We start from the raw sequence: 72,089 nt of genomic DNA on the forward strand, positions 1-72,089 counted from the left end.
TTGTTTCTCTTCTGTTGTTAACCCACAGGAGTTCTGGAAAAAGTTGGTCAGGCTAATAACATCCTGCAACATAATAAAATAGAACACTATGATAACTTGATAAGGACAAAGATGTCTGATATGTAATAAAGATACATGCATGAATCAACATGAAAAGCTACCTGATCACGAAAACCAGTGAACTTGTACTTCAAAACATCTTTGATTCTAACAGCAAGATGATTAGTCCGTGGAACTTTCATCCATGTAAGAACAGAAATATCAGATTTATCAACTTCAACAGCCTTACCACCTCCTTGTTTCTTCCATAATATACCACCTGGATGAACTGTAAGTTGACCTGGATTCTGGATTGTTCAGAAAGCATGTTAGAAAGTTGTAGGGAGATGGACTAAAGGAATGAGAAGATTAGATTGGAAAATATATTACCAGTTTCAATATGAATTGGTTATAAACATTTCAGTTTTCATAACATGGTATGTATCAATTTGCAAAGATTAGTTACAATCTGAACAACATTAAAAGATAGATGAGAGGAAAAAACATAAGAAGGCTTCAATTGAAAACTTATCTCCATCAAAGAATCTTTCTGCATCAAATTAAAAAGAAAAAAAAAGATAGTTAAAAATCAAAATTGTCATATACCATGAGGAAGAAATTTGAAAGTAATTAACAAAGAGGAACCTCATTTGCACCAGTTGTGTCATCCACATGGAATTCCAATATGACATCATTCTTTCCTTGTAGCTGTGTTTGGGAGACATCAGTTATGGAGACTTCAAATGCTTGCTTTGAACCAACAAGAAAAGACAGCATATTGCCTGAAAAGTTTCAGAAAGGAAGATACTAGTATGAATAACATGTTAACTAGTTTCATTTACATCTCAATATTACTAAATGTGTGTTGCTCCACAATATACTAATTTGGAGATTTTACAAAACAAGATAAGGATAAAGGTCTCAACCATTTAAATCAACTTCTCCCTAGTTTTTCCCACTAATAGAAAGCTGTTTCTTTTCTGTTGTTAACCCACAGGAGTTCTGGATAAAGTTGGTCAGGCTAATAACATCCTGTAATATAATAAAATAGAACACTATGATAAGGAAAAAGATGTTTGATATGTAATAAAGATACATGCATGAATCACCATGAAAAGCTACCTGATCACAAAAACCAATGAACTTGTACTTCAAACCATCTTTGATTCTAACAGCAAGCTGATTAGTCCATGGAACTTTCATCCATGTAAGACCAGAAATATCAGATTTATCAACTTCAACAGCCATAGGGTTGTCTTCAACATCCTCCCCTATTGTGTTCAACATCCTACCCAATAAAAGTGAGTCCAACTTCTGTAGAGTTCTTCCCAGCCATATCTGTAACGTACGTTTGTGATGACTGTATCAGTACAGATGATGTACACGTATATGTCCAGCTGGCAAAGTAATATAGGATAATGATGAATGTATATGAAGGGTATCTTAGTAATCTTACCTCCACACCACGACTCATCTCTTGTATAGCTGATAGCACTGGTAAGCTATCCAGAAGTTGGAGGTACTCAGACAAGACCTGGAATGTCTGTACATAAAAAGATTGTATATTTATTATTTACAATGCTATGATAAAAAGAAATTCTAATATATATATATATATATATATATATATATATATATATATATATATATATATATATATATATATATATATATATATAAGGGGAGCTGATAATTCCACATCTTTTTATACATCCATGGATTTTTAAAGTAAATTGACAGTTATGCCCTTCATCATCTATCTTTAGAATGCAATTAATTTATTCAAAGGATGCATACGCTTCATTTTTGATAAACCATTACACCAAATAAACTCATTCCTCATCTCACAGTGCTAGAGATCCCCTTGAACCACAATCTCCAACAGAATCCTATCACCTGTGACCATCATTTTCACCTAAATATGCTCTTTTCCTAATGCATTTCTAGTAATTGACAAAATACTTGACTATCTACACTTGATGTTACCTGCTTCTCTAAAAACATTTAAAAACAAAAGTTCACTACATTTAGAAGTGATTCTTGTCTCTAATCTTGCATATTAGAGAAAATAATCAATCTGAGTTTTCATGTGATTAGTGGCTGCATCTTTGCAGGTGCCTTTTTCTATATCAAAACTAATAGCTTCTGGACTTGGGGCATCTGTTCCAACTGAGCAATTGTTCAGAAGACTTATAATCACACTTTTGATACCCTTGATTTTGGGGAAGGTAACACCTTTTATTGTCACTTTTTAAGGCCCATACAATATCACAGTTTTTAGTCATTCTGTGTAAATATCATGCCTTTTCTTAGAACCATAGCAATTTTCCCCCCACATATGAAACAGGGGCATCTGCTAAAAATGAGAAAATTTTGTGATGCTTCTCAAACTATATCCATAATACATCTCAACAACATAAAGATTTCAGAATCAGGGATTGATGGTTACCTTACCCTATGCTTCTTACTTTTTTTTGTTTCTCGTCCAAAGAATTAATGTGGATTGCATCTGTTTGTTACATGGTGTTTCACAAGTGTTGAGATTAAAAAAGTAATTGTTGGTTTCGTTTGACAGGCTTTTTGGGAATCCTTTAAAGGTGATATTTCTTTTGTCTATATAATTTACGAGTTGTTGGGATATTCTGATTTAAGAACCAGAACCATAGAACCTAGTATGTCTAAATCGATATCCATTCAGCTTGATAATACCAGTTTCAATTTCAATTTCATGTACTCTATTGTTTACTGATCCAGTTCCACTTATGATGATGACATGTTAAAATCCATGTCTCTAAGGGATTGAAGAAACGAGCATCATACCAAAATCTACAAACAAAACTAATAAAAGATAGAGATTGTAACACACCTCGAGAAGTGAACAATTGACCGTCTGATTAAATTCATCAAATCTTCCTTGTCGTTCTCAGATGAAGTGTATTAGGTCAAAAGCTTGAATTCCAATCGTCGCCATAGTCGTCGGCATTGGGCGGTGAATCGCCATAGGATAGCCATGTCAGGATTTGGGTTGATGGGTCGTTGGACAAGAAGGTAATAGCCACGCTCTACGTAGGGTCAAGGAGCAGAACGACGATAAGAGGGAGTACTGATGATATTTACCTGCGTAGGGTTAAGGAGAAGAACGACGAGAATAAATGGCATGTATGATGATACGATGAGCACAGAGACCACGATGGAGGCGTAAGAGCCTAAGACGACGACGGTGAGCAGAGCGATGCGATAGAGGCGGGACTATGGAAGGAAGGATGTGAAAGCATAAAAGGAATGACTTAGGGTTCTGGTGGGTTTGCTAAAATTTAAGGGCCGGATTGAGTGAATTAAAGTGAAGTATGGATTCAGATTTTAAGGTTCAATGGTGGTGGAGGTGGCGGTGGCGATTAGGGTTTACAGAGAGAAGGAAGGAGTGAATGAAGGGTTATATTGATGAGAGAGGGTAGAAGCGGGATTCTTCAAAATTTTAGAATTTCACGATTTCGTTTTCCCCCTTTAAAAATGCGCGTTTAAGAAAAAATATAAAGCGACATTTGAAGAGGTCACACGTTTAAGATAAGCGCCCTCCGTGTTTGTATTTTTTTTCTTTTCTAACACTTATTTCAGGGCACACACAAATGCGTGTCCACTATCCTTAAATTTTTTGAAGAGATGATACTTTTTTAATGTCACTCTCTAATGCGTAACACAAATCAAAGAGCGTCGTGTTTTGCGCGTCGTAAAAGGCTGTTTTTCTAGTAGTGATGTCAACAGGCCTCCCTTGCTGTTGATGCCTCTACCAAGGAATGCAAGGAAGTGACCGCAAAAGTCGATAAACTAGTCTCCGAAGCTTACATATTTTTAGATTCCTTGCAGGGTGCTGCTGCCAAAAACGCTAAAATGATCAATGCTTCGGTCGAGAACCTTCAACAGTCTCTTCAAGCTGAGCGCTCAAACCTCGAAGCAGCACGCCAAGCCATTCAACAAGCCAACGAGAAGCTCCATGCTAATGTCAACGATCGCTTAACTCAACTGGAAGCGGAGTTAACTGTGGAGAATCGAATTATGGATGAGCTAGACCGATGTACCTCCCAGCTTAAATTGCAAACTCACAAGCTGCGTACTGCTGAGGCTGAACTTAATGACCTCAAGTCAAAAAAGGGAAGTCATTAGGAGTTCTGCTGGAGATGTTCACTCCATCCTTCTTCACCTTATTGAGGCTCATGATCCGGTCATCACTATCACTATCAGGCATCATTTGGCAGACAAGCTCAGACCAGCATTGGATATTCTTAGCCGACTTGAAGGAGTTCCGGTTACTGGAGTCCAACCAAAACAAGGGGGAGAAAAAGTGACATCGCAACCTCCTCCTTCTGTATCAGAGCCGTCCACTGGACCATCTGCTGGACCGAAGGGTAATGAAGCTTCGGTCACCAACAAAGACAAAAAGAAGAAGAAAATCGGCGATGATGACACAGACAATGAAGAAGATGTCTATGTCAAAAATACTGAGAATCCCTTCCAGAAGGTTAAAACTTCTGAAAAAGAAATGGAAGAAAACATCAAGAAGCAGCAAGCTGAGCTGGAGATGAAGCGAAAGGAGGCGGAGCTCCTAGAAAAGAAAAAATCTATGTTTCCTATATGGACAAAAGATTCGCTTCAGAGATGTGTAATTGACGAGCCAACTGTTCTCTGGCTCGAGCCTATAATGTCCTTCGGCCTTGACAACTCTAAGGATGCACAGTTCGACATGCCAATCACTCAAAAGGCATTTATCTTCCACTGCTTCAACTCGACTATTGTTATTCCTTCTCCAGACCAGAAGGTAGATAGGGATCTTTTGGAGTTTTACTTGGAGTTTGCTCAACCCCACTACCTGACTTGGAGCTCAAAGAAGATAACTACAGTCAAGGTGATGAATCCCTATTCAGCAGGGAAATTTATTGATGTCAAATTCAGGGTGACTCGAGGAACCGAAGGCTTAGTCTACCATTTTACCCTTGCTGATCTACCAAACCTCAACCCCCATGACTGGATACTCCTCAACAACATTCTTCTGTTGAATCCTTAGGAGTATCAGCGAATAATCGATCATGTCAAGCGTATGCTTTTTTGCTACATACATGAGGTAGTGAAGATGGACCAGGAGATTGCCTCTACCATACACAAGCGACCAACGATAAAACCCATGGGCAGAGCTGGCAATGTCAATACCATGATCCAGGGAAAGATAGATTCAATGTATCACACGATTATGTTTCTCCGGGGTGAAGGTCAAGAATGTATGTTCGCTCTTGTTGATAAACACCTCTTCTCGACGTCTTGTCTTGAGCATATCTTGGAGATCATACGGAGGTGCGACCAGAACAGTGCTGCTGATAAGAAACTATTTGTTAACATGTTGAGGTGGTGCATTCGGTTCTGACAGACTCTTCTTGCCGTTATTCCTAACCTGTTTAAAGTTATAAAGACAGTGAGGCCTGCTCAGAAGAAATAATCTCTCGCCTTATTTGACGCAAAGGGGGAGATTGTTGAGTCTATTGGGTTGCGTCATGGGCTCGGTCCATAGCCTAGTTTGAATGCCGGTATTGGGTCTATCCAGCCGTGCATAATTTTGTATTAGGGCTTAGTATATAAGTTGCATGCATGAAGACTTAGAGATTATCACTTTCATTGTTTTTATTTCATATTTACTGTAAACCCTAGCTCGCTTCTACAGCGGAAGTTCTTCATCGAGCTCTGCTGAGGCGTGACTCGGTTTTGAATCATAAGCATAAGTTTGATTTTGTTTTGTGTTCTTTCTCATAATGATCTTAAACTGTTTGATTACTTTTATCGTACTTGTGAAAGATCTAATCGATCTAAGAGTTTTTGAAGTCAACACACATAAAAAAAAAATATGTTCCTAGAAATATGTAAAATGTAAATATGGGTTATACACATTTCCCCATATTTACATTAACAGTCCCTAGAAATATGTGTGTATGTGTACTTTAGCCCTAGACTTTTATTTTTAAGCCACATGTTCCTACATCAACATTTGAGCATAAATTTCAAGTACTTACATGGCATATAAAGTAATAAAACTGGCTATATCAGGTGTGGATGACCAAAAAAACTGGTCAGCATTCACTTTACGCCTCTATTAAGCCAAAAAATAACTTCGGGGACCTTTTAAACAAATTCGAAAACGTTGTAACCAATAAGTGACATTAACCCTTACAAAAATTATCTATATTGTATATTACTTTGTATGCATATGGTCATTTCGATGGGTTTAATAGGTGGGCCGCCAAGGACTAAAAATGTGACCAAACGTGGTTTAGGGATGGAAAAGGTAAATGATGAAATTATTAGACCATATCCATGACAACATAAAGCATATGGTTTATTTTTATAGTCAACATAGAGCTAGTTGTATGAGTATTTAAGAGTTGAGCAATCTAGTTAGATGACCCAATTGACAAAAAGTGTGACCGAATTTTTTTTTTTTTTTGTGGGCTGAACAAGTAAAGTATGAAACTGTTGGACCAAATTTGTAAAAGATAAAACACAAGTATGTTTTTTTGTAATTTACTCAACAAATAATTAGTTGCAGTCACGAGGCCCTTTCTACAGCAAAACACCCCCTTCAATAACTAGCAATGTATTTTCACTACATTATTTGTGTTATGGTCTTCCACTTCCATTTCTTTCTGTTACATCACTATATTTTACATTAATTTCTTATTAAAGCATTATACTTTAAAAAATGTACCCAATAATAGCATCACATTTTCTACTTATTTTATTATTAGGATATAACACTTTGAAGAATCCATCCGATTATAAATGTGAAAATTGCTTTGTATCGGGATGATATTGCTACAATTAATAGGTTTTTAAAGTATACTGATGTAATATGCAGGAATGAAAGTAGGATGCTATTAGAAACAAATCAAATTTATGTTTCTTACATTTAGCCCTAATTAGTAAAGTGAACAATTTGAATTGTTTGAGACATAAACAAGATAAAAAATACACATACTTGACATTTTACGTTATGACACCTCTATTAACAATGTTTTTATCCACTGGAACCTTATTGGAAATCTCACGCCAAATAAGACAATTAATTCCAATGGATCTTCCTTTTGTTATCAACACCTCCCCAAAGGAACTTTCTCCTAATGCTCTCTTGCAAAGTCAATATCTATTACCCCTCTATTGTTCACTCTCTCACATGGAGATCAATTTGCACATCACGCAAAAGAAGATAGAAGCAATGGTATAATGCAAATTCCAAAAAAAAGATTGTGGTTCACTCAATATTTGTTTCTCAAAGAAAAAGAAAAGAAAGGGCATTTTCGTCATATTACAAGAAAGAGAAAATATGTCATGTGCTCCAAAGTCAACAAAACTATAAATCAATTTTGATGAGTCCATTTGATTGTCTCTGCATGGATTAGGACATCAACTACAATCTTTCTTTGTTTCCACATCTCACACTTAAATCAATGTTTTCCTTTTACAATTCACAAGGAATCAAGATGTATGTTTTTTATCTTTAAAAAAACATAAATAAAAAAAGTTTATGTGTTTGTATGCAACTTGGAAAGTACAATGCTATAATGGAAAAAAATGAAAAAAAAATAGTTTGTACTTTCATATTATTTTTTTTTCATTTTTTTCCATTAAAGCATTGTACTTTCCAAATTCCATACAAATACACAAACTTTTATTTTTTTCATTTTTTTCTATTATAACATTGTACTTTCCAAATAAATACAAATACTAGGGGTGTGCGCGGTGCGGTTTGGTGCGGTTTAGAGTCAAAACCGGAAACCGCAAACCGTACCACAAATGTTCAAAACCGCATTATGCGGTGCGTTTTGATGCAGGTGGTTTATGTGGTTTGGTTGTGGTTTGTGCGGTTTAAGGAGTTGTTCAACATTAAATCTATCAAAAAACCAAAAAACTGACTCAGTTAAAAAAAATTGATTGCTTTCATTTTGTAAAAATAAATACAATTTTCAAGTTAAATCGTTTTCAATAAAATGTGATTCATACTACTATAGTTTTGTAAGTGTCATTGTTATTGCTTTATATTGCCGTTATAGTTGCTATATTCTAGTAAACTAAGAGATCTTGATCTAATAGTCATTTAATCTTACGTTATAGATATTTGGTTATTGTAAGAAATATATTTAAATACGTCGTTTCTAAATCGTGATTTGAAGTTTTAACAAAGTAAAGAAAAAAACGTATATATATAACATGCGGTGCGATGCGGTTTGAACCGCGGTTTTATAAATACAAACCGCAACCCACACCGCATAGTGCGGTTTGATAAAATGATGAACCACAAACCGCACCACACAATTCTAAGCGCATTATGCGGTGCGGTTTGGTGCGGTGCGGATAGTTTGTGCGGTTTTTTGCACACCCCTAACAAATACACAAACTTTTATTTTTTTCATTTTTTCCATTATAGCATTATACTTTCCAAAAATATTGTAAAGTACAATGCTATAATAGGATAAAATATGATACTATAAATAAAAAAATATACCCAAAAGTACAATGCTCAAATCGAAAAAACAATATAATATTTAAAGTACAATGTTATTAAATAACAAAAATATTGTAAAGTAGAATGCTATAATAAGATAAAATATGTATTATAAAGTACAATGCTTAAATAGGATAAACTATATAATGTTTAAAGGACAGTGCTATTATAGAAATGACAAAAAAATTCTTCCAAATTTTGTTCGTTTGCGTGTTTTCTTTGTAATCATCATGAGCCTAGAAATACCCGCTCGACATTGATTTATAAATTAATTTTGTGTTGTGCCCGTTTTGGGACTGCTTTTGAATACTTTATCTCATTTAGGATGGAACATGTATTACATGATTGTTTGTTTAAGAAATATTCAGTTGTCATTTTCTCTTTGCTCCTCGGGTATACACACACACACATATAGATATACATATATATATATATATATATATATGTCCTTTATGTCGGTCATCGTCGACTTAATGTCAATCTATAAAACAATTTGAAGGCATAAGTTTAATAAAACAGTTTAAGTATAAGTAAACATTTGTTTGAAACACATTTGTAAATAAGTTTGAAGGGAAATGTACGAAGTAAGCTGTACAGTGTAAAAAGGAGTTTAAAACATATAAAATGTTTATAAAAAGTCATTTGAAGGAAACTGTTTGGTAAAACGGCTAATGAGTAGCCAAATCATTTGAATGTTGTATATTAATCACATGTGATTGATGTAATAAGTAATATAATCCTACTTACTCATCACATGTGATTGACATAATAAGTAGCATGATTCTACTTGTATCCCCCCCCAATAAAACATTTAAAAAGAGTTTAAAACATTAGTTAAGGGGTATGAACTCACCTGTAGTAGGTGATTGGAATGAACTGAACGGTATAGGATGGCTAGGTGTCAAGCGAGGACTTGTGAACACACTACGATCCTAATGAACATATAATCACACATATATGCACTCAATTAGACACAAATGATTAATTGATAATGTTTAAGACATCCTAGACATAATAAACACTTTTATATAAGTGTTTCAAGCCTTAAGGATTGCATCTAAGCTATTCTGGGACAGGGTATTTGTGTTTAGGGTTTCCAAAGGACCCTATGTGAGAGTTTACTCTCTATAAACCATCACACATGGAGTTTACGGTTGTAAACTCTTGAGTTTACGGCCGTAAACTCCCAAACATGTGTGTTTGGTGTGTTTTGAAGTCCCAAAGGCTTTCTAGAATTGTTCTAACTTAGTGGTTAAGTCCTTGGAAGGGTTTAGGGTCTAGAAGTACTCCAATTAGGAGTTTACGGCCTCAAGGCCATTCCCCTTAGAGTTTACGGCCGTAAACTCTAAGTAATGTGGGTTTTTGTTGCTTTCAAGCCTCTTGTACTTGTGGGATATGTTCTAGACTTTTATTCCTAGCATATGAAGGCATTAGGCACACCTTAGTGCCCTTTTTAGGAGTTTACGGCCCAAGAACCATGTCTTGGCCGTAAAATCACTTGGTTAAGTGATTTTGATGTGGTTTGGTTCTTCATTTTTGTGGGAAACAATAACATGAAGGGGTCTAGGGCTTTAGGTGTCTTGAAGACACCCTTTTGTCCATTTCAATGGAGTTTACGGCCTAAGCTTCTCTTGGGCCGTAAACTCACTTTTAGTTGTGTCATTTGATGTGTTTAAGACCTTGTTCTACTTGGGGAAATAGTCTAGATACAAGCCTTTAAGTCCTAGTGTCCTCAAAACACCATTGAGTGTTGGAATGTGGAGTTTACGGCCTAAGAGGGTTATGGGCCGTAAACTCCCAATTTTGGGTGGATTGTGGCTTGTTTTCTTGTCCCTAACACACTCCCATACATGTCCAAGGTAGTTTCTAAGCAAGAGGGACAATCTAGGCTCGGTTTCGGGAGTTTACGGCTCAAGAACACCTTAGGAAGTAAACTCCTAAATCGGATGATTTAGCTATGTAATCTATGTTATGAACACATTTAAAGCTTTCTAACACTACTAGAAAGAGTTACTCACAATTTGGGATAAAAACCCGAAGATCCGTCAGAGAGAAAATGGCTTTTCTCTAGTTGGAAATGTGAATAATGAATGAATTTGGTTCAGAAAACTATTTATAGTCCTGAAATATTTGGGCAGAAAATATTTCTATTCTCGGAATGGATTCTAATGATCTAGGGTAATGGAATTTACAGTGTTGCACAAAATCCTAGTGCAACCACTCTCCGAATAACCCTTTTTGGTGTAAAACCCTGAAACTGCCAAACTTATATTCTAAGTCTGAATTTTTACCGTAACTGCTCTACTTCTATTGCACTGAAATGGTTTATTCAGAATGGAAATTTTGGGTTCTCACACTACTTCCGTTCATCTTCTTTTCCTTCGATCGGTCAAGGATCGAAGTCTCTTTCCCCTTCGATTTATGTATTTGACTTCCACCCTCTTGCTTCGTAGAGCACCACCACAGAACCACCTTCCCTTCAAATTTCACCGTCGGATGCCGCCTCCGCTTCCCCTTGCCTCCCCCTTCGGCCTTGTTGTTATTTCCCTTGGTCCTCTTTGCTGCCGACGACGAGTAGGAAACCACAAGGGTTCCCTGGAGATAGGCTGAGACACCCCCTTGCATCACTGATCAGCTACCACCGAGACATCACCCAGCGCCTCCGTGTTCCTTCGTATCTGATATTAATCGTTCCGTTCCATTCCCCTGATCGATCAACAGATGACGAAGGCAAATTAAAAGCCCTAATTTTTACTTAGTTTAGGTTATTAAACAAAACTAGTCCCTCCATGAGTTTATTTAACAAAATAAATCCCAAATCTTCAAGCTTTAAATAAACATAAGCATTTCACCCCCTTCATTGGGAATTCTTAACCAAATCAGCCCAGATTTTCAAACATTAATTCCATCTGAACCATTTCAGTCCCTTTCTTGATTTATTTTAACCAAAATAGTCCTACCTTGGTTAATTAAATTACAAAGCAGCTCCTGATAGTTTAAACTCTTTACGGAACATTCCCGAAAATATTTCAAAGATTAAGAATTGTGGTTTGTGGTTTCTCACGTCATGCTTCTCGAAATAAACCAATTCCATACAAATCGAACTCACATTTCAAGGTGAGTGGTTATGGTCTATTTTTAATAATTTTAATTATTTTCGGGGGGGGGGGGGGGGGGGGATGTTCCTACATACTTTGCTTATGGTAGAAACAAGTATTCTGTTGTCTATGGAATCCAACATTATGTATGATTAACATGCATGAGCGGCTGTAGGGTTGGTGGAAGTTTTGTGAGTGAGTACGGGTTGGTGGAAGACCGATGGATTTCCAGTCTTGCAAAGTTACATGGGATGGAGATGGTTGTGAGCTGTATAAGTTTTGATGGTTGAGTTTTAAATAACGACATTGCCTAGATTCCAAGAGGTATTGTGAACCCTTTTATTGATGCATTGATTTAGTGAATGGTCTGGATGAGTTATAAGGATTTACGTAAGGGGTTGTTTTCTAGAGTTTTAGTCAAGGTGGATTTCAAGGACGAAATCCAGTTGACGTGGGGGAGAATTGTAACATCTGGTTTTGTGATGTTTGATTATTCGGAAAGATAGACTTTAATTTGATCAAGAGAAGGTCTCAAGTCTTAAGGGATGAAGTCTTGGACCAAAAAAGAATGAGTTTTGTTGGCTAAGAGAACAAGGCTTTAGACTATAAGGGTTAGTTTTGGGCTCGAATTAGTTTAGGCTTATGTTGTTTTGGGCGTTGCTGGAACGTGCCCTTCACGACGCAACATAAGAGGTGTCATGGTGTGACTCCTTCTATGTGGACTTAGGCTTTATGCCTCTAGATTTGGGCCTACTTAATGGTATTAAACCTTGAGTATCGGTATTTGCAACCTTTATCACCTCCTTGACCACCTCTAATGAAACCCTAGCCTCTCTTGAAGCATTGAAGCTCATCCTCTATCCTAAACTCATTCTTGGTGTTGTTTGATGCTTTTCAACAAAGAAAAGAAGGAAGATTGATCTTGGAAGTGTTTCATCTAGAGTTTTCATCCTTCACATCATCTTTGGACCTTTGTAGGTTCAAAGATTCAAGCTTTATGTCTTTTCTTCCATTGATCTATGATTTGTTCGGTTTTTGGTCAATTTTCATGAGTTTTAATTCTTTTGTGGCTTGTTCTATAGAGTTTGGAGATCTCTTAAGCTTTGGATTCATGTTTGGTTCCATATCTGATCAGATGGTGGAATAAAGATTGCATGCAAGAGCTCTCTTTTCTCCATACATGAAGATAAATGTGTCTTGGACACTTTTGGACTTATGATTTGATATCTAGCTTAATTAAGTCATTTTAATGGATAAAGTTGGAAACACTATCCATTAAAACCTTTGTGAGAATTAGATATGAAGTTTTGAGCTTTTGGACTTAAGGGATTAGACTCTTTAAAGAGAAGGTTGTTAAGCTTGTTATCATAACGTGACAACTTAGGGCTCCCGGCGTGAGATTTAGGAAAATCGCGACTATTTTGTCAGTTTGTGTTTCTCGATGCAACACTGTGTATGGGCATGACACGGCTAACTGTTGACCGTTGACTTTTTGACCAAATTGACGTTTGGTCTATCATATGTCAATCTATGAGATGTTGAGTTATAGACTGAGTTTTAGCCTTTGATTAGTTAGGCGGTTCGTGTAACTAATTCGTTGGACCTTGGGTAGTTGGATTGAGCTCTTGGATTTATGTAAGTTTTCTCAATGTATTACTTATGTCATAGTTGTTTTCTTAGCTAGATTATTAGGGACTTGCTCGTTGCTTGTATATATACATGCTATGTTTGGCTAAAACAGGCCGTTGGCTTAAACAAGCGGTTATTGTTATGTATAATGTTCTATGATGTATGTAATATTTTTGGGGTAAATTGCTAAATTTTCGCTTACAATTATGGATTAAGCGTTTTAAGGTACTTCTAGTCAACGTGGGAAAGCGAAAGTGTGACTGTACACACACATTAACAATTTATGATTTAAGATTACACGGCGTTTTATTTATAACTCTGATTTTGGATTTCGGTTTATGAAAAAATGGTTTTATTGTGATTACAACTTTATGACATTGGACATTTACTTTTGTTTAAAAAAAATCATTGTGAAATTTGGGATGTTACAGTTAGTCTACAAAACGATAATTATTGTGTATACTATTCATAAAACATTGCAGATGAATATATATCATTAGTTATGGAAAAGAAAATAATAAAGAAATTCAGATGAAGCTAAACCTTGAACATAGGCATCATGGGTAAGGCAAAAACTACAAGGGCTTTTTGACATGAAAGTCCTTAAGTTTGTTAAAATTTTGTCGGTTTTGTATATGTGATGATTTCTTATTCGTTAATACCCAAAGTTTGCTAAGATTTTTTTTTCCTATTTTATTGGCCCTTGTTACCTGTAATTGTAAGTTTCGAGGTGGATATGAAAATAAATTTGAAAAAATACCCTTAACTTGACAAATCTTTTATGCTTTTACCCTATATATGTTTTTTCCCGTATCATCCGTATTCATTCAGAAAAAATGCACTTATTGAGGATTTTTTTAACTAAACATCATATAAATATGTTTTTTGGAGTATAAAAATGCATTTTCCACCTTTTTTTATATAAATATAAAGACATATTTTTAGAAATATTAATATATGTTTTAGAAGTATAAATATGTATTTTACGTAGCCAGAAATATTATAAATTAGAAGCGGGTTTATGTGAAAAAAATGTAGTACTTATAAAAACCTAAAAATACATATTTGTACTTCTATACTCTTTTAAAAATATAAAAATATAGATTTATACTTCCATAGAATTATAAATACATATTTATACTTCTAAAAAACATAAAATACATATCTATGCTTCTAAAAATGCATCTATATACTTCTAAAAATATAAACATACGTATTTATTCTTCTAAAAAGGAAAAAGTATTTATAATTTTAAGAAGCATATATGTAAAAATACGTATTTAGAAACAAAAATATGTATTTTTATGTTTTTTGAAATATAATTATATTTTTTAGTAGTTACAAATACATATTTATACCTTTTTAGAAGAATAAATATGTATTTATACTTCTTTACAAGTACGAATATGTATTTTACATTTTTAGAAGTATAAAAATATAAATTTGTATTTTTATGTAACAATACGTATTTATACTTTTTAAAAATTATTTAGAAAAAATTGCAAAAATGATCCCTGTAGTTTGTCAATTTTTGTGGTTAAGGTCCAAAATTTTTTTTTTTATCAAAAATGGTCCCTAATTGAAGGTTTTGTTGTGGTTTTGGTAACGTTTGACAAATGATGAATTTACCCCTGGGATTATTTCTGCAATTTTATCTGTTTACCAAATTACAAGGACCAATTATGCAATTTTTCTTTTTCATTTTTTTGAATTACTATTTTCTTTTTAAATTTTTACTTATTGTATTATTATTTTTAATGAATTATTATATATTAATAAATATTATTTTTGATATATAATATTTATATATTAATAAATATTACTTTTTTTATTATTAATTTTTTTAAATACATTTTTTGAATTTCTTCTTTATCACATTAATTCTTTTTTGTTCTATTATTATTATTATTATTATTATAATTATTATTATTATTATTATTATTATTATTATTATTATATATATATATATATATATATTAAATAAATATTATTTTTAACATATATTATTATATTTATCTATTAGTAAGTGTTATTTTATTGAATTATTAAATTCATTTAATTAATTTTTTTTAATTTTTTTATTTCGTTATTTGTTTTGATTGGATTATTATATATTAATAAATATTATTTTTAATATATTATATTTATATATTAATAAATATTACATTTTATATTATTAATTTTTTTAATTGATTTTTTTTAATTTCTTCTTTATTGCATTAATTTTTTTTACCGGATTATTATATATTAAACAAATATTATTTTTAGCAGATAATATTTATCTATTTGTAAGTGTTACTTTATTGGATTATTAATTTTATTTAATTATTTTTTTTATTTTTTTTATTGCATTAGTTATTTTTATTGGATTGTTAATTTAAATTTATTATTTTTATTTATAATAAATAATATTTTTTAATTGTTTTTATTTATTTTTTTAAATTTCTTTCTTTATTGTTTCAAATAAAAATACCAAAAAATCATACCTACCCGCATTCTCTAATTTATTTTAAATATTTGAAAGATAATATATTTTGGACAACACCACCACCATCACTCAGTTACAACATACCACTATGGGGTCGTCTCCAACCCTGTTACTATATATATAAATATATAATTTTAGTAATTATTCACGAAGTGAGATCATCGTGTGTATTTTAGTTTTTGTGTATTCACATATATCTAAATTTGTTATTTATTTCAATAAACTTATGATTTTAACATATATAATTTCTTTAAAAATATTTGTACATGAATTACCAAATTTGAGTATTTGCTACTCGGTGGTCAGCCGAACGAGTACCGAGTAACGAGTTCTACAAATTTGTCACCACCTATAGCAACTATGGTGGTTTGAAAACCCTCGATCTAACATTGTCATCATCGATGGTGGTATTTGTAATGAATGGTCGACTAGAGGAAGTATGTTTTCTGGGGTTTATTTCACATTGTGTGAGTAGTCAACTGGTGTAGATTCATCGAGAATAGCCGACTGTAGTCGGTGATCGATGATTTCCAGCGAGATGATACGAGGACGCAAGGTGGTAAAGTGCAACGAATGGAGGAGCTGACTCGGAGTGTTTGATATTTTTATTTAAAACAACAAAGAAAGAAATTAAAATAAAATAAAACAATTAAATAAATATTATTAATTATTAATAAAAATAATAAATTTAAATTAATAATCCAATAAAAAGATCTAATGCAATAAAAAAACTAAAAGAAATTAATTAAATAAAATTAATAATCAAATAAAGTAACACTTACTAACAGATAAATATTATATGCTAAAAATGATATTTGTTTAATATATAATAATCCAATAAAAAAGAATTAATCCAATAAAGAAAGAAATTAAAAAAAAATCTATTAAAAAAATTATTAATAAAAAATGTAATATATATTAATATATAAGTATAATATATTGAAAATAATATTTATTAATATATAATAATCCAATCAAAAGAATTAACGAAATAAAAAAATTAAAAAAATTAATTAAAGGAGTTTAATAATCTAAAAAAGTAACACTTATTAAAAGAAAAATATTATATTTTAAAAATAATATTTATTAATATATAATAAACCAATAAAAAAGAATTAATGCAATAAAGAAAAAATTCAAAAAATAAAAAATAAAAAGTAATACTTATTAATATATAAATAAAATATATTAAAAATAATATTTATTAATATATAATAATCCAATAACAAATAATACAACAAGAAAAAAGTAATTAAAATACTTAATATATAATAATTCAATAAAATGTAAAAGAACAATTACATAATTGGTCCTTGTAGTTTGGTAAAAAGATAAAACTGCAGAAATGGTCTCAGGGGTAAATCCGTCAGTTGCCAAAAATTAACAGCTATGCTGTTAAACTTAACGAAGTTGGGAACAAAACCGCAACAAAACCATCAAATAGGAACATTTTTTGCTAATAAACTTTTTTTTTAGACCTTACCTACAGAAATTGACAAACCACAAGGACCATTTTTGCAATTTTTTCAATTATTTATATGATGTTTAAATAAACTTTTTTTTTCTCAATGAATATATATAATATGAAGAAAAAAATAATTAAGATAAAATCATAAAGGGTTTGTAAATTTAAATGTTATATTTTTAATTTGATTTTATGATAAATTGAAAACCCATTAATAGAGACAAGGATCACAAAAAAATAAATAAATAAATAAAAAATCGAAGACTAAGGAACAAAAATCATAAAAGAAGACAAAAACCTACAACATTTTGCAAATATTATCGTTGTTAAAGTCTCTGGCGTTGACTAGTCGTTTCCCTGTTGACTCAAATAATTTTTAGAATATACCCCAAGTTACCATTAAATTTCATGGAACTCTCCATATCTCCAGAAAATAATAAAAAGTGACCACCATCGATTCTCAAGGCAAAGGATAACCACCCCCATCTTATCCTCTCTACCAGTCTCCCTTCCTTCCTCGTTCGCTCGTCATTTCCCTGCCCACAAACAAACCTCTGTAATCTCCAGTCGTCATCTTTCTCAGACTCGTCACTGCTTCTTCCTTCTCTATCATCGCTGCTTCAGGTCTGCTTGTCTTCATGTCGGTAGTTAACTATGAAGGGACATTCTTATAGTTTAGCTTCACATGTTAGATCATTTCATCTTATTAATCATAAATTACATCATAATCCTTTTTTATTTTCTTAACAGATGAATATTGGATTTTGTCTATTTCATTTACTGTTGCTCAATTAATTCTGGAGAGTTTGAAATTGAAACCATAGAAAGGTTATGGCTTGTTAGTTTCAAAAGCATATCATTTGGATCAAGCCCATAAATGAAAGTCGAAATCCTTTAGATGTATGCTAATACTAGATCCAGTGATAGAGAATTTCAAAGTTGAAAGGATTTTTGTTGCTAATTTAGGGGATCTATGAACTTCCAAGTCAAGAAACGTACTCCTTTTTTGTTTAAATCTTTTAATTGTTTGTTGATATACAGTGCAACCTTGAAATTTCCTCTGTGTATTGCAATTTCTCTTATGAGGGCTAACAGTGAATCTTATAGTTGTTTACATAATCGTATTTGGTGTTGATTTGTTTAAGTGAGCATCAAATGGATTTTATTTAGACAATAGCAGGCATGTTTATGTTAGTTAATCAAATCCAAAAGAAGGGTTAATTAAAACACACACTCGGTACTATATAGCTCCAAAATCTACTCAAAACTTGAAGTTTGGGAATAAAAAGTGGCATATTTATACATTTAGAGTTCATATGTGTTGTAATCTAATCACTTTAAAGTTTATTTTCGAAGAATTCAAGGATACTATTATCATTGAGTTTCAATTTGTTTGATGAGATTTAAGTTGCATATAGTAGATATTAATAGTTTCGTATTTATGTAGAGGCATTGTGTACTAGATCCCTACATTGGTACATAAGGTAGGGAAGCCGGTGAAACCAACTTTCATAGCCGATAACGTGTGGAGGAGTTTCAGAACTTACTAAGATACACCCGGTATATAAGGAGAAACTTTAAATAAATAAACAAAATTGTGGGAAGGGTGAAGAGTCATCAATTCATTACTCATAATGGTTGTTCTATCTGAACTTCCAGAAGGATCTTCATCTTCTTCATCAACTCATGGCCATAGTTCACCAACTTGTGGCCGTATTTCATCAACTGATGGTCATAGATATGACGTATTTTTAAGTTTTAGAGGTGTTGACACTCGTCATAGTTTCACTGATCACCTTCATGAGGCCCTTATTGATGCCAATATCAATACCTTCTTGGATGATGAAGAGATTGAAACTGGGGAAGATCTTAAACCGGAATTAGAGAATGCGATCAAAGCATCTAGGGCTTCTATCATTGTCTTGTCCAAGAATTATGCTTCTTCAACATGGTGTCTCGATGAATTGGTGCTGACCCTTGAGCAGCGTATGACATCCAACCATATTGTTATCCCAATATTCTATCATGTGGAGCCCACACATGTTAGGAAGCAACTAAGTAGCTTTGGAGATGCAATGGCTAAGCATAGACAGATGATGGAGGCGGAGACAAATGCAGATAAAAGAAGTCAATTAGCTCAAAAGATGGACCGATGGAATAAAGCACTTATAGAAGTTGCTAATTTAAAAGGAAATGATGTAAGAGGAAGGTAACCACTTTCTTATGCACATTTACATAATCCTTCAATTTTGTTTGATTAACACATCAATGTTAGTATCATTTTCTCCCAATGCATTTCAATAAGTTTCTTTAACATCATTAAATAGACATATATTTGATCTATTAGGATATAAATAAGATTCACGTAATTTTATCTAAGCTTTCAATTATGTGATCTAATAAATCAGTTCATATAGATGGATTCATTATTCTAGTAAATTCATACATTTAGTATGAATTTTGTGTTTCATCATAAGTTAATTCAGTTAGACAAACTATTTCAATTATTTTTGATGTTTTCCATTAAGAAAGCAAGATTTGAAGGGTTTGCTATGCATCTACTATTAATTATATCATGCCACCTTCAAATCATAGTGTCCTTTATGATAAATAACTTCTCTTACCTTCGGTTCGTAAAAGATTACCTATAACTGACTTTTTTTTTCAAACACACCACAATGATAGTTATGGTCTTGTGTAAAGTGAAGTTAGGTTTCCCGTTACTAAAATCTGGTATTACATTGGCATCTTTTATCTTATTATAGTATGGCCTTACACATAGGATACCTGTATAGTTAGACTTGTAAACAGAATATCGTTTTAATGTGAAGGACTTGATTAAAATTAATAGCTATGATATAATTTTGATTTTGGATCTTTGGACAAATTAAATCTCCAAATCTGGTTTGTTAGTTGTGTGGTTCTTATAATATCTGATTTCAGGCTGGAGACAGAGTTTATTGAAGAAATTGTGAAGGACATCCACCGTAGATTACATGTACCCTTAAGGAGCGTTCGATCACAGCTTATTGGGATGGAATATTATATTAACTTCATCACTTCATGGTTGAAAGATGCATCCTCATACACAGCAGACATACTCACTATTTCGGGTATGGGTGGGATCGGGAAGACATCTTTAGCCAAACATGTCTATGGGCTATATTCACATGAATTCCAAAAAAGCAGTTGTATTGAAGATATTAGTAGGGTTGTGATTGAAAGTTTAATGGGTTGCTTGATTTACAAGAAAAACTAAGCAGTGACATTTCAAAAACAAGTTCCGTTAAAGTTCATGATGCTTCGGTATACACCTCAAAGATAGAGAATGCAGTAGCACGTAAAAGGGTGTTTCTTGTTCTTGATGATATTAGTACGCTTGATCAGTTGGATGCGTTACTTGGAAGCAAAGGTTTTCATCCAGGAAGCAAAATCATTATAACCACAAAGGACAGGCATTTGACAAAGAGTTGTGCAATATTCAAAACAAACATTGAACCCATGCATAAAGAGCTCGTGCTTCAAGGCTTACTTGAGATCAAAGCATGGCAACTTTTGTGTCTCCATGCATTCAAATGCAATTATCCCAAGAAAGGTTACCAAGAGGTGTCATATAAGCTTGTGAAGTATTGTCAAGGACATCCATTGGCTCTTGAAGTATTGGGAAAATCTCTATATGATCGAGATGTAACTTATTGGGAAGGGTGCATAGAAGGGCTAAAGAAAGAAACATATTCTCATGTAAATAATGTCTTGAGAATGAGCTTTAACTCTTTGCCGTCCAAAAATGATAAGGATTTGTTTAAGTATATTGCTTGTTTTTTTGTCGGAATAGATAGAGATCTTACTGAAACAATATTAAAGGCGTGTAATATAAACACAGGATCTGGAATCCCAAATCTCCTCGACCGATTCCTTCTTACAATTGGAGGGAAAAACGAGTTGAAGATGCATCAGTTGGTTCAAGAGATGGGAAGGTTTGAAGTACGTCAAGAATCACTTGATAAGCCATGGAAGCGAAGTCTATTATGGTGTCATGAAGAGTCATTCAGAGTGTTGAAACAAAAAAAGGTAAGAGGCCATGTATGCTTTTAGTAGTGTGTACGTCCAAAATATTTTTTATTGACTGATTTATTTATTTGTATTATGTTTCTTATTAGGGAAAGGGAAATCTTCTAGGTCTTACCCTTGACATGCGCATGATTGAGAAAGAGAGGTTTGGTGTATCATACGAGCTGAAAACAAATGCATTGAGTAACATGGATAATTTGATGCTACTACAACTCAATTATGTGCACATGAATGGGTCTTATGCAAACTTTCCAGAGGAATTAAGAGGCTTGTGTATGCATGGGTTTCATTTAAAGTCTATACCTTTAGACTTACCTATGCAAAATCTTGTTGCTCTTGACATGTCATATAGCAATATTGAATCATTTATCGGTTGTTATAATAATCAGCTTGAGAAGGGGAAAAAGGTAACTTATCTTCATTTATTATTCATCCATCTTGAGTTGATGAATTCTCTACTGTTCTAACTTATTTCCATTTCAGCAGTTGGATGGATCGTGCTTAAAAGATAAAAGGTTACTTGGGTCATTGAAGATTCTAAATTTAAGTTTTTGTAAAAAACTTCGTAGTCTTGGTGATTTTGACCAACTTCCTGCACTTGAGAGGTTAGTAGCTAGAAACTGCATTGGTTTGCTCGAGGTTTGTGAATCAATTGAGCAATGCGTTGAACTTTTCTTCATCGATCTAAGCTATTGCAAGAAGCTTGAAAAACTTCCAAGAAACATAGGCATGTTGAAGAATGTTAAAACAATGTTGCTAGATGGTTGTATTCCTTGTGGATCTCGAATCGAGAATAGGGGTAGCGATTCACTGGAATTGTGCAAGGCTAACAACATTGACATAAATACAAGAACCTCTTCCTCTGCCTCTGTGGGTGCTATACCAAGTGATTTGAAGTTGTTTGCAATTTATTTACCGAGGTCTTTAGTAAGTTTGTCACTTGCAAATAGTAATTTGTCCACTAAATCCTTTCCCATGGACATGAGTTGCCTATCAGTGTTAAAGGAATTATATTTAGATGGCAATCCTATAGATTCCATGCCCAGTTGTCTGAGAACCCTTCCTAGGCTTGAGATGCTTAGTATGCAACACTGTAAAAAATTGAAGTCAATTGAGCATCCTCCACGTACACTAAGCAGGTTGCTCTTTCCTGTCGATGAGCGTGTTTTACGCAAAGTCGTTTTTGATCCAGACATGTCCCCACTAGATTTGTCAAGAAGTTCGGTGGTTTGTTCAGGTTTGTCATATGAAATTGAAGGCATTGTGAAAATCCAACCAATGGTAGGTGTGGAGGAGAAGGTATTACGTAGCTTGGGCTGGAGTAATTTAGACTTCCTTAACGAAAGGCACTTGGGAGCTAATTCTTGGGAATCTGAAACCCAGGTTTTTTTTAGTTAATTTTTTTTGTCTCTATGTGAATATGTATAATACACTTCTTATGGAGACTAATTAAGGTGGTTGTATTTGGCAGATGATTTATGAATTTGGAATATTCAGCACACATTGTGAGACAGAGGAGATGCCGAGTTGGTTTAGGGATAGAAGCATGGGGCCATCAATATCATTTACCATCCCATCATCATCATCATCATCTCCAAACAATCTCCTTACAGGACTCAACTTCTGCTTCTCTGCTGACACATTGATAATTCCCGATGATTGTGTTCCATATACATATGATGCTCATTTCCCTCTTTCACCAATGATGACAATTAGTAATATAACAAAGAACCACATGTGGATATACGAATATTATGTGAACACACATGTTGTTGATGGAGGGTGTTGGGTGTTGTTAAGTCATTGGATGTTTGGGATGAATGAGATGGAGGCTGGTGACCACATTATTGTTAGTGTTACAATGTCGGATTATCAAGTCGTAAAGGAGTGTGGGGTGAGTCTTGTGTATGAGGATGATGGAGAGAAGAAGGAAGAAGAAGATACATTGGGTTATTACAAGTCATGGAATCACATAATTGGTGGAGATCTCTCTCCTTTTCAGACAACTACAGGACAATACATCCTAGACAACCGACGGTTTTTTGCTGATGGCATTGAATTGTATCACTATCATCATAAATTCGTTCCAGACGTCCCCGACTTTCAAGGTAGATGTGATTTTTTTGTTAAATATATTATTGTCATTGTCATCTCTTATGTATAATGACCTACCTGACCCATCACCTACTTTCTTTAAATAGATGGATAATGACCCATTTATTTATTAAATCTTTTAAACAAATGGATAATATGACCCAAATCCACTCATTTATTATTGATTTTATTGACCTATAAGATAAGATTTTGATTTTATAAAATATATAAAATAAAATTTGTACTTTTAATTTATAAAATGAATAGACCCAAGCATTGATTCGTCTAGTCTACAGCAGGAGGTCCAGGAAAGCCCATCAAATTAGTTGGGATCAAGTTCAGTCCTTACACTCTTAAGAGAGTTTTATTTTTCTGTTGTGTCTTAATAGAATTCCCTTATGGGCGAAGCACTATCTTTATGTTTGGTTTGGTATGGAGTGCTGGCATCCATTTTACCCTACCTTGAGGAGTATTTCAGCTTTCATTTTCTAGAAGATTGTTAGCTAAGAAAATTCTAGTTGCAAAAACTATTGGATCAGAGGCCCTTCCTCTTGAAAGAATGGGAAGACCCTATTATATATATATATATATATATATATATATATATATATATATATATATAGATATATATATATATATATATATATATATATATATATATATCATTCATTATCGGTTACTTGTTTATGGTTGTGAATGTCCTGTTTATTCTCTTTACTCTATGTAGGAGCTTATCAATACAGTCAATTGATTAAGTCTTTCTATATGTTGGATCACATAAATATATCTGTACCCAATACGACTACTTTGTCCAAGTAGGTTGTTTGTGAACAATGATTAACATATCACTTTTTATCTGTTATCAGCACAAAAGGAAGATTGTTGGTTCAGAGCTTTATCCCCAAGGAAGCCTGACATAAGTGGTCGTGCACATAAGGTATACTTTTTGACACCCAAACCTTTTCTCTCTTCGTGTGAACAATAGGCATACACAACCGAATATTAGGAATCAAAGTACTCCATTGGTTTGGGGGTGTAACAATATAAGTGGAAATATGATCTTGCAATGAACACTTGAAAATGCCAACATTAAAATTTTGAATCATTTTCTGTTCATACCATGTCTAGAGACAATGGGTCAAAATCTTGGATCAAATTCTCACCACTCCTGTACTTGATATGCAGTTGAGTCCAATTCATAGATTCATCATGTTCAGTAGATGTTCTCGAGCAAATTCTATGTTAATAACAAACTATTGAAATTAATTTGGAAAAGAATACGAAATTGGTTAAACATATTCCTTGACTTTAAGGAGTCTTATATACTAGAAACTTGAGTTTCAGCTACGGATTTTGCTACGGATTTATTCTCTAGCAAAATTTAGACTTATAGCTAGGAAAAAACGACAGATCTACCATGGTTTTGATAATTATTTTATTTATTAAATATATGGAATATTAGTGAGGATTTACTGAGGGATCAGCTACGGATCTTACAAGTATTTAACGACGGACGACTATTCCTCGCTAATCACTTAGCTAGGGTTCAGCGAGGGATAAAAAATTGTGCCATATGGTATGCGTTTAGCGAGAGAACGACGACGGAAACTTTATTTGGGTGCGCGCATTTTCTTTTTTTCTCTCGCTGAAATTGACACACCCAATTCCATCTTCACGAAGGCAGTGTAACTTTACTTCCCTCCAGATTTATCACTCTTGACTAAGTGAAATTAGCTTCTGCTTTATCTCACTATCTCTGTTCGAGCAGATGACGATGCTACTCACCCAATTTCGGCAACCTCGATATCTTTAAACTTGAAAGTATTCTTCGTTAACCTCCGATTCAGGTAAATCTCATCCCTCTTAGGTTAGTTTTAGTTCAATTTCACAATATACTTTGTTAGGGTTTAATTTACCTTGAAAGTTTCTGGTTACTGTGTGTTTCGTAGCCATATGAAATGCCATCAATTGCAAGTTAGGTTCAGGTCTACCATCAATTGCATCTATATAATAATAGACACTTAGAATTAGAACTTGAGTTAGGGCTTGATTCATCATAGTTTGTCTTCCAGTTCATGAGAATTTAAGGATTCATGAACCCTTACATTTGAATGTAAACATTGTTATGTATTTGAATGGAACCGATTCCACATATGACGCATGAAGCGACTCCAACACTCTGTTCAAATAAAACCCACAATAACGTCAGAAGGGTAAATTGGGAATTTACTTCATGTCAAATCAAAACGGGGCTTACTTGAAACGTCGACCAGTAGGGATGAAAAAGAGCAACAATCGTTCCCAAAATTGATTTCCAGGAAGACTATCGATTGACATGTAGGCGAAGTAACCCCAAAGAACTGAAGTGGGAATCATTCTGATAGCAGGAATAGCAAAAACTGCAAATCCCACAAGTGTAGATTGAAGTAAATTTGTGACTCGCTGTTCATTGACTCTAACAGGTAAATAAGCCTCTATGTGTTTTTCGGGGTCAAACTTGCATCTTCACACCAAACTGAAACGCAGCTTTTGGCATGGCTTCCTAATGTCGCCCATTCCTCTTCTGTCTCAAAGTCCCACCTATGAAGCCAACCCTTTTCCTGTTTTATACATATTACATAATTAACATATTTCATCTCCCATTAACATACAATTGTAAATGAAAAAAAAAACACTTACTCGACCACCCATATCCATTTTGGATAAATCAGCTTCATCATCACTATCAACAACCTCACGATTATATTCTTGATAACCCGGATAACATTCTGAATAGCTCTCGGATATAAAATTCGGATCTTTCTTACGAGCATATTTTTACCTTAATTGTTGAAGCCTTGTATCATCCCGCTTAAACACCGACCCTAAACCTCTATCTTTCTCTTCTTGTGTCATTAAATGTGGGTCCCCTTCTATGGTCAAACCTCCTTGCATATCATACATTTGACCATCTTGGTGGACATATTGTTCGGGGTACCCCATCGGCTCCACATATTGATACTCCTACTGCCACTCTCCCTGATAGCCTTGTACTTGCATAGCATCATACCCATTCTAAAAATTTGGTAAATTGTTAAGCAAGGTGAGGGTAAAATAGTAAATAAAAGTATTTTGCTATTTTTCTCACTGTTTGTTGCCAGTCTTGAGATGGGTCCGAGGGTGGAACAGGGCCATAAGCTGGCTCATTGAAATTGGAAGGTCTCTCTTTTCTTTTAGGAGATTCTTCCATGTCTTCTTACAATGGGCTTTGGCTTATATCTTTACTAGGGACAGAATAGTCAATTCCTTCTCCTACAAAGATGTCATCCTCCTCAACACGAGCAACAGGGGGCTCCACTTCAACTTTCTCTATTTCATCGGAATGATTGCTTCTGGGAGGTGGTGGTGGTGGTGGTGGTGGACCTGGTGGTGGTGGTTACACAATTGTTCTGTTCATTACTTAATTTTCAGATGGCTGCTTCATTCATCAGGTTTTGCAAATCAGCTCCTGTGAAACCTGGTGTTCTCCTAGCAACCTTATCAAAATCCACATCTTTTGCAAGTGATTTTCCCCTTGAATGCACCTGTGCAACATATAAGAAACTTTAGATGCTTTTTTCTTTTTGACTAATTTCATGATCGAACCTGAAGGATCCTGACTCTACCAGCAACATCAGGCCGGTCAACTGTCACCTATCGGTCAAACTGCCCAGGTCTCAACAAATGTTGTTCCCCATTCCCTGAAAATATAATCATTTACAAATTATTAAAAAATAAAATAGAAGAAAATAAGCACATTGCTAATATAGGAAAAAAAAATACCTGATAATAAAGATCGATATGATCTGAGATAGATGAAATTAATATAAATACTTATAATTTGTTTAGATTTTTGAATGCAATCTTTTCTTTATTTTTAGATGGATTCCACCCAAAGTATCCTTGTTTTTACCTGCTATTAATCTTTACAAATTATTGATGACACAAACTGCTGTCCAATTTTTTTTTCCCGTTTCCTGTACCAAGGGTACTTTAGGTATTTCATATTATGAGTCATCATCTACAACGTTTTTATTAACAAACCAGATTTGGAGGTTTTATTTATCCAACAATCCAAATCAAATTTTATATCATAGCTGAGTTTTTTCAACCCTTGAATGCATGTTTTTATTAACAAACCTGAAACATCTATTTCTGCAGCTTCAACTTCAACTTCAACTTCCTCCTCCACATCTATTTCTGCAGCTGATATCAATGTCACTCCTCTGAGACAGGTACACCATTACAAACTCAACTTAACTTAATAATGTTTTTTAGAACATTTGTGCTAAATGACCACTATACCCTTCTGTTTGTCTAATTCATATGGACTTAATGTGAGTAAATCACCATTTTACCCTTCTTGTTTTGTGTATTTACTTATCGACATAGATATGAACTTCGTTAACAATTGGATCGTCTCAGATCTAGAGAGAGAGAGAGAGAGAGAGAGAGAGAGAGAGAGAGAGACGGTCATAATGATCCAGATTTCTGGTGATGGTTACAAACTTCTTTTCTTCAAGAGACTAAACGTGCAACATTTAAACTTATAATGGATAGTCTGAGTTCATTTTTAAAAAATATGAATTCAAACTTATAATGGATAGCCTGAGTTTATTTTAAAAAAATATGAATTTAACATACAATTTGAAACTTGCATCAGGGACCAACTTTGTAATTTACCCAAAAAAAATATAAAAAATTAAATACTCTTCTACATTTTGTTTTTACATATCTTTCTACTTATATATAATAATAACATATGGACAATACACCACTAATTTACTTTTAATTACATCTTTTAAAATTGATACTTGTCTTGATATAAATAAAAATATGAAGATATTTAATTTACCACTAATTTACTTTTAATTACATCTTTTAAAATTGATACTTGTCTTGATAGAAATAAAAATATCAAGATATCTCAAAAAATATTGTAAATATGAAGCATGATGACCTCAGACAAAATTCACTTAGACAGTTGTATAAAGGGCTATTTTTAAGTTTAACCATTTTTACCACGATTTCCGCCGGTTAAATATTGACAAGTTTAAATGTATAGTCATAGAATTTGGAATTTAAGTTTATCAAACTAATTTGACAACTTACATATTTTGGGAAAATCTATCCAGGTAGGTACATGGGTGTCACAAACTAAACATATTGTTGACTTGTTTAATTATTTTGATAATACGGTTTTTTTACTTAATTTCCTTATTTTATTTGTTAAATTAGTAAATGAACAATATATTATATTTAACTTATAGTTCTAAACCCAAATCTGAAATTAATAATATTTAATTTTATATGATCAGTAAACAAAACTTCATCGACCCAACCCAATGATGAATCACATATGAAAAGAATTTTACGAAGTGAGAAGTTATAACTATGACAAAAGAAAAAGCCCAAGAAGAAAATATGCCAAATGGCAAATACTAGTTGGCTTGATTGGCTCATGGATAAAGATCGATATGATCTGAGATAGATGAAATTAATATAAATACTTATAATTTGTTTAGATTTTTGAATGCAATCTTTTCTTTATTTTTAGATGGATTCCACCCAAAGTATCCTTGTTTTTACCTGCTATTAATCTTTACAAATTATTGATGACACAAACTGCTGTCCAATTTTTTTTTCCCGTTTCCTGTACCAAGGGTACTTTAGGTATTTCATATTATGAGTCATCACATTATGAATGCGAGTAGATTACCAATCACAAATCACACTTTTAGAAAGTCAACCATCTTTTGACCTTCTTTTGTCTCTCTTATGTCTTTTTCTTGATTCAAGTCTCTTGTCTCATCATATCTATTTTGATTCAGCCTATTGACATGTTCAACATTTAGGAAAACAAAAATAAAAAAACATGGATTGGTTGTAATTATGAAGATTGATTACAACATTTAGTATCTATACCCAATCTATATGCATGATTAAGATAGTCATATGACAAATAACTAAAATTACAAGAATAAATATTATCCATCTCCAACATTTACCTCCACAATACAATAAGCACAATGAATATACTTTGAAATGTTAATGACTTCATTTTTTTATTAATAGATTATATAACATAGTCACTTGTGTAAACATATTAAAGCTCTATCTTATTCTTTGCTATATGTCTATCACTTAGAATTTATTTGATTACTTTCTCTCCTTTCCGGTTCTTGTTTATTCCCAAGGATTTATTGTCATCCACTTCTTCTTATTTTGTTGTAGCTAGTTTTTATCTAATCTCTATCTAGGTTCTGAATAGTAGTTATATATTTTGTTGTAGCTAGTCATTATGTCAACACGTAGTGATAGAGATTGGATGTACAAAAGGTTAGATCATGGGTATCTTAGCATAGCATATCATGCATCCGTCAAAGGATTTCTAGATGTTGCTTTTTCTAATGAAGCAACTGTTGATGGAGATTATATTAGATGTCCTTGTTTTAAATGCAAGAACATGTATTATAAAACAAGAGGTGATGTAGAGCTTCACTTGTTACAAAACGGTTTCACTCCTAATTACACAACTTGGCGGGCACATGGTGAAAGAAATACGATATCTCAGCATGAGGAAGAATCTTCTAATCCGATGCAGGATCCGATGGAAGATGATGATGATGATGATCTTAATGGGTGTACACAAATGTTGATGGATGTAATGGAGGAACTCCCGAATCCAACTGCCAAGGGGTTCTATGATATGTTAGAAGACGCTGATGAACCTTTGTGGGATGGATGTGAAAATTATTCAAAATTACAAGCTGCAACAGAGTTGTTGCATTGGAAGTCAGAATACAATATATCTGAGGCTGCCTATGATCACATACTTCCTATAATTAAGCGAATGCTACCCAAAGGTGAGAAACTAGTTGAGAACTTCTATGAGACAAAGAAGCTTTTGAAAATAATTAGACTCCCAGAAAAAAAAGATTAATGCTTGCAAAAACCATTGCATGATATTCTATGGGGCAGATTCGGATTTGACTAAGTGTCGGGTGTGTGATCATGATCGGTACAAGAGTGGCAGACTGCCTTATCTGGTTATGAGGTACTTGCCGATTGCTCCTAGACTCCAAAGGTTGTATTTAACAAAAAAGACGGCAAAGCAAATGAAATGGCACTATGAACATCAGACCGAACCGGGTTTGATGGTCCATCCAAGTGATGGTGAGGCTTGGAAGCATTTCAACTCATTGCATCCAGAATTTTCAAGTGAACCACGGAATGTTCGCCTTGGGCTATGCACCGATGGGTTCAGTCCAAATAACTCAAATACAACCCCATATTCATGTTGGCCTGTTTTCCTTTCAATTTATAACTTGCCTCCTTGGATGTGCTTAAAAGAACCATATGTTCAATTAAGCATAATTATTCCTGGAAAAAAGAGCCCAGGTCAAAATATAGATGTGTTTCTCAGGCCGCTAATTGACGAGTTAAAGATGCTATATACAGATGGTATTGTGACTTATGATGCTTCGACTAAATGCAATTTCACAATGAAAGCTATACTTCTTTGGACAGTTAGTGACTTTCCTGCTTATGCAATGTTATCGGGATGGAGCACACATGGCAAGTTAGCATGTCAGTATTGTATGGGTGAGTCGTGGTCATTTCGGTTACACCATGGTAGTAAACCATGTTGGTTTGACTGCCATCGAAAATTTTTACCTGAACAACACACATATAGGGGTGATAAAATAGGATTTCTGGCTAATAAGGTTGAGCGATCTAGCCCCCCACCAATATTAACCGGTGATCAAATTTGGGAGCAAGTACGACACTTTCCAACTGTTTATGAAGGAAAACCTTTTAGAGCGAAGAATGCAAAATTGCCTGGTTTCGGGATTACTCATAATTGGGTTAAGAGGAGCATCTTTTGGAACTATAGTGGTCGTGATGCTGGAGATAGAAATGCATCCCAATCATACAATGATGCAGAAAGTCAACCTTCTTCTTCAGTTAGAGGATCAAACATCTTAGAACAAGTTCCAAGTAACCCATCAAAAAGGAAGTTCATTGAAGTCGATTCTGAAAAGGAGTACTAAAGTTAATTTTACAATTGTTTATGAAAATGAATTTACTTGTTAATGATAATACTAATGATAATTTTTTTATTTTTAATTTTTTGCAAGATTTATGGATCAGATTTCAGTGATCAGAGCCATCACATGTATACTGAAGACGATGTTTGACGGCCCATGGACCTCATGGAAGAAGGTTGACAAAGAACATCGTGATGCAATGTGGGAACACTTCAAGGTTTGTACTTATTATTTTTATGATTTGTCAAAGTAAAAATTGGTATAAAGTGAAAAAGATAATTGTATGCGTGATCTACATGTAGGGTTTGTATGTTTGGCCCGAAGAGACTGATGTTCTTGCTCGCAAGGTATGGGAAGACTGTATGAAGAAACGATTTCCTGACGTAATGCGAAGAGCACGTGAAGCATCTTTAAAACTTGCCAAAGCTGCAAATGTGAATGCCTCACTAGAAGGTGATTTAAATTTGCTAAAGGACTATCGCCCAAATTGGATAAAAAAGGAGTATTGGGAAAAAATGATCAATGAAGTGTGGACCACATCCAAATGGAAACGTTTATCACAATCAGGGAAAAATAACAGAAATAAATTAGAAGATGGCTCTGTTTCCAAACATACCGGGGGTTCTATATCTATTCGTCAACATAAGAAAAGAATGGTAAGATGTTTGCATCTCACGTTAGTTTCCACTTAGATTGTTGAGTTTTTGTTTTGTTTTTTAATGTATTACTAATGGATTTTGTAGCAAGCAATTCTTAAACGCCCTCCTACAGGAGTTGAACTTTATGCAAGGTTGCACACTAAACGGTCTACTCAAGAGTACATTACACCAAAGGCAGCTAAAGTTAAGGTATTTTCAATTCTTTTGTAGGAAACAAAACTTCCTACTACTCGGGTTAATGACTTTGTTAAAGCAACTAATTGACAGAAAACAAATCTTTCGTAAGTAGTAATCAACTAAATGTTTGATCCTCTGCCTAGTTGTAATTAAGTGTTTTGTAAGTAGTAATCAACTTTATGCAAGGTTTGAGTATTATGAATTTAATGGGATGGAATGAACCATTCTATTCCTTATTTCATGTTACTATTTTTTCATATTTTTTTTTGCTATAATAGGAGGCTTATGAAAGTGCTATGGTGGCTAAGTTTGGTGATGATACTAGTTGCCACCCCCTCTTGGATAATGAAACATGGTGTGATGTTTCCGGAGGAGTCAAGAAAGGAAGAATATATGGATTCGGATCTGTGTCTGATCCAGCGAGCTTTTTGGAAGGAACATCTAGTACAATAACATCCCAAGAGGTTCGTTTAATTTTGTACTTTATAAAAATTTCCTATCATAGTATTGTACTTACAAAGTTTCCTATCACGGCATTGTACTTGCAAAGTTTCCTGTCATGGCATTGTACTTACAAAGTTTTCTATCATGGTATTATACTTACAAAGTTTCCTATCATGGCATTGTACTTACAAAGTTTCCTATCATGGCATTGTACTTACAAAGTTTTCAATCATGGTATTGTACTTTAGGTTGTCTATGAACGTGTACGAAACGAGATGCGTGGCGAAATGGATGCTAAAGCTGCAGAAATGGAAGCTAAACATCAACAAATGCGTGAGGAAATGGATGCCAAAGCTGCAGCAATAGATGCCAAACAACAACAAATTGATGCAAAATATGAAGCAATGGAAAAGATGTATGCAGCCTTGCAAAATATGATGGGAAATTGAAAAGTAAAGGTAATATGATGTTAACCATTAGTATTTGATGTTTTTGAATGACTTGTTAACCTTTTGTATTTGATGTTTTTGATTGTTTTGAATAATGTTTTATAGGAATGAGAACCGAAGATGATTGGATGGACATGAAACGAAGATAGCAGCTAAAATGTTATTTTGAAGGTTAAACTTTTTTCTGTTTGTACCTCTTTTGCATACTTTGGATTTCTTGGTTCTAAAATGTTATTTTGAAGTTAAATCGTTGGGAGTTTGATGTTATGTGGATAGTTTCGTTTTTGGATGTTTCTTGAATGACACTTTGGTAAACTTTGATAATTTTGGTATTGTAATGCTTGATTGTATCATTATTTGATGTTCTTTAGTATAATAATTTGATGATTGTAGTATTTTTTTTCTTTTAGAATCATAATAAAAAAATGATATTACAAGTTCGTGGTGAGAAAATAAAAAGTATTTTAATGCATGAATTTTGCGAGGGATTAGCTACGGAAAAAAAAAATCATGTCTAAAGTGCGACGGATCAGCGACGGAAAGGAAAAAAATTTAATGTATGAATTTTGCAAGGGATTAGTGATGAAAAAAATTCATGTCTAAAGTTTGCGATAGATCAGCAACGGAAAAAAAAAAATAGTATATGAATTTTGCAAGGGATTAGCTACGGAAAAAAAAAACTGTTCATGGAAATTTGCGACAGAACAGCGACGGAATGCATTGAGTGACATTTAGTGACATTTAGCGACAGATATTCTGTCGCTACCTTTGTGGCAAGGAAAAACCCAATCCGTCGCTAAAACCGTAGCTGAGAAATTAGCCACCTTTTTATTACCTATGGAGTGAATCTGTCGCTGATCCATTGCAAACAGCATTTAGCGACGGAATAGCAACGGATTTTTCCGTCGGTAAAACCCATGTTTCTAGTAGTGTATTGATAGATGTCTACCCAGGATAGGACCAAGCAACATGTTGAGAATGCATAAATTTCTTCAAGAGTTTGGAAAGAGATTTATCACTAGGAGTCATTAATTCTGTTCTATCAAGAAAATGCAACATAATATTTACACTTCCAAGTAACTATCTGTTTTCGTAGCATTTTGTATTATATCCTGTAAACTTACATAACTTTTAAAATTTTCTTACTTTTCCTTTCCATGTAGGGTAAGGGGGAATCTTAAAGGTGTCATCCTTCACATGAAAAGGATTGAGAAAAAGAGGCTACGTGGCATGAATAGAAGATGAATACATTCCGCAACATAATGCAATTGCAACTCAATTGTGTAACTCGGAGTTATATCCTACTTTTCCAGAAGTGTATACTAACTAGCCTCTATTGCAAAATTATACACATTTCAATTTGTATGGTATTTCCCAACGACTCTTTTAAGCATAGTTGTTCAAATTAAACACTTCTCAAATTGTGTGCTGTTTCCTGATCATAATTTGAACTGAATTTTTGGTCTCAATCATTGGCTTATCAACAGTGTCCAACGTGTATGGGCTCAAAATCTCAAATCCTTTATAGGATTCTATAAATCAGCTACAGTCTACATCAGTCTGACACGATTCTTGATAGAAGCTCATGAACAAGCCCACTCATACTACTAATAACACCTTTCAAATTCCCCTGAAGCATCCCATTGAGGTTAAACCTCCTGATGAAACATGAAACTTCCTCTTTCCCATTGAATTAATTAGCCATGGAAACTAACACAGATTGTATCCCTAGAATAAACCTAATGCCCCTAACCTCTGTCATGTACAGCAGCCATCAGCTACCACCATTTGACCTAAAACAGCTAGATTTGGTTGGGATAAATTTCAAAAACGAATAATAGTTTTTTTTTTTAATATTTATATATTTAGAAAGGCGAAGAAATAAAATTAAAACTGGAAGGGTACAGAGACGATTGAAATAGAAAACAGTAATAGCCAACCTAATTTGAATACAACACAAAAACCAAAACTAATGAAGCAAAACTAATTAAATGATGTGAGTAGATGCAATGCAACAGTTGAACAAGGAGGAGATGTACAAAACGCAGCAGCAATTAGCCAAAGCTAGTTATTGGAGTAATTAAACCACTTAAAGCAACTGGAGAATGAAAAACAATGAAAGCCACCCTATTTGAAAACTCTGAATTGCATTCAGTGCACCACCACTTTAAAGTAATAATATCCACACCACTAGTAATCCCCAAGAATATTAAGAGCACCTGAAAAAGCAACCTAAAACTACAATAGAACTTGCACCAAAAACTTGAAGCAGCTCCAATAAACTACATGTGTCAAACAACTCCAAATGACAGCTCCAATAACTTTTTCACTCTTGCAATACTCTCAAGTCTCAACATAGAAAACATTTGAACCTCTAATTCCTAAAACCTGTACATAACATTAACAAGTTACAATATGTTCAAATAATTTTTTTTTTGGAATTTTTTTTTTATGAAATAGACATCAAAGAACATCTACACCCTTCTTTTCTATTACTATAAATATATGAAAACAAGGTCTTACATCGGTGTTTTAACATCTAATTAGCTATGTGGATATGGGCTACAAAGATTTGATATTACATAATGTTTTTGTCAACATACCAATCAAAAACATGTTTGTTTTGATGACTTCCAAAACCACAACCCTTGAAGATGGATTTAAGAAAAATTATAGCCATGGGTGCACATTCTAAAATATAGATTTGGATTTTTTTGCAAGTACGGGTTGTGGGGTTTAACTTCGATTTCATATTAATTTGTTTTCTCCTAAACTTCTTATAAGATTTAATGAACCAAAACGAATATGAAGATGATTTTCATACCGTAATCGATTTATGGGTTTTAATTTTCTTTTGAGTTTTCATATATTTTATGATTTAGTAAATGTTGAATGGACATTTAAAACGAGCTTAAGTTTTCAAATTTTACATCTAGTTTCTATTTTGTGATTTTGCATAAGAGAATAAGACTGTTTTGCATTATCCTTTTGTATTTTCTAGCAATCTTATTCCCTAAAAAATAGCAAAATATAAAGGAATATGGTAGTGGGTGCTGGTGGCGGTAGTAGGCTGACACGGACCCAAAAAGTTTTAGTAGGGGTAGCACCAAAAAAATTCCTGATTATATATATATATATATATATATATATATATATATATATATATATATATATATATATATATATATATTACATTTTAAAGTTAACATCTTTGTGTAATCATTTTTTTTAGCGGCGACAGCCGTCACCGCAAAAGAGTAGGTTTGTCGCCGCTAAATATATTAGCGGCGACGCGTCGCCGCAAATACGTCGTCGCTAATTCCCTTCTTGTCGCCGCTAATACTTACCTGTCGCTGCTAATACTTACCTGTCGCTGCTAAAAACACGTCGCTGCTAAAAGCGTCGCTGCAAAAGACTCTTTTCATTTTTTTTTGTTACAATTTTATGGAATATAAATCTACAATTTTATAAAATCAGCTATATTTAACCCATACACAACCAAAAACAATATAACAATTATAAAATATTAATCCACAATAAAAAAATATTAGTCCATACAACCTAATTAAAGTATTCTTCTAAACAAAAATTTCATAAAATCCTAAAATTCCTACTCCTTGCCGTCACTCTCATCATTTTCGTCATTATTTGGTGATGACAATAAACGAAACCACTCTTCTAATGCCGCAGAACATGCCGGGTCCTTCAGTATCGTTTGCAGCATTTCCATCTACAAAGAAATCAAAATATATTACCAATATATCATAATAGTATTATATTTTTCAAAAACTACCAACATATCATTATAGCATTATAGCATTATACTTTTCAACTTAAACAAACAATTACCTGTGATTGTGGTGGTTCTTGTGTCATCGGTTGTTCTTGATCATACATGGACACAATGGTAGGGGGTTTACGCCCGATGCCTCTAATATGTCCGCGTCGAACACCCAATATTTTTTCAAAACATTTTCTTGTATCACTTGGCGTTAGACCGCTTGCTGAAGAAGAAGCTTGGGTTTGTTGATTGATCTCCTGAAGTAAATCATTCTGTATTTTCAAAAAATGATAAACATCATAAAAATATATTACTAAATACCCATGACGATATAAAAACGTATATGAAAAATACAAATTAACCACTTACGTATTGTTGCTCGACTGCAGCACTATAAAACACCCCTTGGCGATTGGAATTAGCCTTACGGAATGCTTCGATTCGAGTGATATCCTATTTAACAAAAAAAAAGATTTATTATACTTTAAATAAACATTTAAATATATAATATCTTACTTCTTTGAAGCATGCATTACTGTACGAGCTCGACCCCCCTCTGTTTACAACTAGTTGTTTTGCACGGACTTCTTTGTTTGACGCTGAACGACTTAAAAATTCGGGCGATTGAAAATGTTCGATTGCCTTCGCCCAATTTTCTGGTGACATACCATTGGGGGGGGGGGGGGGTTGTTTAGTGCCATTGGGATATCTGCAGGCCCCCCGATATCCTTAAAATAAGAATGAGCTTTACTTTTTCGGCCTCTGTAAACTTTTGCAAGACTCGAATCAATACTCCGCAACAATTGTGCACGCTCCGGATCCAAGTTAACCTTATCCAAATCAAACTTATTCTACAAATACAAAAAAAAGTTAGTTAATTAAATAACAATCACAAAGAAACTTAAAATATTATTCAAATAAAATATTATTCAAGTTACTTTTAGATGCATAACTGTCGCATTCCTTAACGCGGGGGAAACATTGTCCCAACCAGATACGTTTAAAGGGACGTTGTTCCACAAATACCTCCCAATTTCATGTGTGAACCAATTAGCAGGCTTCCCGACAGGGAAATATGTGATCTCCCTGTCAAAATTTAAATCCACAGTCTTTCCCTTGTTTGCCCTTATCCACTTTCCTAGCTCTATATTCTTTGACAAGCCCCTTCTTTTCTTTGGAAGTTCGACTGAAAAAATACAATTAAAAATATTAGTCACGATAACTTATAATAAATTAGTTAAAATAACTATTAAATATATCATAACAAAACTTACCATCCTGTTCATGTTGCCCGCGACCAAAGCCTCCCGGAGATGGTGGATCCCCAGCTCCATCACCACCGTGACCAAGGCCCATAATATCGGCCATCACCTCCGTTACAAAACAATTTATGATTATAAATAACAATATTTCTTATAACTATATTTAATATCTAAATTAATAATAGAAAATTTAATTTAATAGTTTTACAAAGCAATTTATGATTATGAATAATTTTAAAACTAAAATACCACATAAATATTAAATTTGATTTGAAAATTACTCTTTTGTAATATACACACTTTATTTTTCACACATTACATACATAGATACACACACTATACATACAAATACATATAAACATTTTCTTACACATATTCATTATAGCATCATACTTCTTTTTCTATTATAGCAACCTAATTCCAAATAATAATCATACAAAAAACACACAAAAACATAAAAATACCACATAAATATTAAATTTGATTTGAAAATTACTCTTTGTAATATACACACTTTGTTTTTCATACATTACATACATAGATACACACACTATACATACAAATACATATAAACATTTTCCTACACATAGTCATTATAGCATCATACTTATTTTTCTATTATAACAACCTAATTCCAAATAATAACTATACAAAAAACACACAAAAACATACAAATAACACATAAAAAATTCCGCGACAATTCATTGCAAATTCCAAATAATAACAATACAAATAACATACAAAAACATACAAATCAAATATATAATCTCAAAATTCATGAAAAGGAACCTGTGGTAGTGTAATTTAGCGATTTTCCGGTAAGAAATCCAGTTTTCCGGCAACAATTCCGGCAATAGATGCGGCAAAAAACATTAAATTAAACACTTAAACTAGTAAAGAAAACTTCAAAATAGAAGTTGAATAGAAAATAGGGAAGAAATCGGACCTTAAATCGAACTTTTGTCGCCGGAAATGAGTGTGGTCGCCGGTAATAATGGAGCTCCACTAGTGGTCGGCGGTAATGGTTGCCGGAGACGAGTCCTGTGGCGCAAACGAGGTCGTCGGAGGTGCAGTCGCCGGTTACTTTGGAGGAGTGAAAGGAAGCATAATGAACACGAAAGTGACGCAGTTGGGGGGTTATCTACGATGAGTATTAGCGGCGACGCGTATTAGCGGTGACACTAGGGTTTCAGCGGCGACAATAGGGTATTAGCGGCGACACCCCTGGAGGGAAAACATAGCGCCATTTTTCCTCATTTCCCACCGATGGATTAAAAAAGATCGAACGGACAGGGTTGATTTGACGCGGATCGACACTGTAGCATCATTAGCGGCGACGCCTTTAGCGGCGACAACGGGTATTAGCGGCGACATGTAACGCGTCAATTACATGTCGCCGCTAATACTGATATTTCTTGTAGTGAAAACAATTCATCATTTTTCAATCTTAACAAACATACGCGTCGCTCGTTAAATCATCACCCACTTTCATCACTACTACGAAGTACCAACATTCAACTTTCTTATAAAAGAATTTCCAAAAAAAAATATTAAAGTTTTAAAATTCATAGTTGAATATTTAAACCTAATTTCACCAATAACATAAATAAATAACAAATGAAGAATTAATTGATTAATTTTAGGATTTCAATTTGAATAAGTAAATTAACTAAGGGATAATGCTATAAAAAACCTTAAGTTTAGCAGAAAATATCGGTTTCATCCTTCGACGGATTTTTGGTTCGTTTATGCCGCAAACTTGTCATTTTTTTGTCGGTTTTGCCCTTGTTACCTGCAATAGCAGGTTTACAGGTTACTATGAATTATTTTTTACGAAAAAACCCTTACGTTTACAAATATTTTGCAAAAAAACCCTTAAGATTATAAACATATAAAATATAAATATATATTCAAATTTTTATAAAACTAAATAGATTTTCTATTGAAACAAATTTTTAACTTTATGTACGATAAATTTTATATTTGTTCGATATAAAGTTTTTATATTTAAATTTTAAAAAAGTTACCTAGTTTTATCAAAATTTAAATATATTTATTAATTAATACTTAAACTTTTCAAAACAACATTAAAAAACGTCTGTTAGCTAATAATAATATAACATTAGTTACATTCAATTTTTTTTTATAAGAAAAATAAAAATATTTTATATGTTTAAAATGTTTGTATTTCAGAAATAATAAACTATCATATTTTTGTATTAAAATAAATATATTTATATAATAAATTAGACAAATATATTTATATTTTATATGTTTAAAATGTTTATGATATTTTTATAAAAAAAATATATGATAATATTATTATGTATTTAAACAAATAAAAAATATGATATGTTAGTATTTCTAAAATACAAACCTTTTAAACATATAAAATATTTTTATTTACCTTTTAAAAAAATTAATTGAATGTACTTGATACCATATTATTAATATTAACTATTTTAGCATAATTAATTATTAACTAACAAATGTTTTCTAATTTTGTTTTGAAAAGTAAAAGTATTAATTAAGAAATATATTCAAATTTTATTAAAACTAAGTAACTTTTTTAAAATTTAAATATAAAAAGTTTATATCAAACAAATATAAAAGTTACCGTATGTAAAGCTAAAAATATGTTTTAGTAGAAAATTATTTAGTTTTATCAAATTTTGAATATATATTTATATTTTATATGTTTATAATCTTAAGGGTTTTTTTTTGCAAAATATTTGTAAACTCAAGGGTTTTTTTCGCAAAAAAATAATTAATAATAACCTGGAAACCTGCTATTGCAGGTAACAAGGGTAAAACCAACAAAAAAAATGACAAATTTGCGGTATAAACGAACCAAAAATCTGCCGAAGGGTAAAACCGATATTTTCTACCAAACTTAAGGTTTTTTATGACATTATCCCATTAACTAAAGTGTTAAGGTAATACTTTATTTTGCTAGTGGGAAAAAAAGCCTAGCTTTTGAGAAGAATGAGCAAGTATGAGAAGATGTCAAGCTTTTGTTATTTATGGTGTGGACTTGTAGTGAAGGAGGGGAGGAGAACTCATTTTTTCCCTTATGCTATTGAAGAATGTCATATACCTTTTTAGTAATTGATTCACACGTAATGGCCTTAATTGGCTAATTGATTCACATAATGGGCTATTTACTTGGATTTTTTATTTAGCCAATAGTGAGATGTTTAGTTGGATTTGCATTAGGTGCACATTAGATTAAATATATAAAATCCATTTTTTTTTTACTTTTGAGGAGATATTGAGGAGTAGCACTTGCTATCCCTACCAAGTAACTACATCTGGTGGTGGATGGTAGGTCATAGGTGAGATGGGGTTGGGAGTTCACATATAACAGAGAAAAAAATGAAACATGACAAAAGAAGGTTAAAAAAGTCTTTTTATAGTTGAACTTAAATGAAAAGTTTAATAGATTTGGTAAAAGTGACAACCAATGAAAGAAATTAAGACCATAAGGATGGATCGTTGTGTGTCGTTTTTTAAATTTGTCCTCAAAGTGAAATTATCAATAAAGGAGCAATTTGTAATTTAGTCTTCCATTCCAGAAAAAAAATAAAAAAATAAAAAAGGAAATTCAAAAGAAATTCAAAAAAAGCAAAACCATGTTTCTTTTTTCTTTTTTGGAAAGAACCCATGAAAGCCTCCAATCCCAACGCGTAAGAAAACACCAACATTTTCGTTGTTTATTTATTGTCTCTCGCCCTCTCCCTTCCTTTCGTCGTCGACTCCCTGCTGACTTACTGCTCATCTTTCTTGGTCGTTGTCTCTGTTCATTTTTCCTCTGTTATCGCTACTTCAGGTTTATGTAAACTCTGCTCATCCTTACAAGCTAATTTTGACTTTCTAAGAATTTCACTTATCAATCACAGATCACATCATAATCATTTGAATTTTCATAAACAGGTGATTAAAATTTTGTTTATTTCAGCTACTTTTGTTTAGTTTACATATCAGTTACAGTCCAATTCTCGGATTCTCAAAAACTCCTTCCTTAATCACTCTATATTTTGAATTCATAAACACAATTTTTACGTTTGGTTCTTTTTGAATGATGTTATAGATCCTTAATTATAAACCAAAAACTCAATATCAAGAAACTTCAATTTACGATTGTCATAATTCTAGATTACCTGCTAGCTGATGTTCCCCTTGTTCAAAACTTGTGGATCTGTGAAGACAAAATTAGGATTTTGGTCTTTCTGTTTGAAATTAAGCTGGATTAGGTTTATGTAATTATGTTTGGAGGTACAAAACTGATAAGAAATTTCTTTGTGGATTTAAGACATATGATATGACATTGGTCAGCTAAGCTGATGTCATTTGTGACTTAAATCATTCATACCTTCCGGTTTCGAGTGTTTCGACTTCTTCCATAAGTTGTTCTACTGCTGATACAGAAAACAGTCTTCAAGTTCTATGACTGTCTCCATTGCCAATGGAGTCTCTGTTTGACACCTTTCTTGGCTGTATATGTTTTTCCTATTTTGGTAAAGTGGATTTGTTTCACCTACTAAATGAATCAACAAATTGATATAGTTAGACAGAAGGCTACATGATCTAACTTTTAGGCTGCATTTGTCAAGATAGATATACTTTCAAGGGCATTCCAGTTATGAGGATCACCAGGGCATTTATGTCTTTTTCATACACGAGAGATCGAGAGATCAAAAATTGCAATTTTGTCCCTATCTTGCATAACAAACGGGGCCTGAAAGCTTTAGCAGACAAGAAGATTTAGAGCACTAGAATCCTCACTCACTATTTTTGTTAGTGAGTTCATAATCTTTAGCACACAAGTATTTACGACTTTGTATGTGTAGATTTTGGTTCCTGCAGTGAAGTGCTGAACACTCCTTGTTCAAGACTTTTAGCAGTGCATTTAGTTGTTTTTGGAATGATATTTGGTGTTGATTTGTTTTCTTATGTAAGTGAACTTCAGATGAATTTTATTTAGACAACAATAGGGATACTTATGTGGGTTTAACAAAACAAAATAGAGATATTGTACAACAAATGAACAAATTGTTTACATATTTTCTTGCAACCCAACTTAGCCAAAAAAAAAAAACTCAATTCAGTTAAGTGAGCAGCTACTTTTTAAATAACTCACATGGCAATGTAAATTTTATTTTACATCAATACTTTGCTATAAGCAGATGAGATTTAAGTTTCATATTGTAATCAATAATTTGCTATTATGCATTGGCATTTGTACAGGTCCTAACATTAAAGAACAAGTGAAGAAAGCCGGTGAAACCAACTCTTATAACTAATAACTGAGAAGGGTGAAGGCTCATCAACCCATAACTCATAATGGTTATTCTCTCTGAACTCCTCTCAGAAGGAACTTCTTCTTCTTCATCAACTTGTGGTTATAGTTCATCATCTCGTGTCCCTCCTTCATCAACTGATGGTTATAGATATGATGTATTTTTAAGTTTTAGAGGTCTAGACACTCGTCTTAGTTTCACCAATTACCTTTATGAGGCACTTATAGACGCCAATATCATTACCCTCTTGGATGATGAAGAGATTGAAACAGGGGAAGATCTGAAACCGGAACTGGAGACTGCAATTAAGGCATCTCGGGCTTCTATTATCGTGTTGTCTGAGAACTACGCTTCTTCAACATGGTGCCTGGATGAATTGGTGCTGATCCTTGAGCAGCGTATCACATCCAACCATATTGTCATCCCAATCTTTTATCATGTGGAGCCCACTCATGTCAGGAAGCAGCAAAGTAGCTTTGGAGATGCAATCGCCAAGCATAAACAGACAATGGAGGCAGAGACATATGCAGATAAAAGAAGTCAATTAGCTCAAAAGATGGACCGATGGATTAAGGCACTTGTAGATGTTGCTAATTTAAAAGGAAATGACATAAAAGGAAGGTAACCGCTTTCTTACCCGTATTTCCATTATCCTTTAATTTTGTTTGATTAACACATGAATGTTAGTACCACCTTCAAGTCATAGTGTCTTTTATGATAAATAACTTAACTGGCATGCTTTTTCAAATACAGCACAATGATAGTTATGATGGTCTTGTGTAAACATAGTGAAGTTAGGTTGCCCATTAGTGAAATCTGGTATTACATTGGCATCTTTTAACTTTTTATACATAAATATTTTTGACCTTACACATTGGATTCCTGTATGGGTAGAACATAGAAGTGTAAACACAATATCGTTTTAATGTGAAGGACTTGATTATAATTATTAGTTTTGATATAATTTTGATTTTGAATAGTTGGACAAATTAAATCTCCAAATCTGGTTTGTTACTTTTGTGGTTCTTATAAAATCTGATTTAAGGTTAGAGACAGAGTTTATTGAAGAAATTGTGAAGGACATCCATCATAAATTACATGTACACTTAAGGAGAGTTGGACCACAACTTATTGGGATGCAAAATCATATTAACTTTGTAACTTCATGGTTGAAAGATGGATCCTCACATACGGCAGACATACTCACTATTTCGGGTATGGGTGGGATCGGGAAGACATATTTAGCCAAACAAGTCTATGGGCTATATTCTCATGAATTCCACAAAAGCAGTTGTATTGAAGATATTAGTAGGGTTTGTGATGGAAAGTTTAATGGGTTGCTTGATTTACAAAAACAACTTTGCAATGACATCTCAAAAACAAGTTCAATTAAAGTTCATGATGCTTTGGTATACACCTCAAAGATAGAGAATATTGTAGCTCGTAAAAGGGTGTTTCTTACTCTTGATGATATCAACACCCTTGATCAGTTGGATGCATTACTTGGGAGCAAAGGTTTTCATCCAGGAAGCAAAATAATTATAACCACAAAGGAAAGACGTTTGATAGAGAGGTGTGCACTATTCAAAACAGACATTAAACCAAAGCATACAGAGCTCTTGCTTCAAGGCTTACATGAGACCGAATCATGGAAACTTTTGTGTCTCCATGCATTCAAATGCAAATATCCCAAGACAGGTTATGAAGGGGTGTTTTATAAGCTTGTGAAGTATTGTCAAGGACATCCATTGGCTCTTGTAGTATTGGGAAAATTTCTATATGATCGAGATGTAACTTATTGGGAAGGGTGCATAGAAGGGCTAAAGAAAGAAACAGATTCTCATGTGAATAATGTCTTGAGAATGAGCTTTAACTCTTTGCAATCCAAAAATGATAAGGACTTGTTTAAGTATATTGCTTGTTTTTTTGTTGGAATAGATAGAGATGTTGCTGAAACAATATTACAGGCATGCAATATAAACATAAGATCTGGAATCCCGAATCTCCTCGACCGATTCCTTCTTACAATTGGAGGGAAAAACAAATTGAAGATGCATCAGTTGGTTCAAGAGATGGGAAGATTCGAAGTACATCAAGAATCACATGACAAGCCATTGAAGAGAAGTCTATTATGGTGTCATGAGGAGTCATTCAGAGTATTAAAACAAAAAAAGGTAAGAGGTCATATGTGGTTTTAAAAGTATGCATGTTAAAAATATTTTGTATGGTCTTAACTTTTTATTTGCATTATGTTTCTTCATAGGGTAAGGGAAATCTTGTTGGCCTTGCCCTTGATATGCGCATGCTTGAGAAAGAGATGTTGGGTGCATCATATAAGCTAAAAACAGATGCATTAAGTATGATGGATAATTTGATGCTACTACAACTCAATTATGTTCACATGAATGGGTCTTATGAGAACTTTCCACTGAAACTAAGAGGTTTGTGTGTGCATGGGTTTCATTTGAAGTATATACCTTCAGAACTACCTATGGAGAATCTTGTTGCTCTTGACATGTCATATAGCAATATTGAATCATTTATCGGTTGTTATAGTAATCCACAACGACTTGAGAAGAGGAAAAAGCTAACTTATCTTCATTTATTATTTTTCATGCTTAGTTGAATTTCACTACCATTCTAACTTCTTTCAGTTTTTATAGTTGGATGGATTATGCTTAAAAAACAAAAGGTTGCTTGGATCATTGAAGGTTCTTATTTTAAGTTTCTGTAAACAACTTTGTAGTCTTGGTGACTTTGACCAATTCCCAGCTCTCGAGAGGTTAATAGTTAGAAATTGCACTGGTTTGCTTGAAGTTTGTGAATCAATTGAGCAGTGTGTTGAACTTGCCCTCATCGATCTAAGCTACTGCAAGGAGCTTAAAAACCTTCCAAGAAGTATAGGCATGCTAAAGAAGGTAAAAACAATGTTGCTAGATGGTTGTAATCTGGGTGAATCTCAAACTGAGGATACGGATTTAGATATGGATTCACTGGACATGTGCAATGCTAATAAAAACATTAGCATAAGCACAAGAACCTCTTCCTCCACATTTGTGGGTGCTATGCGAAGCCATTTGAAGTTTTTTTCAAGTTCTTTGTTGAGATCTCTAGTAAGGCTTTCGCTTGCAAATAATAATTTGTCCACTGAATCCTTTCCTATGGATTTCAGTAGTGTGTCCTTGTTAAAGGAATTATATTTAGATAACAATCCTATCCATTCCATGCCCAATTGTGTGAGAACCCTTCCTAAGCTTGAGATACTTAGTATGCAAATCTGTAATAAATTGAAGTCAGTCGAACATCCTCCACACACACTAAAAACAATGTTGCTCTATTTTGATCATGAGTCTTTAGAAAAAGTTGTATTTGATCCCAAAATGTCTCCCCTTATGTTATTTTATTTTCCAAGAAGTTACATCCCTGGGTCGTATGAAATTGAAGGCATTGTGAAAATCCAGGCAATGGTGGGTGTTGAGGAAAAGGTATTACGTAGCTTGGGCTGGAGTAATTTACTCCATAACAAAAGGAATGGGGGAAATAATCCTAGGAAATCTCGAATGCAGGTTTTGTCTAGTTAACTGTCTTTCTTTATTTGAATACATAAAATACTATAATATAATCATTTAATTAAGATGTTTGTATTTGGCAGATGTTATATGAATTTGGAATATTCAGCACGACATATGACACAGAGGAGATGCCGAGTTGGTTTATTCATAGAAGCGCAGGGCCATCGATATCATTTACAATCCCATCATCATCTCCAAACAACCTCCTTAAAGGAATCAACTTCTGCTTTCTGCAGACAAGGAGAGTTTTGTATGAGAGGCCTTTAATTCTACTTGATCATTTCCCCGTTACACCGATGATCACAGTTAGTAATATAACAAAGAACCGCATGTGGATATACGAACGTCTCTGGGACAGATACTTTGTAGATCCAAAGTGTTGGGTGGTGTTAAGTCATTGGATGTTTGGGATGAATGAGATGGAGCCTGGTGACCATGTTACTATTACTGTTACAGCACGGCGTAATGAACTTACAAAGGAGTGTGGGGTGAGTCTTGTGTATGAGGATGATGGAGAGAAGAAGGATGAAGAAGAAGGTGTGTTGGGTTATTACAAGTCATGGAATCACATAATTGGTGGAGATCTCTCTCCTTTTCAGACAACTACAGGACAATTCATCCTAAGAAACCAACAGTTTGTTACATGTGGCATTGTATTGTTTCCCTATCATCGTAAATTCGTTCCAGACGGCCCCGACATTCAAGGTAGATGTGATTTTTGTTAAATATATTTTTATTGTCATGTCTTATGTATAATGACCTACCTCACCCATCACCCACTTTCTTTAAATAGATGGACAATGACCCACTTATTTTAACAGATGGATCATAACTTAAATCTTTTAAACAACTGGATCATATATATATATATATATATATATATATATATATATATATATATATATATATATATATATATATATATATATATATATATATATATATATATATATATATATTTATTGACCTATAAGATAAGATTTTTTTTTTTATTTATAAAATGTAAAAAATAGAAGTTGTACTTTTAATTTATAAAATGAATAGACCCAAACATTGATTCAGAAACGGGGACCGTTTTGGTCCCAGGGGTATTTTGGGAAAACTTTCCTAATTTAAAGTTTTGAGTTAGTTTAGGATTCCAATTAGTTTAGTATAAATAGGGTATGGTTGTGTGACGTTTTTAATTAAGTTTTTTTTCAGTAATAAAATATGGAGAACAAGTAATTTTCCCAGATTTTTGGTTTGGTATGGTGTGGTGGCATCCATTATACCCTACCCTGAGGAGTATTTAAACTTTTCATTTTCTAGATGATTGTCAGCTAAGAAAATTCTAGTAGCAAAAAGTATTTGAGAGGCCCTTCCTCTTGAAAGAATGGGAAAACCCTATTATTTATATAATTCATTATCAGTTAGTTGTTTCTGGTTGTGAATTTCCTGCTTATTCTCTTTACTCCGTGTGGGGCTTATCAGCACACTCAATTGATTAAGTCTTTCGATATGTTGGATCACATAAATATATATGGACCGAATACGTATGACTACTTTGTCCAAGTAGGTTGTTTGTGAACAATGATTAACATATCACTTTTAATCTATTTTCAGTATGAAAGGAAAAGTTTTGGTTCAGAGCTTTATCCCTAAGGAAGCTTGACATAAGTCGTCGCGCACATGAGGTATACTTTTTGACACCCAAACCTTTTCTCTCATCGCGTAAACAAAAGGAATACACAACCGAATATTAGGAATCAAAGCTCTCAATTCGTTTAGGGTGTAACAAAATAAGGGAGTTATAACCTTTCATTGAATGCATTGAAGTGGAAATATTAAAATTTGGAATCATTGAATACTACAAATATCTGTTCATACCATGTCTAAACACTAAGGGTCAAAATCTAGGATTGAATTCTCACCACTCTCTGTCACAGTGTAATATGCAATTGAGACCAATTCATAGATTAATAATTTTCAGTAGATGTTGTTCTTGGGTAAATTCTATGTTAATAACAAACTATTACACTTTGGAAGACAATATGAAATTGTGTAAGCATATTGCTTGATTTTAAGGAATCTTATTGATAGATTCATTCTTAGGATAGAACCAAGCAACATGTTGAGAATGCTTAAATTGCTTCAAGAATTTGGAAGAGATGTGTCACCAGGACTCATTAATTCTGTTGAATCAAGAAAATGTAACATAATATATACGCTTCCAAGTAACTATCTGTTTTCATAACATTTTGTGTTGTATCCTGTATAATATATAACTTTTAAAATTTTCTTACTTTTCGTTTCTATGTAGGGTGAGGGGGGATCTTCAAGGTCTCATCCTTCACATGAAAAGGATTGAGAAAGTGAGGCTACATGACTGGCATGAGTTGAAAATAGATGCAATGGGAAAATGGGTAGCCTGATGCTATTGCAAACTCAATCGTCTATGACCTACTTTTCCAGAAGAATTAAGATAATATATACCAGCCTCTACTACAAAATTGAACACATTTGGAATTGTATGTTATTTCCACATGATTCTTTTAAGCATAGGTATCAAAATTAAACACTTCTTGAATTGTGTGCTATTTCTTGATCATAATTTGAGCTGAAATCTTGACCATTGCCTTATCAACAATGTCTATCGTGTCTATGGACTCAAAAGCTCAAATCCTTGATAGGATTCTATAATTTATTTGGATACTACGTAAAATTCACTTGCTACACCTTAATATGGGGATTCTTGTATCATTTGTTTTTTTAATTTTAGAAGCAACAGTTTTAATTAGGTCGCCCCTTTTTCTCCACATGACGAGACAGGATAGTAATAGTATCACATATTAATTTATATATCTTATCTTTACCGTCCTCTATATCTTTATTGTTACTCTTGTTGTTGTCAAAAGAATATCATATTCTCATCTATTTTCATTTTCCATCTCATCTTGATATTCTATCAAGTTATGAGTAGTATTTTTGCAACAAAGTTAGACTCCAAAATATGGTCATTTGAGGCTGAAAATAGATCATCTACATCAAGTCATCACTTATCAGTGGTCTTTTTGACCTCTATATGAGCTAAAAAAAACCGGTTCATCTCCTTACCAACATCTTGATTACCATTGAAGCCATTAGAGTTGGTCATAATTACCATTCACACTTGCATTAGTAACCTTGTTTTCGGTATCCACATTGGAGATACAAGGAGTAGAGGCTTTAATTACCTCATTTGCAACAACTATAGTATGCAACTCCACCATAAAAATAAATAAATCATGTTCCCAGTAATGTATTGAAACAAATGAACTCATATTCGTTTCTTCATGATACTCAACACTTCTATGGCTTCTGTTGACTAAGTAAGGTTCTTTTTATTAGTCTTCATGCACACTTTGCCTCCTAACCTCTATTTTTTCGATCTCTAACCACACAACCTGTCATCTACCACTGAATAATGCATCCCGAAACCTTTCTGATTAACAACTGCCACAGCTCCTTCTCGTTCATAGAGTTGGGGAAATTAAAAAAAAATGAAAAGTATAACAAAATATGATCCATTGATTTACACGATCTACTAAACTTCCTTCCTTCTCTTAATTGATCGATCTTTGTAGAAGAAATTTGCCATCCTCCCTCCTGGTTGCACTGTTTCTTACCTGATTGAAATCTTTTCATAAAGATTCCCCTGTTATTGGATTGAAGAAAGCTCACTCATACTCCTAATAACACCTATCAAATTCCCCTGAAGCAATCTGGTAAGCCTCCTGATGAAACATGAAACTTCTGTATATATAACTTCCTCTTTCCAACAGAATTAGCCATAGAAACACAGTAGTCCTACGTATTGGGTACAGAAACGATTGAAATAATATTAAAACTGGAACTGTGTATATATATATATATATATATATATATATATATATATATATATATATATATATATTTACCAAATTACAATGTTGTAATAGGAGACACTGAAAATGGTGTGCTATAATAAACAAATCAATGAAACACGTTGCTATTTCTTGCATTTAAACCTTAAGAGTCAGTCAAAGATGGTATTCATGAGCATTCAAACCTTGAAAAAGAATCAAAGCATGCATATAGGCACACAAGTCCCTGGTCTATTGCATAGAATCTGTGAAAAGAATTTAACATGCTCTTCAAAGTTATTGAAACAAAGAAACAAACAAGACTAAATTACAAAAATCGCCTCTATGTTATATTACTTTTTATGCGTATGGTCAAGTCGATGGATTTAATGGACGGGCAACCAGGGACTAAAAGTGTGACCAAATGTTGGTTTAGGGATGGAAAAGGTAAATGATGAAACTATCAGACCATATCGATCGCATTTTCAACTTATTTTGTTATTAGGACATAATACTTTGAAGAATCTATCCAATTATAATAGTGAAACTTGCATTGTATCGGGATGATATTGCTACAATTAATAGGTTTTCAAAGTATATTGCGGTAATACGCATGAATGAAATTAGGATGCTATTAGAAAACAGATCAAAATTTTGTTTCTTAGATTTAGCCCTAATTAGTAAAATGAAAAACTTGAATTGTTTGAGATATAAACAAGATACAAATTACACATACTCGACATTTTAAAATGAACAGGTTACAACACATTAAATAACAATGTGATATGCATTTATACCACTTATCAATTGGTGAGTCCTCAAAGACACATTCTTTCTGAACATCAATGCTATAACTAACTGTTACATTTTTCAAAGTAAAATGCCCTAAGAAAGAAACGGAAGTACCTTGCTATCATCATAAAACCAAAGTCATTTGAAGTTGCTAAAAGGTTTGGTATGTATAAATAGTCCCGTGCTTCATTAGAAGAATTGGAACTTACCAGTGGATTTACAAGAAGGAATTGAGATTATAGAAAACATTACATAAATAGTCCCATGCATCATTGGAAGTCATATATAGGTTAAATCATTAACTTTTTTCCTTGATGAAAATGGTCTTTGTGGTTTCAATTCCTTACATGGTTTGTTTCTAATCCATATAAAATGATATCTATATATACCATTTTAATAGATTTATCTTTTTTTTTTACTTAATTTTATTTTTTAATATGTTAACATTGAGGGACCCACCATACCAAACAGTTCACACACCTATGTTCACCAGAAAGATTACCAAAGTTATATTCAAGCTTAGAAAATTACAAGAAATTAAGGTTGTATACAACAGTAAGAATAAAAAAAAAAAACTCCAACAAGAAAGAAACTATCTCTTTTCTGATCATTTTGAAGAATGAGGTCTCTAAAAATCTGAACTCTGCATAACTTTAAGAATATTGGGTTCATCAGTAACAGGGTATCTAAAATTTGTTGTAGAATAATTTGTATCACAATAAAGTGGTGCATCAAGTGACACGTATACTTATTTTATTCCACTTACTAAAAGCATGGAATTCGAAAATTTGGTTTATAAATGAAGTCCCAGAAGAATACATATATTTTTTCAGCTGGAAACATATATAGCTCAGATAAACATCTCCCCAATCACCTGTATAGACGATACCATATGAACCAATGTTTAAAGAACAGCATAAGCATTTCATCAAATACCTTGACTACGTGATGTAAGATGACCACATTCACCAAAAAAACACAATGAAACAAGGAAATTTTAGGAACATAATCAAGTATAACATTCTAAATATTGAGAACTGAATAAAAAAACCGTCATCATAATAATAATGAAAGTCTACTGAAGGAGTAACAAATTGAGGAGGATCATGAAAGTACAAGATCTAACCATGAAAAATGAACAACGAACGTTGGTTTGGAGGTGTTTCTGTCTAATTTCCAATACGGGTGATTTTAAGAAGGCCTTCAAACACCTCACATTATTTCTTTATTCAAATTTTGATCCAGCATGTCGAATAAAGATAACATGAAAAGATGATCCATTAGAAACAATAAATGTGCCTTGGGAGCAGGGAGGCCGGGTAGGGTGAGAAGAGGCGGAGCAGCGCGGTGGAGCGACTGAGTGCAATATGAAGCATTGCCCTCGACCACTACCAGAAGTCAGGAATTGAGTTTGATTGTGCTTGTTGCCCTTGAACACCGCTGTCTGAAATTTGGGAATTGGGGGACGCATTTGAGGGAGAAATAAGAATTGAAGAACATCAGAATGTGGGATCGTGGAAAAATGTACTTCATCTTTCAACGATCTCTAATTCTCTTCCACTTCATTTAATCTATTAACATGACTTCATTTAGGTTATGCATATGAAGAGGTAGCAGAAGTCTCACCTGGTCATCGATTCATTGCATACACCATGTATGACAAAGACAACAATTTCTTCAAATTATGTGTTAGAGATTTGAATTTAGGTTCTCTCTGTAGTAAGCCACAAGCTGATTGGGTCTGTAATGTGGCATGGGCTAAAGGGGGTCAAGGCATATCTGTATCATGAGGTTTTTTTTTCCTTCATATCAGTTGGCTCTAAAATGAGCTCTAAACCCTGTATTTTATTTGTTTGAGAAATTGTGATTTGATTGTTGTTCCAGTCCCAAGCTGCTTGTTTCAAGAAAGCGAGAGATGATCTATACAAGGTTAAAGCATGGGTTTTCTCTCCACAAGTCAAAGTTATTAAGTGTTAGTGGGTCGAGTTGAAAATGGTCAAAATCCATAGAAAAGAACTAAAAAAAAAGTTGATTTGGCTGCTGAAGAAGCTGACATTCGTGAGGAAGATGTGTTGAAGGAGAAAGATGCTTTTGAGGATCTTAAGAAGCTGGCAGCCAAGTCGCTAACTGAGACAGTTAATCAGTTGATTGACACTGTTAATCAGGTGAGAATCATATCTTTTTTTATTTATAATGCTTTAGAATTTGTTTGAGGGGTAAAATAGTAATTTTGTTTAATTTCGATTTTCAGGTGAAGGAGGATGAAAATGCCGAACAGGCGACCCGACCATCAAGAGTCACTGATGCGGTCAAACATCGGGCGACCCGGCCACAACAGATGACGTGAGGCATTGGATCAACTTCTTGAAACAAATAACTTCCCGGAGTTCACGGGCAAGGTTTTGCCCCGCTCCATGTGAAGGTTCATGTGTGTTGGGTATAATTGAAAACCCGGTCTCCATCGACTGGTTAGTTTTCTTAAATTTATTTTTGAAAAAAAATACCCAAACATATGTTAATAAAATTAAAAATTATACGTTGTTTAGGGACAAAATCGGTCTGGTGCACCTCTTAAAGCTGCAGACAATGTTATTATCTCACAGCATCAGCATGCAGCAGCCTCTCAAATTCAGGCAAGAGAAACCAATATACATGCACTCTCATTGAGCTTACCCGATAAAAAGGTATTTCTCTTCATTTCATACTTTCTTTATTATTTCTTCTCTATAAATTCAATTAAATTTCTAATTTTTCTGATGTGAATGAATTCTAGGAAGCAATATTGAAGGAGCTTAAGCTTGTAAATGACAGCTTATCAAGTCACAAAAACGAGACAGGTGTCCCCATGAATGTATCCGAAAGCTTCAAAAAGGAATATGCAATGGTACTATTACAGCTCAAAGAAGCTAGTGATCAGGTATCATTTATTTCATAAATAATTATTATCATATATATTTACAAATTACAAATTAATTTTAACAAATAATCTTAATCAGGTTGCTTCTGCTCTTGCAAATTTGAGGCGACGCAACACATACCCAGGAATCCTGATGCCTACATGGCAAAAGCCTAATCCCGATTCCGGGCCTGTTGTGGACCCCACGACTTCTAATCATGAAAACAACTTTCCTTCCAATAACAATAATCAATTGGCATCTAATGTGATTGGGATTTTGAAAAGTTCAAGAAATGAAGCACATAAACTTGTACATACTGCTTTACAGGTGATCAATGTTTTATCTGTGTAAATGTTAATTATTAATTGCGTTGTATTTAATATAACCTTGTTACTTTCAAGGAATGTCTAAAATAAAGGAGGAGCATAATAATGTTAGGTCAATTGTGGTAGCGGTTTTGGATTGTCTTGGTGTGGGAAAAAACCCGAGTGAACCTGGGTCATCATCATCATCATCATCATATATCAATAGATGATGATGATGATCACCGTCGGTAATGGGACGGGTCAAAGACACCTTGTTATGGTTGCAGCTCAAAGACACCTTGTTGGCTGGTAATGGGACGGGTCAAACCAGGAAAGTTGCAAGGGTTCAAGCTCTGCAATTGCTAAAGCAACCAGAGGTTTGTGGGGTTTTTTTTTTATTCTTTTCCCTTGCAATTTAATAGGTGTTTATTAATGTTGTCCTTGACATATTCATGTAATTTTATCTGACAGAAAAGAGGGATTTTGAGGACGAATAATCGACTTCCTCTGCATTGTCCTTCCTATTACTTTGGTTTGTACAGTAAGTATATTCAGTCTTCCTTAGATCTTCTGTTAAAATAGGTAACATAGAAGACTTGCAGCTTATCAACATAATATCAATAAAATATACGTTGTTTGATTGTTTCCATCCCACAATAATTGAACAAATTTCCAAATTGGATGCCCTATGCGAAATGCAGCATTTTGAGTTTAAATTATCAATTTACCCTCATTATTATCATTAGGAAGTCTTTCTGTTCATTTTTATTTTTTTTATCAAACATAGTCATTGGAAACATGAAGAACCTTTAAATGATAGGTTTCTATCAGAGTGGACTTACATGAGTGGGTTCTATTTGTATTGGTGCTGTTTTTCTCTTTTGCATATAAGAGGTAATCTATATTGGAGACTTTCTTACCTGTTTAGTAAATTGTGCTTGTCTGTAGCTGTAGGTATGTTTTTTCAGTTTGATGCAAGATTAATGGTTACTTTGACACTCATTTGACATAAGTTTTCATTTGATATTTTCTTTTTTAACTTGGAATGAAACGAAAACTAGGTTAATATCTCTATTTATCATTCTGTTTTCCGTATTTTCACCATTCCTTTATATTTTTCCTTCTACAGGGATCGATTTTGTGAGAAACAAAAATAAGGTCTTTGCACCAAAGAAAGTCACTATACCGCTAGAAGACGTAAACTTGTTCTAGGGCTTGATCTATCAACATTTTTTTTATACCTTGTTTCCTTGTAAGTTGCATTTTAACTTTCATTGTGCATGACATCTCTGGAGCAACAAGCATATACTTAAAGTCTACCTGTTTTCCCATGCCTTTATAATTCAGATTTATCATCACATATCACAGGAGAAGCACTTAACACCTCCCAACCTTGGAAATATAACAAGTTGATCATCTTGCTACACTAGACTTTTACATTAAATTTGCTATATAGATAAATTAGAAATGTACATTCAAGTTTAGTTTTCAAAATTAGTTGTCATAATTTATGAAAGAATAGGAGGTGATCAAACTTCTCATTTTGCTCCGGAAGACCTAGAAGTGCTCCGGCCTCCAGATCTTCCATCATTGCTTCTAGATGCTCGTATTTGTTTCCTAGGAATGCCTATAAGAAATAGCAATGTATTTTTATTTTATTTTTTTTAACTCTTTATTTTTATAATGAATTTAAGTATAATTTTGATTGTTGTAGATTGTTTCTGAACTAACTGACTGAGCTTCTTGTTGCTCAATTTATGTGGTTGGATTATGATAATCCACCTAAGCCTATTTATCTTTACATTAATTCATCCGGAAAACAGGTGATTTTTTTCTTTTGTTTTGTTTCTTTTAAGGTTAAATTACTAAATACAAGAAATAAGTCAATAAAGATTTTGATTTTTTTTCTTTTGTAGAATGACAAAAATGGAGACAGTGGGGTCTGAAACAGAAGCATACGCCATTGCTGACATCATGGCTGTAAGCAATTAAAATCATTCATTTTATCCTTTTAAGGTTATTTACTGATATGATTTATTAATTTCCGAAATTACCCTCAAGTACTGCAAGTCAGAGGTGTATTATGTTAACAGTGGGATGACATTTGGTCAATTATCATTCCTCTCATATGCTCTTAACATTGGCTGCATTCAATAAATAACAACATACTTTCATCAACTTATTTACAATATCATTGTACTTTTGTTTTCTTAAATTCTCCCTATTATAATTTTGAAAAATCTACCTAGTTATAGGTATGCCATTGAAATATAAAGCAACTTTCTCTATGATACCTGAGCAAATATTCATGTGATTGATTACTTGACATTTATATTTATTTATTTTCTTGTATTAGGTACAAAGTACGATTTGGATTATAAATCTCCTAATAGATCAGGACAAAACTTCAAGTCAGGAGAAGATATGGAAGCCTTTCTTTTTCTGTTTAACTTTTCTTCTGAAGATATGGAAGCCTTTCTTTTCTGATTAACTTTATATTCACCATTGTTAATTGATCTTTTAGATTGCAGCTTCCATGTCATCGTACTTCAGGTGTTTAGTTACTTTTTTTTTCTATTCAATGAGAAATATTTTTTCACTGTGTGGTGATGAAATCAAGCTTTGCAATTCACTGATAAGGACTGGAAATAACTGAATGACATTAGTTATTGGATACAAGGAAGATGACCAGGGGGTGTACTTCACATGAAACATAATTATACTTCAAAACTTACTAAAGCTCATGAGTTTGTTGTTGAGTTATCATGTCATGTGAATCAGATGAATCAAAGACAAACTGTTGCAGGGGGGGGGGGGCATTAATTTATCGGTAAACACTTTTGGCTCTGTTTGATTGATAGCTATTTCTATATAGCAAATGTTAACCTTGGTCTTTGTGTTTTTTGTTCATAGATTACAAACACCAATTTCTTTCAAACAACAGAAGATCTAGAGTTTAATTGGGTGACTTTAACCAATTCCCAGCTCTCGAGAGGTTAATAGTTAGAAATTGCACTGGTTTGCTTGAGGTTTGTGAATCAATTGAGCAGTGTGTTGAACTTGCCCTAATCGATCTAAGCTACTGCAACCAGCTTAAAAAACTTCCAAGAAGTATAGGCATGCTAAAGAAGGTAAAAACAATGTTGCTAGATGGTTGTAATCTTGGTGAATCTCAAACTGAGGATACGAATTTAGATATGGACTCATTGGAAATGTGCAATGCTAACAAACACGTTAGCATAAGCACAATAACCTCTTCCTCTTCCTCTATCGGTGCTATACCAATCCATTTGAAGTTTTTTACAAGTTCTTTGCCAAGATCTCTAGTAAGGTTGTCCCTTGTAAATAATAATTTGTCCACTGAATCCTTTCCTATGGATTTCAGTAGTCTGTCCTTGTTAAAGAAGTTATATTTAGATGGAAATCCTATCCATTCCATGCCCAATTGTGTGAGAACCCTTCCTAAGCTTGAAATACTTAGTATGCAATACTGTAATAAACTGAAGTCAGTCGAACATCCTCCACACACACTAAAAAAAATGTTGCTCGATTCTCATTCCAAGTCTTTAGAAAAAGTTGTATTTGATCCGAAAATGTCTCCCCTCAAGTTATTTTCTTTTTTAAGAAATTACACACTTGGGTCGTATGAAATTGAAGGAATGATGAAAATCCAGGCAATGGTGGGTGTTGAGGAAAAGGTATTACGTAGCTTGGGCTGGATTAATTTACTCCAAAACAAAAGGAACGGGGGAAATAATCCTAGGGAATCTCGAATGCAGGTTTTGTCTAGTTAACTGTCTTTCTTTATTTGACTACATAAAATACTATAATATAATCATTTAATTAAGATGTTTGTATTTGGCAGATGTTATATGAATTTGGAATATTCAGCACAACATATGACGCACAGGAGATGCCGAGTTGGTTTATTCATAGAAGTGCAGGGCCATCGATATCATTTACGATCCCATCATCATCTCCAAACAACCTCCTTAAAGGAATCAACTTCTGCTTTCTGAAGACAAGTCAAGTTTGGTATGAGAGGCCTTTAATTCTACTTGATCATATCCCCGTTACACTGATGATCACAGTTAGTAATATAACAAAGAACAGTATGTGGATTTACCAACATTACGGGTTTCCATTTGGTGTAGGGCGAGAGTGTTGGGTGGTGTTAAGTCATTGGATGTTTGGGACGAATGAGATGGAAGGTGGTGACCACATTACTATTACTGTTACTTCGTCACATTTTATACTTGTAAAGGAGTGTGGGGTGAGTCTTGTTTATGAGGATGATAGAGAGAAGAAGGAAGAAGATGCGTTGGGATATTACAAGTCATGGAATCACATAATTGGTGGAGATCTCTCTCCTTTTCAAACAACTACAGGACAATACATCCTAGACAACATGCGGTTTTTTTCACATGGCATTAGATTGTCTCCCTATCATCGTAAATTCGTTCCAGACGGCCCCGACAGTCAAGGTAGATGTGATTTTTGTTAAATATATTTTTATTGTCATGTCTTATGTATAATGACCCATTTATTTTAACAGATGGTTCATAACTTAAATCTTTTAAACAACTGGATCATATATATATTATTGATATTTATTGACCTATAAGATAAGTTTTTTTTATTTTTTTTTTTTTTATTTTATTTTATTTTTTTTTTTTTTATAAAATGTAAAAAATAAAAGTTGTACTTTTAATTTATAAAATGAATAGACCCAAACATTGATTCAGAAACGGGGACAGTTTTGGTCCCAGGGGTATTTTGGGAAAACTTTCCTAATTTAAAGTTTTGAGCTAGTTTAGGATTCCAATTAGTTTAGTATAAATAGGGTATGGTTGTGTGACCTTTTTAATTAAGTTTTTTTCAGTCTTTTCAGTAATAAAAACTTGAAGAACAAGTAATTTTCCCAGATTTCTTCCTCCCCTGTTTCGCTCATGCTCTGTTTCTTTTTTGCACACAGCTGAAGTTTCCATTCTGTCATAATCAAGTGAATTGATATGGTGTGGTGGCATCCATTTTACCTCACCCTGAGGAGTATTTAAACTTTTCATTTTCTAGAAGATTTTCAGCTAAGAAAATTCTAGTAGCAAAAACTATTTGAGAGGCCCTTCCTCTTGAAAGAATGGGAAAACCCTATTATATATATCATTCATTATCAGTTACTTGTTTCCGGTTGTGAATTTCCTGCTTATTCTCTTTACTCTGTGTGGGGCTTATCAGCACACTCAATTGATCAAGGCTTTTTTGATATGTTGGATCACATATAAATACCTGGACCCAATACGACTACTTTTTCCAAATGGATTATTTATGAATAATTATTAACACATAGCTTTTTATCTGTTTTCAGCCCAGAAGGAATATTATTGGTTCAGAGCTTTATCCCCAAGGAAGCCTGACATAAGTGGTCGTGCACATAAGGTATACGTTTTGACACCCAAACATTTTCTCTCTTCGCGTGAACAAAAGGCATACACAACCGAATATTAGGAATCAAAGTTCTCAATTGGTTTAGGGTGTAACAAAATAAGGAAGTTATAACCTTTTATTGAATACTACAAATATCTGTTCATACCATGTCTAAACACTATGGGTCAAAATCTAGGATTGAATTCTCACCACTCCCTATCACAGTGTAATATGCAATTAGGACCAATTCATAGATTAATCATCTTCGGTAGATGTTTTTGGGTAGATTCTATGTTAATAACAAACTATTACACTTTGGAAAACAATATGAAATTGATCAAGCATATTGCTTGATTTTAGGGAATCTTAATGATAGATTCATTCTTAGGATAGAAGCAAGCAACATGTTGAGAATGCTTAAATTGCTTCAAGAGTTTGGAAGAGATGTGTCACTAGGAATCATTAATATTGTTGAATCAAGAGAATGTAACAGAAACTTTTACAATTTTCTTACTTTTCCTTCTTATGTAGGGTGAGGGGGAATCTTCAAGGTCTCATCCTTCATTCACATGAAAAGGGTTGAGAAAGCTAGAGAGGCTACATGGCTGGCATGAATAGAAAATAGATGCATTCGGCGAATGGGGGAATCTTCAAGGTCAATCGTGTGCAAGTCAATGAGCTATATATGTTACTTTTCCAGAAGAATTAAGAGAATATATACCAGCCTCTACTGCAAAATTAAACACATTTGGAATTGTATGTTATTTCCCCATGATTCTTTTAAGCATAGTTATCAAAATTAAACACTTCTCGAATTGTGTGCTATTTCCTTATCATAATTGGAATTGAAAATTTTGTCTCAACTCTCAATCATTGCCTTATCAACAATGTCCATCGTGTCTATGGACTCAAAATCTCAAATCTTTGATAGAATTCTATACTTTGTTTGGGTACTATGTAAAATTAGCATGCTACACCTTAATATACTAAGACTCCGATATTGAAAGATGAGAATTTTCTTATCATTTGTTTTTTTATTTTAGAGCAACACTTTTAGGTCACCCCTTTTTCTTCACATCACGAGACATAATAGTATCACATATTAATTTATATATCTTCTCATTTATTTTCATTTTCCGAATATCATATTCTCATTTATTTTCATTTTCCATCTCATCTTGATATCCTATCAAGTTATCAGTAGTGTTTTTGCAACAAAGTTAGACTCCAAAAGCCGGTCATTTGAGGCTGAAAATAAATCATCTACATCAACTTATCAGTGGTCTTTTTGCACCACTCTCATTTAGTGTTTTTTTTTTTTTTTTTTTCCATGTCCTCGGTGTCATTAACAACTTCAACATCACATAACCCCTTGCCTGATTTCTCCTCATTTGAGCTAAAAACCCTTTCACCTCCTTACCAACATCTTGATTACTATTGAAATCAATCGATTGGCCATAGTAACCACAATGGAGATACAAGATTCCTTTGTTGTTGGATTGAAGGAAGCTCACTCTAACACCTATCAAATTCCCCTGAAGCAATCTGGTTCGGTAGAGATTTAAAAAGATTAATCTCATAACACCAGTGAGGGTAAACCTCCTGATGAAACATGAAACAATCCATATTTGAATACAACAATTAGCCATTACTAATAATTGGAGACAATAAACCACTTGAACTTGGCCAAACAGTAACATCATGAAGCAATTGGAGAATGGAGAGTAATGAAAGGAGACCGACAATATTTGAAAACTCTGAATTGATCGAGTTCACCAACACTTTAACATAATACTATTTTGCACCAGTAGCAATCCTCAAGAATATTCAGAGCACCACTTACTCTGAGCACATGAAGAAGCAACCTAAAAGTACAATAGCTTGCACCAAAATCTTGAAGCAGAAACACCAATTCAAGCAGATCCAATAAACGACATCTGTCAAACAACTCCAAAAAAAATAAAATAAAATAATAATAATAATAATAATAATAAACAAAAAGACTGAGGCAATTACATGATAGTACCCACATAATGAGCCTGAGAATATTTTTGCTTTAATTGTGTCTATTGTACAAAAAATTGATCGGCCATGTGTAAGTTGTGAAGATGCAGACCACTTAAAGTTCAAATTATGTAGTATGTTTTATTAAACAACTGTATAAGATATTCAAATGTTTTGATATTGTATGATTTAATGTTTTTGTAGTTAAATTTAGTGTTTTTGCGCTTTTGTATTTGAGAAAACTGGAAAAGTAAACAATAAATAGAAGTTGAATGTAAATTCTATACAATATCTATAGAGACGACTTTTTATAACCTATAGAGATGACATTTATCGTCCCTATAGGTCTCGTTTCTTGTAGTGTAGCTACTTCAACACCTTCAAATCTTGTTTGGTTTTTACTTCCAGGAAAAAAGTAGCCAACAATCATCTGCAAACAAAAAATAAAAAACATAAAATAAAGTTAAAAATTTAAACACAGAGCTTTTCAAAATCAAATAACTAAATCAGTATGTTCCAAGCAATGAAATCGTTCAAAATCAAGAGCGTACTCAAAATAAACATTCAAATATCAAAAACTAAAAAATGAAGAATTTTTTTTTGTATTTATCCAGATCCATGAAATTGATACATTCAAATATCAAAATAATAATATAACAAAAGATTCATAATAATAAGATTTAAAAAAGAGAGAGCCAGTGGTTACTTTCTACTAGATCCATAAGCATTCCAAATAAGATTCATACGCATTCAACATTCTCGTTATTTTCCTGTAAATCCATACAAAGACCAAACTAGCACCAAAAAATTAGACACAACAAAATCAAAACCTGTAGATCTAAAAGAAATATGGATAAGGTGTGGAGATAACAAAATCAAAACCTGTACACACAAACATGAAAGACACGTAGTTTAGAACCCGATTTCATCTCAAAACTCTTTGTCGTAACAGATCTGAAAACCCTTCCCTCTCTATCACACTCTTATTGGAGATTACATCTTTTTCCTCTGTTTTCTTAGATCTAGATAAGGTGTGGAGATAATATGTCTCCTCATATATTGACATCTCGTAAAGTAAAGTAGATCACAATGAAATATACAGCCATCTCATGAAAACCAAAAAAACATCTTATGCTAATATAACAAATACACAAACACTTCATAAAATAAAAAACGACACAAATATACAAAAAAATAGGAACCTTCGAAGCAAGGATAAAGTTCCCTGAGAAGCTCGTGTAGGACACGTAGCCACTATATATGAAAGATAAGCCCGGAAAAAATTACAGGTAGATTTGATGGTGGCTCAAGTGGATCTAGTAGAGAGGATGTTAAAGAAACAAAAAATCAGGCAAAGGGTAATATTGGGAAGAATATAGCAACCTTATTGAAGCTTGATCTGTCTCCTGAAACGATTTTGGGAGAATGTAGATTTTACTTGGAATATAAAAAATTTAGAAAGAGAAAGTTTAAGGGTCGTGGGTATCAAAAAGTAAGAGATACATGATTGGTTATTTTTAAGTGACAATGATCACTATTTTATACCATTAGTAAAATTAATGGTTGAAATTTAAGCTCCTTAGTTTAAGACTTTGGTCTTAAAACTTTTGAATTCTAATTATGTATCCATCCTCCCTCCCTAATAAATGAAAATAATTTTTGCCAAATGTCATTCTATCATTATGTCACTTGTCATTTTGTCATAGTTTTAAGATATTTATTTTGCACTTGTCATTAGTTATTTTTTTTTCAATATATCATTGATTTAGTTTCTATAAATTAAATATACCATAATGACTATTAATTTCAAATTTTAAATTTCATATTTCAAACTTCAATTTCAATTTTTAATAAATTTACAGTTTAAAGATTTGTATTTAATATTTAGTTTTTGCATGTTTTTTTCTCAAAATTTTTACTTATTTCAAATTTCAAATTCAAATGAACTTCTTGTTTAATCAGTTGTATTTTACATTTTATTTTAATTAACCCGTATAGTATACGGGTCTTACAACTAGTTATATATATATATATATATATATATATATATATATATATATATATATATATATATATATATATATATATATATATATATATATATGAGAAATCTCCAATAAAGTCCTAAAATTTTAGCCTGATTTATGTTTTAGTTCTAAACTAATTTTTGTTTACGAAAAAGTCCAAAATACAGGCAAAAGTTTGCATTTTGACATTTTTTGACTGGTTGGAACCATTAACAAATTAATTTAAGACTATTTCATAAATTGATCCAAAATATTGGGATTTTTCTGCAAAAAAAAAATTTAGGGTTTTTTCTGCAAACAAAAACCTTATTATTATTATATTAAAAATATAAATAAGTATACTATTTTTTTAAATTTGTTATTATTAATATTATTAATAATACATATAAATACATTTAAATTAAAAAAATATTAAAGACATTTTATAAAGGTGAAGGTTGAGCGGATGGTAATGCTTTAAGCTTTGTAATCATGAATGTCTGTTTGTATATTCTAACTTTGTATATGATCATTTCACATTTGTTATTATTGTTTTTAATTCAGAATATTAACATTTAACAATTTAAAAGAAGCTACTGATTTTTCAAATTGTTTACAAATAGTGAGCATGTGATATGCGTGTATGTCTTGTGTGTAAGTATTTTTGAATTACCAACATGTGTGTTGCTCTTTTTCATTACTTTATCCTTGTGTTTTTTTTTTTGGAAACATAGCAGATATAGTGTGATAAAGAAAAATAAATCATATTACTTTCTATTAAATAAGATATTTTAATTAATATTTTCGAATTTTGATACGGGCCACCAATGTAAATATTTATTGTGGATCTATTGGATTTGAAAAGATATCATTCTACCTTAAGAAATTTGATATACAAAGTGAGAAATCCTTTTATCTTAAACTATTTATACATAATTTTATAAATAGGCAACTTCTTTTAAATTGTTAAGTGTTAATATTTTGAATTGAAAACAACAATAAGAAATGTGAAATGGTCATATACAAAGTGAGGACATACAAACAGTGATTTCAATGCTTAAAGCATTACCATCACCACCACCTTCACCTTTAAATAATTTCTTTAATATATTTTTATTTAAGTGTATTTATATGTATTATTAAAAATATTAATAATAATGAATTTAAAAATTAGTATACTTGTTAATAATAATAATAATAATAATAATAATAATAATAATAATAATAATAATAAGGTTTTTGTTTGCAGAAAAGTCATAATATTTTTTTTTGCAGAAAAAATCCCAATATTTTAGGTCATTTTGTGAAACAGTCCCAATATTTTAGGTTAGTTTATGAAATAGTCCCAAATTAATTTGTTGTCGGTTCCAACCGGTCAAAAGGGTCAAAATGTATACTTTTACCTGTTTTTAGGACTTTTTCGTAAACAAAAATTAGTTTAGGACTAAAACGTAAACCGGGCTAAAATTTTAGGACTTTATTGGAGATTTCCCTATATATATATATATATATATATATATATATATATATATTACATTTTAAAGTTAACCTCTTTCTTTGTTTAATCATATTTTAAAACAGTTCATCATTTTTCAATCTTAACAAACATAAGCGTCATTCATTAAATCATCGCCCACTTTCATCACAACTATCAAGTACTAACATCTAATTTTTTTATAAAAGACTTTCCGAAAAAAAATCCTACTAAAACAATTAAAGATTTAAAATTCACAATTTAAAAAATGAGACATGACAAAGGAAGGTTAAAAAAGTCTTATTATAGTTGAACTTAAATGAAAAGTTTATGAGTTTTGGTAAAAATGACTACCCATGAAAGAAATGTGACCATAAAGGCGGGTGGTTGTGTGTCATTTTTAAAATTTGTTCGCAAGGTGAAAATTTCACTAAGGTGTTGTTTGTTTTTTCTGAGGCAAAATGTCTGCAGTCTGCGGACCACATCTGTAGACCTCTGCAGTAGAAGAGGTGGACCAAACGTCTGCAGTCTGAAAAAAGAAGACTGTTTGTTTTTTTAACATCTGAGGGCTATTAAAATAAACTGAAATCTAAATACACTGATTTTTTTAAACTTCAAAGCGATTTTTTATATATTTTTACGACTTTATTATAAATATATAACGAATCTAGATCAACTTTTATGTATTATTATATAACAAATAAAAATAAAAATGGTATTAATTCATATACATATTTGATAAAAACCAACAACTTTGATTGCAAAGTTATAACTAAACATTATAATTAGTGATCAAAAAATTTGATACATAAATAGATGGAAATAAACTTCGATTTTTTCAAATAAATCTATTAAAAACGTACGATAAATATTTTCTCGAGAAATTGATGATACTCTATTAAATAAAGTTTTACAAAATTTTGGCAAAAAAATATAAGAATATATTATGATTTTTTTTTCATATTTATATAAACAGCTTCAACGACTATTATTATAATAAATTTTTATTTATAAATTTGTTAAAAATATCATGTTTGTATCGTCAAATGTTTTTTTTTAAGTTTTGTAATTTTTTTTTCATATTGTTTATCATTAATAAAGTTGGAAAAAATATAAATTAAAAAAAAAACTTCAAAAAAATAAAGATATATATGTTTTTTTAAGCTAGAAGATGTCTGAAGATGTTAGAAGACTCTGGTCCACATCTGCACCAACAAGAGGGCGCGCAGACATTTTTAGGTCTGCAGTCTTCAAAAAAACAAACAGTCTGCGAAGACTAATGTCTGCATGTGGTCTGCGCGGCGCAGACAGAAGACGTCTCGCAGATCTGCAGACAAAAAACAAACACTACCTAAATGTCAAGGACCATATTTGTAATTTAGTCTTCCATTCCAGAAAAAAATAAAAAAAGAAATTCAAAAGAAACAAAACGGTGTTTTTTTATTTTGGAAAGAACCCTGAAAATCCCAACGCGTAAGAAAACACCAACATTTTCGTTGTTTATTTATTGTCTCTCGCCCTCTCCCTTCCTTTCATCGTCGACTCCCTGCTGACTTACTGCTCATCTTTCTTGGCCTTTGTCTCTGTTCATTTTTCCTCTGTTATTGTTACTTCAGGTTTATGTAAACTCTGCTCATCTTTACCAGCTACTTTTGCTTTGTCTAAGAATTTCACTTATCAATCACAGATCACAACATAATCATATGAATTTTCATAAACAGGTGATTAAAATTCTGTTTATTTCAGCTACTTTTGTTTAGTTTACATATCAGTTACAGTCCAATTCTCGGATTCTCAAAAACTCCTTCCTTAATCACTCTATATTTTGAATTCATAAACACAATTTTTACGTTTGGTTCTTTTTGAATGATGTTATAGATCCTTAATTGTAAACCAAAAACTCAAAATCAAGAAACTTCAATTTACGATTGTCATAATTCTAGATTACCTGCTAGCTGATGTTCCCCTTGTTGAAAACTTGCGGATCTGTCAAGACAAAATTAGGATTTTGCTCTTTCTGTTTGAAATTAAGCTGGATTAGGTTTATGTAATTATGTTTGGAGGTACAAAACTGATAAGAGATTTCTTTGTAGATTTAAGACATATGATATGACATTGGTCAGCTAAGCTGATGTCATTTGTGACTTAAATACTTAAATCATTCATACCTTCCGGTTTCGAGTGTTTCAACTTCTTCCATAAGTTGTTCTACTTCTGATACAGAAAACAGTCCTCAAGTTCTATGTTGTGAAACTTCACATTTCTTGGTTATTTGGTGGTTAACTGGGTCAGCTGATAAAGCTTCAGTTTTCACTTCCAAGGATGACATCAGAATGGGATTAGCTGCTGACCTGGCAATGGCTTCTTAATTCTTATCTTAAAATGGAGAAGGAATAGCTTGGAGGAAATGTAAATCCCAAAGTCTTGTTGTAGGGTTCTGTTGTTGTCTCGGACCTTTTTGTTCTCAAACAACCAACCCTTCATGTAGTTCGCCTCCTAGGATAACTGAAACAGCCTCCATAACAGTCGGCTATGGAAAAAAGCAATGAAGTCCCAAAAATTGTATAAATGAAAACCTTATAGTTGATGCTAAACTTCAATGGAAAAGAAACATTATGAGGGAATTTTCACACCATAATGTAAATGGGTTACATGAGAGAGGAAACTTACCATGACTATCTCCATTGCCAATGGAGTCTCTGTTTGACACCTTTCTTGGCTGTATATCTTTTTCCTATTTTGGTAAAGTGGATTTGTTTCACCAAATTGATATAGTTAGACAGAAGGCTACATGATCTAACTTTTAGGCTGCATTTGTCAAGATAGATATACTTTCAAGGGCATTTCAGTTATGAGGATCAGCAGGGCATTTATTTATGTCTTTTTCATACATGAAAGATCGAGAGATCAAAAATTTCAATTTTGTCCCTATCTTGCATAACAAACGGGGCCTTAAAGCTTTAGCAGACAAGAAGATTTAGAGCACTAGAATCCTCACTCACTATTTTTGTTAGTGAGTTCATAATCTTTAGCACACAAGTATTTACGACTTTGTATGTGTAGATTTTGGTTCCTGCAGTGAAGTGCTGAACACTCCTTGTTCAAGACTTTTAGCTGTGCATTTAGTTGTTTTTGGAATGATATTTGGGTAGTGTTTGTTTTTTGTCTGCAGATCTGCGAGACGTCTTCTGTCTGCGCCGCGCAGACATTAGTCTTCGCAGACTGTTTGTTTTTTTTTGAAGACTGCAGACCTAAAAATGTCTGCGCGCCCTCTTCTTGGCGCAGATGTGGACCAGAGTCTTCTAACATCTTCTAGCCTAAAAAAACATATATATCTTTATTTTTTTTAAGTTTTTTTTTAATTTATATTTTTTCCAACTTTATTAATGATAAACAATTTGAAAAAAAATTACAAAACTTAAAAAAAAAACATTTGACGATACAAACATGATATTTTTAACAAATTTATAAATAAAAATTTATTATAATAATAGTCGTTGAAGTTGTTTATATAAATATGAAAAAAAAATCATAATATATTCTTATATTTTTTTGCCAAAATTTTGTAACACTTTATTTAATAGAGTATCATCAATTTCTCGAGAAAATATTTATCGTACGTTTTTAATAGATTTATTTGAAAAAATCGAAGTTTATTTCCATCTATTTATGTATCAAATTCTTTGATCACTAATTATAATGTTTAGTTATAACTTTGCAATCAAAGTTGTTGGTTTTTATCAAATATGTATATGAATTAATACCATTTTTATTTTTATTTTTTATATAATAATACATAAAAGTTGATCTAGATTCGTTATATATTTATAATAAAGTCGTAAAAATATATAAAAAAATCGCTTTGAAGTTTTAAAAAATCAGTTTATTTAGATTTCAGTTTATTTTAATAGCCCGCAGATGTTAAAAAAACAAACAGTCTTCTTTTTTCAGACTGCAGACGTTTGGTCCACCTCTTCTACTGCAGAGGTCTACAGATGTGGTCCGCAGACTGCAGACATTTTGCCTTAGAAAAAACAAACAGCACCTTGGTGTTGATTTGTTTAATATGTAAGTGAACTTCAGATGAATTTTATTTAGACAACAATAGGGATACTTATGTGTGTTTAACAAAACAAAATAGAGATGTTGTACAACAAATGAACAAATTGTTTACATATTTTGTTGCACCCCAAATTAGCCAAAAAAAAAAAAAAAAAAAAAAAAAAAAACTCAATTCAGTTAAGTGAGCAGCTACTTTTTAAATAACTCACATGGCAATGTAAATTTTATTTTACATCAATACTTTGCTGTTAGCAGATGAGATTTAAGTTGCATATTGTAATCAATAATTTGCTATTATGCAGAGGCATGTTGTACGGGTCCTAACATTAAAGCACAAGTGAAGAAAGCCGGTGAAACCAACTCTTATAACTAATAACTGAGAAGGGTGAAGGCTCATCAACCCATAACTCATAATGGTTATTCTCTCTGAACTCCTCTCAGAAGGAACTTCTTCTTCTTCATCAACTCGTGGTTATAGTTCATCAGCTCGTGTCCCTCCTTCATCAACTGATGGTTATAGATATGATGTATTTTTAAGTTTTAGAGGTCTAGACACTCGTCTTAGTTTCACCAATTACCTTTATGAGGCACTTATAGACGCCAATATCAATACCTTCTTGGATGATGAAGAGATTGAAACAGGGGAAGATCTGAAACCGGAACTGGAGACTGCAATTAGGGCATCTCGGGCTTCTATTATCGTGTTGTCTGAGAACTAGGCTTCTTCAACATGGTGCCTGGATGAATTGGTGCTGATCCTTGAGCAGCGTATCACATCCAACCATATTGTCATCCCAATCTTTTATCATGTGGAGCCCACTCATGTCAGGAAGCAGCAAAGTAGCTTTGGAGATGCAATGGCCAAGCATAAACAGACAATGGAGGCAGAGACAAATGCAGATAAAAGAAGTCAATTAGCTCAAAAGATGGACCAATGGATTAAGGCACTTGTAGATGTTGCTAATTTAAAAGGAAATGACATAAAAGGAAGGTAACCACTTTCTTACCCATATTTCCATCATCCTTTAATTTTGTTTGATTAACACATGAATGTTAGTACCACCTTCAAGTCATAGTGTCTTTTATGATAAATAACTTAACTGGCATGTTTTTTCAAACACAACACAAAGATAGTTATGATGGTCTTGTGTAAACACAGTGAAGTTAGGTTGCCCATTAGTGAAATCTGGTATTACATTGGCGTCTTTTAACTTTTTATACATAAATATTTATGACCTTACACATTGGATTCTTGTATGGTTAGAACATAGAAGACTAAACACAATATCGTTTTAATATGAAGGACTTGATTAAAATTATTAGTTATGATATAGTTTTGATTTTGAATTTTTGGACAAATTAAATCTCCAAATCTGGTTTGGTAGTTTTGTGGTTCTTATAAAATCTGCTTTCAGGCTAGAGACTGAGTTTATTGAAGAAATTGTGAAGGACATCCATCATAGATTACATGTACACTTAAGGTGCGTTGGACCACAACTTATTGGGATGGAATATGATATTAAGTTCATCACTTCATGGTTGAAAGATGGATCCTCACATACGACAGACATACTCACTATTTTGGGTATGGGTGGGATCGGGAAAACAACTTTAGCCAAACATGTATATGGGCTATATTCTCATGAATTCCACAAAAGCAGTTGTATTGAAGATATTAGTAGGGCTTGTGATGGAAAGTTTAATGGGTTGCTTGATTTACAAGAACAACTCTGCAATGACATTTCAAAAACAAGTTCAATTAAAGTTCATGATGCTTCGGTATACACCTCAAAGATAGAGAATATTGTAGCTCGTAAAAGGGTGTTTCTTGTTCTTGATGATATCAACACTCTTGATCAGTTGGATGCATTACTTGGGAGCAATGGTTTTCATCCCGGAAGCAAAATAATTATAACCACAAATGAAAGACGTTTGATAGAGAGGTGTGCACTATTCAAAACAGACATTAAACCAAAGCATACAGAGCTCTTGCTTCAAGGCTTACATGAGACCGAATCATGGAAACTTTTGTGTCTCCATGCATTCAAATGCAAATATCCCAAGACAGGTTATGAAGGGGTGTTTTATAAGCTTGTGAAGTATTGTCAAGGACATCCATTGGCTCTTGT

At 32.9% G+C, this 72,089-nt stretch overlaps 4 protein-coding genes, 1 long non-coding RNA gene and 1 pseudogene across 18 annotated transcripts in view; 5 read left to right on the forward strand and 1 right to left on the reverse strand.

The window, feature by feature from the left end:
- Nucleotides 1–17,686: 17,686 nt before the first annotated feature.
- On the forward strand, nucleotides 17,687–49,864 carry LOC145099045 (disease resistance-like protein DSC1). 14 transcript variants are annotated; one of them, XR_013704599.1, is made up of 10 exons: nucleotides 17,687–17,882; nucleotides 18,706–19,467; nucleotides 20,202–21,329; nucleotides 21,419–21,736; nucleotides 21,813–22,712; nucleotides 22,801–23,437; nucleotides 24,290–24,360; nucleotides 25,192–25,270; nucleotides 27,603–27,676; nucleotides 31,583–31,633. XR_013704599.1 is itself a non-coding variant. In XM_079036641.1 (9 exons), exons 3-8 carry the CDS (start codon nucleotides 20,760–20,762, stop codon nucleotides 27,669–27,671), a joined length of 2,565 nt encoding a protein of 854 aa, XP_078892767.1. In that variant the 5' UTR covers nucleotides 17,687–17,898; nucleotides 18,706–19,467; nucleotides 20,202–20,759; the 3' UTR covers nucleotides 27,672–27,676; nucleotides 31,583–31,709. The 14 variants fall into 14 exon arrangements, 11 of the variants coding, with proteins under 11 accessions (XP_078892767.1, XP_078892758.1, XP_078892779.1 ...); XR_013704601.1 differs by lacking the exon at nucleotides 31,583–31,633 and adding an exon at nucleotides 24,886–25,108 and having other exon boundaries at nucleotides 27,603–27,662; XR_013704602.1 differs by lacking the exons at nucleotides 27,603–27,676; nucleotides 31,583–31,633 and adding an exon at nucleotides 24,886–25,103.
- LOC145061947 (toll/interleukin-1 receptor-like protein pseudogene) lies at nucleotides 18,893–20,517 on the forward strand (annotated as a pseudogene).
- On the reverse strand, nucleotides 25,969–26,703 carry LOC145099100 (uncharacterized). Its single transcript, XR_013704603.1, has 3 exons — nucleotides 26,551–26,703; nucleotides 26,103–26,477; nucleotides 25,969–26,003 (listed from the first exon to the last, which is right to left on the reverse strand). It is a non-coding gene; the product is annotated as an uncharacterized LOC145099100 (long non-coding RNA).
- LOC145099095 (uncharacterized) lies at nucleotides 31,513–33,616 on the forward strand. Its single transcript, XM_079036685.1, has 6 exons — nucleotides 31,513–31,709; nucleotides 31,795–32,148; nucleotides 32,236–32,340; nucleotides 32,607–32,792; nucleotides 33,021–33,230; nucleotides 33,327–33,616. The coding sequence occupies exons 1-5, from the start codon at nucleotides 31,587–31,589 to the stop codon at nucleotides 33,219–33,221; spliced, it is 969 nt and encodes a 322-aa protein (XP_078892811.1). The 5' UTR covers nucleotides 31,513–31,586; the 3' UTR covers nucleotides 33,222–33,230; nucleotides 33,327–33,616.
- LOC145096252 (disease resistance protein RUN1-like) lies at nucleotides 43,446–47,861 on the forward strand. The gene is made up of 5 exons (XM_079034010.1): nucleotides 43,446–44,185; nucleotides 44,610–45,738; nucleotides 45,828–46,081; nucleotides 46,311–47,049; nucleotides 47,217–47,861. Exons 1-5 carry the CDS (start codon nucleotides 43,608–43,610, stop codon nucleotides 47,859–47,861), a joined length of 3,345 nt encoding a protein of 1,114 aa, XP_078890136.1. The 5' UTR covers nucleotides 43,446–43,607.
- Nucleotides 49,865–70,291: 20,427 nt separating the features above from the next.
- Nucleotides 70,292–72,089, forward strand: part of LOC145099103 (disease resistance protein RUN1-like) — a 6,349-nt gene continuing 4,551 nt past the window's right edge. The window contains exons 1-2 of the mRNA XM_079036692.1: nucleotides 70,292–70,951; nucleotides 71,376–72,089. The exon at nucleotides 71,376–72,089 is cut by the window's right edge and continues 415 nt beyond it. Coding sequence (XP_078892818.1) covers nucleotides 70,818–70,951; nucleotides 71,376–72,089 — 848 coding nt within the window. The 5' untranslated portion in view covers nucleotides 70,292–70,817. The remainder of the gene's footprint in view (nucleotides 70,952–71,375) is intronic.

This window comes from Lactuca serriola, chromosome 1 (assembly GCF_051521515.1).
Source record: "Lactuca serriola cultivar US96UC23 chromosome 1, Lser_US96UC23_V15, whole genome shotgun sequence".
Classification (NCBI taxonomy): domain Eukaryota; kingdom Viridiplantae; phylum Streptophyta; class Magnoliopsida; order Asterales; family Asteraceae; genus Lactuca; species Lactuca serriola.

Bases quoted from the DNA above. Each gene is read 5' to 3' on its own strand.
- LOC145099045 (XM_079036641.1), top strand. From the start codon at position 20,760: ATGCATAAAGAGCTCGTGCTTCAAGGCTTACTTGAGATCAAAGCATGG. The intron at 21,330-21,418 runs GTAAGAGGCCAT...GTTTCTTATTAG, and splicing joins GAGTGTTGAAACAAAAAAAG to GGAAAGGGAAATCTTCTAGG. The intron at 21,737-21,812 runs GTAACTTATCTT...TTTCCATTTCAG, and splicing joins AGCTTGAGAAGGGGAAAAAG to CAGTTGGATGGATCGTGCTT.
- LOC145099095 (XM_079036685.1), top strand. From the start codon at position 31,587: ATGGATCAGATTTCAGTGATCAGAGCCATCACATGTATACTGAAGACG. The intron at 31,710-31,794 runs GTTTGTACTTAT...ATCTACATGTAG, and splicing joins CAATGTGGGAACACTTCAAG to GGTTTGTATGTTTGGCCCGA. The intron at 32,793-33,020 runs GTTCGTTTAATT...ATTGTACTTTAG, and splicing joins GTACAATAACATCCCAAGAG to GTTGTCTATGAACGTGTACG.
- LOC145096252 (XM_079034010.1), top strand. From the start codon at position 43,608: ATGGTTATTCTCTCTGAACTCCTCTCAGAAGGAACTTCTTCTTCTTCA. The intron at 44,186-44,609 runs GTAACCGCTTTC...ATCTGATTTAAG, and splicing joins GGAAATGACATAAAAGGAAG to GTTAGAGACAGAGTTTATTG. The intron at 46,082-46,310 runs GTCATATAGCAA...ACAACTTTGTAG, and splicing joins AATCTTGTTGCTCTTGACAT to TCTTGGTGACTTTGACCAAT.